The 72,089-nt window shown below is 41.3% G+C and overlaps 2 protein-coding genes, 1 non-coding gene and 1 pseudogene across 6 annotated transcripts; 2 read left to right on the top strand and 2 right to left on the bottom strand.

The window, feature by feature from the left end:
* Positions 1–10,404, top strand: part of LOC131244229 (trafficking protein particle complex II-specific subunit 130 homolog) — a 23,301-nt pseudogene extending 12,897 nt beyond the window's left edge.
* A 6,745-nt stretch (positions 10,405–17,149) lies between these two features.
* On the bottom strand, positions 17,150–17,256 carry LOC131221827 (small nucleolar RNA R71). The gene has a single exon (XR_009159610.1). It is a non-coding gene; the product is annotated as a small nucleolar RNA R71 (small nucleolar RNA).
* Positions 17,257–26,016: 8,760 nt separating this feature from the next.
* Positions 26,017–59,880, top strand: LOC131240871 (SH3 domain-containing protein 3). 4 transcript variants are annotated; one of them, XM_058239396.1, is made up of 11 exons: positions 26,018–26,254; positions 39,250–39,372; positions 45,836–45,905; positions 46,428–46,573; positions 50,191–50,292; positions 51,183–51,380; positions 51,479–51,541; positions 51,685–51,774; positions 51,863–51,937; positions 58,305–58,447; positions 59,647–59,880. In XM_058239396.1, the coding sequence occupies exons 1-10, from the start codon at positions 26,195–26,197 to the stop codon at positions 58,422–58,424; spliced, it is 1,047 nt and encodes a 348-aa protein (XP_058095379.1). In that variant the 5' UTR covers positions 26,018–26,194; the 3' UTR covers positions 58,425–58,447; positions 59,647–59,880. The 4 variants fall into 4 exon arrangements, with proteins under 4 accessions (XP_058095388.1, XP_058095379.1, XP_058095370.1 ...); XM_058239387.1 differs by lacking the exon at positions 59,647–59,880 and having other exon boundaries at positions 26,020–26,254; positions 58,305–58,780; XM_058239412.1 differs by lacking the exons at positions 26,018–26,254; positions 59,647–59,880 and adding an exon at positions 26,704–26,850 and having other exon boundaries at positions 58,305–58,780.
* On the bottom strand, positions 34,320–35,642 carry LOC131240895 (uncharacterized). The gene is made up of 2 exons (XM_058239422.1): positions 34,650–35,642; positions 34,320–34,365 (listed from the first exon to the last, which is right to left on the bottom strand). Exons 1-2 carry the CDS (start codon positions 35,368–35,370, stop codon positions 34,328–34,330), a joined length of 759 nt encoding a protein of 252 aa, XP_058095405.1. The 5' UTR covers positions 35,371–35,642; the 3' UTR covers positions 34,320–34,327.
* Positions 59,881–72,089: the final 12,209 nt, after the last annotated feature.

Genomic DNA, 72,089 nt, shown 5'->3' with positions numbered 1-72,089 from the left:
AACATTCAAATCATCATTCTTCCAAACCAAACCATAATTAAATCATCAAAACCACAATGAAACTAATTTAAGCTTAAAATTTAAACTTCAAAATTTCAATTCTACTATCATCGGTGAATCCTCTCATCACTTAACTTTCTTAATTTTGTACAATTTCTCAAAAAAATAAAAAAACAAACATAAAAATAAAACTAAGAACTAAATCTAATGAATGTTGCTATTTAAGTATGCTTCATCTTCATTTCCTCTCTCATCCTGCAAACCTACAATTGTTGTTGATTTGATGAGCTAGAAGCCCAATGAGATCATTTCCACAATGAATTTGATACAAACTTGAGAATGGAAAGAAAAGCACGGCTTAATAAGATAACTGTCGAGACAAATATACATAAAGGAAGTACAACTCAAGACAAGGATTAAGGATGTTATGAATTTAAAATAGACCTGATAGAGATAGGTAAAACATATAGCAAGATGCAATGCCATGATTCAAAATTCTCAGAATAGGTACGATGTCATGATGCATTAGTTATGCATGTAATGCGGGTATGATCTCCTAGGGAACCCCCGCTCGATCTCGCCCAATGTGGCAATCATCCTTGCCGTAAAGGCCAAGGGAATTCTCTCTCGATCTTGGCCACCATATCAATCAATATAAATTTTAGTTCAATGCGTTCCATAATGAGACATGCTATGCAATCATCAAGCACTCTATGTTTTCAATGCAATTCAAGCAAATCCAAGCATACAGGTTCAAACACTCACAATCATGATGTATATAAACATAAGAATTAACATGCAATGTAAGGTACACATGTTAGAATACATTAACAGTTTAAGAATTTTATGAATCAAGAATACAAGATAAATTCAAGAAGAATAGACATCGCAAATCAAATTCAAAAGAGGTAATGATAGGCCCATCATCAACATAATACAATCAAGAAAACACATCAACTTTCAATAAATTAAAGGATGTAAAGTCGAGGGGAGCGCCTTTGAGTCAAAGGGAAAAAAAAGAGGCTATTCCCGATTCACAAAGGATCGAATTCAAAGCGAAAATGGCTAGCCTCGGCGCAAAAGGGCTAGGCTTGGATTAATAAAGGAACTATCACAAATACACATGATGTCAAATTTTATAGTAAGGAGGATCCCATACCAAGGATCATGAAACGCACAAAAAAGATGAAAATTCAACAGGAGGAAGGATGTATGTAAGAAACTAGAATTAAAGAAAGGAAATGAAAAGTAGAGGATCACTCACATATAGTTTTCCACTCGGTTCTGACTCAAATCGGGCTTGACTCGGCTTGACTCGATACGACTTAGTTTGACTTAGTCGCGACTCGGTTTTAACCTGTTCTCGAATTCAATGCACAACTTTTTTAGTTGAATGCTCCACTTTCTTAGGGGTTCCCAACACTTTGCTGGAATAAAATTCGATTCAACTGGTCTTGACTCGGTCCAGACTCAGCGGGTTGACTCTTGTTTTCTTCTTATTCTTTTTTTTTTTTTCCCTTCCCTCTTCTTCTTTATTCTTCGTTCTTCTTCTTAGTCCAAGACCAAAGGCTGGATTCAACTCAACCCAACTTGACTCTATAGGTCCTGACGAGTTTCGCTCAACGGACCAATTCTCTCTCGTTTCTCTCTCTCTTCCTCCAATTGTAGGAGGGTTTTTATAGGCTTTCTCTTATTTGGAGAATTCCGAAAATTAGAGTCACATGAGGATTGGGCATTTGAGTTTACACAATTTCTTAAAACGACATGTTTTCCGTACGCGTTTGAGCTTTCTTTCGAAATTTGTCGATCGGTTTGATACATCCATAGTGTGGCATTTGATCTTGGTCAAGAACCAGTGATCGTATGGTCATTTGTTGGTCCTCTATATGAATGGTTTGGGTCCTTAAATAGTGGTAAAACAAGATTCTACGACTGTTGTTGTTTGATGAGGACGATGGGGGTCATTAATGGTGGAATCACAACTGGGGGTTATTTCTTTGCAGGGTTTCTTCTAGGCAGTCCAGATCATTCATATGAAGCTTATAGAAGTGAGGATTTGAAGCTTCTTCCAACTTTGGTCGGTGGATTCAGATTTAGAGAGGTTCTTGGGTCGTGCGTGCTTATGGTTGAGAATCGTAGAGAACGCGATTGTTTCGATTGGTTTTGAATTCTTGTGCATGAAGTCATAGGAATGGAGGCGTAAGATGATTTATGGATTGCCATATAGTGATCTTAAAGATCCGGAGTGGCTAGACGAGAATCCGAGTTGGCTTTGGTTACTCTCTCGGGCTTTCGTAGTGACAGTTATGACGACCGACTTCTGGCACTGGAGTTAGTAATGGACAGATTTGATTGCCCTAATGCATGGTGAAGATCGACAGCGTTATAATTTTCGATGTTGTGGCAACGCTTTGGAGGAGGAAAATCGATTTCGGATGGGAAAATCAGTTTTCAGAGGAGACGTTTTTGGGTATATCTTGACCACATGAACGATGATGGTTTATACGTATGAGGTCCATAATTTGGATGGTTTAGATCTGCTGATGATGGGATCTTTCGGTTGATGCTTGCTGTATTGAGATGAAGAAAACAGAAGGTGTTTCCTTCCAAATTGGGAGGGAAACTTGTTGTACACTGGGCTGCCAATTAGCCTTCATGCTCACATGCTTGGTCTATATGTATGATCAACCAGGGGTTGAGTTTGTAGTCATCCAGTGGTCGTGGTGTCCGTTGGTCCACCCGATGTACGACTTAGATTATTGAAAGATGATTTCAATCAACTATCTTGAATGAATGGCTATAAATGCTTAGATTTGAAATTCAATGGTCGGATCAGCTTTAAAATCACGAGTTAAGGGTCCACGAGGTCCCTTTGGTGCGTTTAGGTGAAGATGTTTGGTCAGACATCCGGATCAACAGTCTAATCATGCTCTTATTGGATGAGGGTGTACAATTTGAGTTATTCGCGCAACTCTCCTAAAACCTTTTTAGTTTGGGATACTACAGGACACGTGGGATTCTTCCTAATGGATTTGTGGTCTCCAGGAATACGCCTAAGCGTGTCTTAGTGTGGAATGTAAATCGGTAGATTCGACGGGGATCATCCGTGGATCGCAAAGAAGGTCGTTTTGTGATTTCCAGGCAGGTCATCCATTAGATATAACGCGAAATCCGATGGACGGTGGATCTTGTGAGTTAGGTCCTGAAATTGAAGATGTACGGTTCAATTGTAATGTCTGAGTATTGTCTGAAATTTCATCACGATTGGGTTCCTAGAAATAGTTTTTTTTTTTTTTTCGCCTTGAGGTTTAGTGTCAGCTATGCATATATACACCGTGGAAAAACTTAAGATGATCAATGGCGTGTTTATAGCCATTGGAATCAAACTTTAACGGTCTAAAGTACTCAGTGTACTTGAATTAGGATGATGGGTTCAAAATCAAAGATGCTGGGATGTAAATGACTAAGATGGCCTCTTTGTCTATTTAGTGATGATGTAAGGGTGCAGACTGGAATCAAGCAGTTGGATAGCTTAATCAGCCTATAAGGAGTCTTCCCAGCAAGTTGGATTGTTATAGAATCAAGTGGGTTAGGATATATGTTGGCTCTGGATTTGTAATAGGATGTACATGAGGGCAAGGTCGTTAGATCATGATTCTGATGTTAGGTTAAAGATTTACTTGGGTGGCAAGTAAGATAAACGGGTCCAATTCTCGAATGGATGTGTATATAAGTGGATATGAAGATCTCGTAGTTAGTTTACTATGGTTGGGTGGCCAAAAATTGAAGTGGTTGATCTTATATCTTCAGCTAGTGATAATGAATAGTTTCAGCGGTTGGCTTCGTGAACTATCGAGTACATTAGGATATACGCAGATCTAAGGTTAATTCTAGTTTAGATGTGAGAGTATAAGAGGGTGTGCATGCACGTTTATCTAAGCATTTCTAAGAAAATTTTCTACTTGTTAGATTACACATGTTTACCCATGTGAGAGAGCACTCGTGTGCCTACTCGTGTGGAAAATTTTCGGGATATTACACTAGCTCTGCAATTTTGTTAGAGGGACGTAGGAGTCATAAGATAAAGTTATCTTAAGATGTGGCACCGTGTTGAGTTAAACTTTCGTGGTGTTTAAACTCATCTAGGAATGCATCGTATGGAAGATTTTGTATCTTTCTTCTTCTTCCTCTTCTATGTTATTTAAAATTTTTTTTTTTTTAAATTTTTAAAAGAACCCAAAAACAAAGAAAAAGAAACGAACCAAAAGAGCAAAACAACAACTATATTAGTGGCAATGCATCCCCAACAACAATTGCAGGTAAAGAGCTTCCCTTCCTAGTAAGATTATCAGCCACTGAATTCACTTGCCTCGTGACATGAGACAAGGAAATGGAGGCAATTTCACTTAACTCTCTAATTTCCTCCTTCCAACTGGCTCAGTGTTCGGTATTGGTATCACTACAAGTTTCGTTGCCTGGGGATGTGGAAACATTATCAATATCACCGGTAACCGAAAATGCGGGGAAACATAGGGAAAACAGTGGAACTTTTCTATAAAACTTCAGGAGATGCTAAAATACACATATTTGCATAGTTACGAATAACAAAAATTAGAAAAAGAATGCATACATAATAAGTTTTCATTTAATGGGGGCCTAAAAGCATGTGTTATCATAAGAAACCAATCCAACCATCCCATACATCTCATCTATCCATCCAACCATCAAAACATCCATCAATATTTCAGAATATCGACAACACATGATATTTTGCTGAGAAATCGTTGGCAATTGGAAAGGAAACCAAAGATTGTGATCTCGATATCGCCCATTTTGCAATAATGATAGTATCGCGATACGATCTGGCCATGTTGCAATAACAATAGTATCGCGATACGATCCATATTATTGTCGACAATTTGAACACTGCACACAACCATGTGACCATATGAAAAATTTGAAATGGATTTTTTTTTTAAATTTTTAATAAATATATTTTTGGCAATCTCGAGACATTGACAATATTATTGAGATATCATTGATCCACTAGCGATACAAGCAACACCTGGAATTTACAGTCTAAAATATTGGCGACACATTGGCGATATCGATACATTGGAGATACTTAGCGATACATCGCTGATGCCTATAATTTCTGACACTGCCAGTGCTATTGGCATCGCTACCTGTGTTATCAGTATCGCTGAGCTGGAGATACGGATAATATTGAGGATATTTCGATAATATCGGGGATAGCAGAAAGATGATCGAGCCCAATTGATGGTGAGACAACGTCATTCGAACTGTTATGAAATGACTCCTATCCCTGCTGGGCCCAGGTTGCCAAGGGAGCTACCATCCACATTCAATTTCCAATGCCCTTGTGGAGGGGGAACACATGCAAGCCTGACTGCGACCGGGTGAACTTGGTCCTCCAATACTGCATTCCATCCTCTGTGAAGCTCCACAATGTGCTAGCTGTTGAAGTCCTTGCGTCAGATTCCCAAGAGATGATCAGGCTTTTCACCTTCAAAGCTATTCTATCCGGAGACTTTGATTGGTTACAAAAGGCGCGATTGTTTCACTCCATCCAGATAGCCCACCAGACTGCTGGAAGGAATAGCTGCCACAATAGTTTTCCTTTCCCTGAAAACAGTACATTTTCCATGGTTCCTGCATAAGATGAATAGATTCTGGCACAACCCGCATAACACTGAGGAGCCTTAGAAGAGGAGACCATGTGCACTAAGAGAATGGACATTGGAGAAGAATATGATTCATGGACTCTTCAGCTTTATGACAGGTAGCATACATTCACAATAAGAAGAGGAAAACTTAGAAGAGGATAACTTTGTATCTTAGTTATTTTTTCTCAATGATTTTTAGGGTAATTGGCTACAGCTGTCGGTAAAATCTTCTGAACTCTTAAGGCTTTGTGAAACAGAATTATTGAATTTAGGCATATATTATGACACTCGCGAACATGAGTAAAGTCCACTTTGCCTGTGCAATATTATCTATTTTTCTTGAAGGGAAATCTTGTCATTTCATTAGGTGTTATCATGTGCACAATTCTAGTTGGCACTTGGCATGGAGTAGTATTACTTGTTGTCTGAGGCAGTCATAAAAAAAAAAGTAAGATGTGAGGTTCCACAATCCACACTTATCACCTAGTGGCATCTAATTTCTCTTGGTGTTTCATCGTTTCTAGTTTTCAATTCATCTTAGAAAAAATCACTGCTCCAATTGCAATCCTAATCTAGAAAGAACTCTTCGCTCTGTTCAAGTTTCCAATCCTAAATTTAGAAGTTGCTGCTTGTATTATGTAAGGATTACTATTTGCTATCTACTATCCTGCATCGCTTGGATTTTGACCTTGACTTCTCTTTACAGATGATTTTTCAAACAAATCCCAGAACCAAGCATTTCAATATTCAGAGGAAACCATTACCTCTGGAACCTTCTTTACTTCTGCGGGAGGCAAATTGTCGGAGGGCTTCCCTTTCGGCTGGAAATGTGTTTAAATTATTCGATAGTCGCCAGGGTCCTATTGATGTGTAAATGAAAATGTAGTGTTGTTGGATTTTCAGGGTTCTCTTTTAATCTTTTCTCTACATTTTCTTGATGATTTCTAGAAACTTTATATAATTGATATGCTGGCAGCCCAGGTTCTGATGGATTTTCGAGGCCATCTCCATCAAATAAAGCACATGTGAGCACTATGTCACGAATTAACTCTGGACCTGGAAACCTTGAGAGCTCTTCTTTATCACTTGATAGGCCTATGAGACTTTCAGAAATCCATGTTGCTGCAGAACATGCGCTGCGTCGTACAATTTCGGATCCTGATTTCTGGAAATCACTATCATCCAGTCAGGAATTTGAGGTAAATATTCTTCCTATTTTGCCTGGGGAGTCAGTTTTTCTTTTCTTTCCCCCCCAACAATAGGGATTAGAAGTTGCTGTAACAATTTATATTATTGGGCTGCCGGCTGCCCATCCTGTCTTTTGAATAGGAATTTTGTGCAGCTTTACTAGGAGACCAGCCAAACCCAGCTGGTTTAAGTTTCAGGCCTGAAATTTTGTTCCTGGGCCCCTGGTCCTGGCATGCTGGCCTACCAGTGTTGTCAAAATCCTACAATTTACGATTCTGGTCAAATCTTAAGCAAAATGATTTGATTCACAACTTGAATCCTTTTTAGATGAATCCTATGATTTACGAATCAGATTATACCTGTTCTTTTATATTTTAAGCTTTACTTGGCTTTCATTTTATGTTTATAAATTGGTGGGGGCTTTAAGATTACTTTATTATATCTTTACAAGAGATTACATGATAGATATTCTCTTTGATGTTCAATCGTTTTGCATTTTCTTATGATTTCTTACTTCTTAATTGGTTGAAACACCAAATTGATATAGTATTAAATAATGTTAATGGTGGCCGCAACAGCTGGCCTTATGGTTGTTATGATGCATACTATAATGGCCATTACACCCTCATAATGGCTGTTACGGCCCCATAACAATTGTTACACCCTTCATAATGGCCATTATGGCCTTGTAACAGTTGAACTTTTTCTGAAGGAAAAAAATGTATTGGCCCTCTATCGGCCATGTATTGGCTTGTTACGAGTTAATTTGTTCAAATTGAGCATTACGGTCCCATATCATGTAACGGTCACCACCATTACCGTCACATAATAATTGTCATGATGTAATGTAGCCATTAAAAAAAAAAAATCATACGCATGACTTACCTGGAATGTTTTTTCATAGATGGTTGCGATCATGTTGACCTATATGTATTGTGGTCATGATGGTTAGAAATCAAAATATCTTTTTTTGCTGGTCTACATAATCAAATGCCGCTTTTCCAATGTGATTCTATGCTCAAGAAAGGTAAAAAAAGGACTTCAATTATTAAAGGATTCTTGGATGTTTTTAAGGTAAACTTCTTGAATGACAAAACATAAAGGCAAGTGAGAATCTTTTGACACTATCATGATATATTGGTATTACTTGGTGCATATTGATGGGAAATGGATTTTTATTTTTTTATTTTTTTCTGAAGGGTGACAATTTATTAAAAAAGCAGCAAAAGCCGAAAGAATACAAGGGAAGGAATGAGAGAGAAAAAAGAAAACCCCACTACAAGACCCAAAGGTCCTCCCCCACCCGCGAGCCACCAGCTAAGAAAAGCACGCCCTCCACTGAAACATGAGATCTAGTAGAACAGAAAACCGTAAGGGATTGCTAAGGGTGTCCCTAAAGCACCTGAAATTTCTTTCCTTCCAAAGGGCCCTTAACCCTGCTAAGAAGAACAATCTCAACCTCTTGAATGGCTTTTCTACATAAAGGAGTCCAAACCTTTCCCATGGAAGAGAAACAACTACTAACAGAGAGATCCGGATCCAACGTGACTTGGGCAAGGCTCGGGTAGACCTCTTGCAAAGTTCTATCACCAAGCCAAACATCCTTCCAGAATCTCACCCTCACCCCATCCCCCACTCCGTAAACCATCCCTTCAAGAATGCTTTCTTTAAGCTTCATAATTTGCTTCCAAATCCCTATGGCGCTATACAAGGCTGCACTATTGGGCCACCAACCTGCCCTATCCACACCATACTTTCTTATGATCACCTCCTTCCACGAGGCCCCCTCAGCCCCAAACTTCCCAATCCATTTCCCCAATAAAGCTTCATTCATGGATCCCAAGGGACGGATACCCACCCCCCTACCTCTTTCGGTCTACACACATCTGACCAATTCATGAGATGAAACTTTTTCTTTACTTTCCCACCTTGCCATAGGAAGTCCCTTGTGAGGATTATTGAGTTTTTATTTATATTTTGCAGATTTTTTTTTTTTCAAAATTTTAAGAAAATCATTGAAAATCATATGGTCTTCGATAAGATTTGCGATTCGATATGATTCAACCCTTATTACGATTTGCGAAATGATAACGATTTTGACAACATTGGGGCCAGTAGGTAATGGCCAAGACCAGCCCATGGAAGATACAGATTTGGACTTTGGCTGGGCACGGGATCATAAGTGTTGGGAAATATAAGCTTCGGCCTCGCCCACATACTTCTTGGGACAAAAGGTTGGGCCCTAGCTGGGCCAACTGGCATAAGAAATAAACCTGAGTCCACTCAGTGAAAGGCTTGTCCTGGGAGCTTGACAGGCCAAGCCCAACCCATTGATAGCCCTACGCTTTGCCATGCATTTTGTTGCATGGACATGTCAAACTGTGTTATCCATGTGCTTTTTCTGTCGATTTTTTAAGATATTTTTGCTCTCTCAATTGTAATTACATATGAAAAATCATAACTTTTCCCATTGCAGCAAAAATATCTCAAGCTAACAAAAGGTGCTGCTGACAATTACCACCATTCTTGGTGGAAAAGAAATGGAGTTGTCCTTGATGGTGAAATTGCAGCTGTCTGCTATAGACATGGTAATTATGATCTGGCTGCAAAGTCATATGAGAAGGTCTGTGCTCTTTATGCTGGTGAAGGGTGGCAGGAACTCTTGGCAGAGGTCCTCCCAAATCTTGCAGAGTGCCAGAAGATACTCAATGATGAAGCTGGCTATCTCTCATCTTGTGTCAGATTATTGGCCCTTGATAAAGGTTTATTCCTGACTAAAGAGCGCCAAGCTTTCCAGTCAGAGGTTTTGCGCCTTGCACATAGTGAAATGAAGCACCAAGTACCGCTGGATGTATCATCATTAATCACATTCTCTGGAAATCCTGGCCCTCCACTTGAGTTATATGACAGGGATCCTGGCACTCTATCAGTGACAGTCTGGAGTGGCTTTCCTGATGATATAACTCTCGAATCGCTTAGTCTTACACTTATAGCAACATTTAGTGCAGATGAAGGTGCAAAGGTATGCTCTGTGTTGCTGTCATATCTCGTTGATTTTCATTACAGTAACAAATAATTATTTGAGTTGCTTTTTCTTCTTCTTCCTGGACTATCAGTTCCAGTAAAATGAATCATGTGTTTAACTTTTCAGCTGATAAGAAGCTCCACTGCTACCGTACTAAGGCCTGGTAGGAACACTATTACCCTTTCCCTACCACCACAAAAGCCAGGTTCATATATCTTGGGGGTTCTTACGGGACGGATTGGGCACTTAAGTTTCAGATCTCATAGTTTCTCCAAAGGAGGTCCCCCGGACGGCGATGATTTCATGAATTATGAGAAGCCAACCAAACCTGTCTTGAAGGTACATCTCTCTCTCTCTCTCTCTCTCTCTCTCTCTCTCTCTCTCTCTCTCAAAAGCCAATTCCATGGTCCTGGCTCCTTGGAGGAAATTCAACTGATAGCACTATGGGAACTCCCTTCCACCATCAGGGACTCAAAAAAGGGTTTGTGAAAATTCTAAAACCTTCATGAGCAATGAGAGCCTCTGCTTTCGTAGAATGAATGTTATTCTTCAAAAATAAATAAGAACCAAGGCTATTTCATGGCAACATCTCCTTATGTACTTTCTATGAATGCCTCGAATTCTACACAAACCCAAACTACCAACAAAACACCCATCAAGTTGACTTTCCAAATGCCGGCCTGGGGAGATGAATGAAGAAGCTTTGCCTTGGGGATCCTCTCCATCGAGCTAATAGCCACTTACTGATTGAAAATGGTCATTCCCCATGGTCCCATTGAATTCAGGCCAAATGATAGCCCTACTAAGGATAGGAAGTGATTCTTCTTTTAACAACTTGTCCAAAGATGATTTGTTATATATATAAAAAAATCCTACTATTTCTTTCTTTTGGCAACTCCCACATGATGGCACAAGAAAGCCTTCTCCAAATAATGGTGCCTTTAAAATAGCAAACTGCTCTAATGCGGGGGCATTTTCACACCAGGCTCGAGTGGGGTTGCTTGTGGGATGTAGGGGCGCACTCGGGGTGGGTGGCCTGCATAACCCATGGATTTGGGGTCCGTGGAGGTGGGTGGCTCGTGTGAGGCAGAGCCCATGGATTTGGGGCCCACGAGAGGGCGGAACCCATGGATTTGGGGCCCATGAGGAGGGTTCGGCCGAGGACCTAACCCATGGATTTGGGGCCTGGGCTATGAGATAAAGGGATTAATTCGCCATGCTCTATCAGTTCGAGCTTTTAGAGCAAGTGGTTAATTGTCCTGCATAAAATTAGTATCAGAGCGAGAGGTCTCGTGTTCGAGACTCCTCACCGAGGGTGATTAATGCGGGGCCTTTTCACACCGGGCTCGAGTGGGGTTGTCTGTGGGATGCAGGGGCACACTTGGGGTGGGTGGCCCGCATAACCTATGGATTTGGGGCTCGTGGAGGCGGGTGGCTCGTGTGAGGTAGAGCCCATGGATTTGGGGCCCACGAGGAGGGTTTAGCCGAGGACCTAACCCATGGATTTGGGGCCTGGGCTATGAGATAAAGAGATTACTTCGCCATACTCTAATAGTTCGAGCTTTTAGAGCAAGTGGTTAATTGTCCCGCATTAGCTCATCTAACCCAGTTTCAAATAATTCCCTAAAGATCCATATTGTATAGGTCCTTAAAACTCTGGCTCATCATGCCAAAGAAGGATTTTGTAGCCAAAATGCTGTCTTGGAACCCTGTTAAATCTTGTGATCCTTGTAATTGGACTCTATGAAGACATCTATCAATATTTTATTGAGCATTTCAAGTCATTTATCTCATCATCCTTAAGGTTCTAGCAAAATAACACATAATTCTGCTTCTTATATATTCATCACATTCCTTTATCATGGCACCTTTGTGGGAGGTAGTGTTTTAAATAGCGTAGCATTCAACCATCTGTAGCGTGTAGCATAAGCTGCACGATACTTTATTTTTTTAATTAAAATAATTTAAAATAGGATAAATCATATAAATAAATATAAAAATAGCAAAGAAAATTAAAGAAAAAGGCATATGATGTCAAATAGATCACTAATAAAAGAACAAAAAACTCAACACAAAGACATAATATCTCCAAAGTCTTAAGTCACATAAATCATATAAATAAATATAAAAATAGCAAAGAAAATTAAAGAAAAAGGCATATGATGTCAAATAGATCACTAATAAAAGAACAAAAATAACAAAGATTATACGATCTCCCAAGTCTTAAGTCACAAATTTGTGAAGTACAAATTCCATAATGTTCTACTCCAAAATCTTGACTCTAGAGGTCATCTTCCTCATCAAGTAGCAAGTCATCATCATCAGCATCCATTCCTCCACCAACCCTTTCATCATCAGCATCTCCATTTGCATCATTCACCTCTTGTATATCCTTTTCTTTCTTCTATGAAAGGAAAGAACTATAGATCACCTATACATTAAAAAGAGATCCACTAGAATTTCTAATGTGGACCGATGCATGAACTCAAATATTGTGTGAGATCAACCAACAAATTAAATTAATTAATAAAATCACAAAACTTGCTACCATCATCATCTCACCGATCACGAGGATGTAGAAGCACTGAGACGTTGATCGCACAATAGATCACCTCTACGAGCATAATCTCCCTTCTACAAGCTTCCTCTCTCTTTTCTCTCTCTCTCTCTCTCTCTCTCTCTCTTTCTCTCACCTTGGCCGTAAAAAATCTTTAACAAAATAGCTTTAGAAAGCCTTTTCTATCCCCTAGAAAAGCCCTAGGGACCCCTATTTATAGTTTAGGTAACTCCCTTCCGCACCTTGGCGAAAACCACATCAAAATTCCGTAGTCCGCATAAAATCCGGACATGAACCTGCGTAACCTCAACTGGTCAAGCAGAGTCCTCGACTGGTCTAGCAAACCCTCGATCGGTCGAGCAGCATGGATGAATTAATTCAATTGGTCGCTGGACTTTGAGTCGAGCCCCGCTCGACTGGTTGAGCAGGGCACTCGACCCGTCGAGCTTGAGGAGAAAAATTCCCATCAAATATTTCCCTTTACGACTCAGGAAGAATCCACCTTCTTCAAGCCAGCCCGATTTCTACAAACTTCAAACTTGCCATTGCGCAAAGCCTTTGTCATCATGTCTGACCCATTATCGTCCGTATGATTTTCTCAAGCTGTAACACCTTCTGTTTCAAGGTATCCCTGATTCAGTGATACTGAATCTCTATGTGCTTCGACTTGCAATGCTGACTTGGATTCTTGCTCAAGTGTATAACACTTTGACTATCGCAATAGACCACGTGCTGCTCCTGCTTCAGGCTAAGTTCATGTAGGAACCTCTTCATCCAAAGCATTTCTTTACATGCTTTTGTGACTGTAATGTACTTGGCCTCTGTCGTCGACAACGCTACCACCTTCTGTAGCTTGCTTTGCCAAAAGACCGCTCCCTTGCAAATGAGAACATGAACCCCGATGTAGACTTCATGGAGTCTATGTCATCTGCCATATTTGCATCTGTGTAGCCCTCTAACACAGGTTTTTCGTCACCATAGCATAGGCTCAACCTGGATGAGCCTCTTAAATACCGTAGTATCCACTTCACCGCTGCCCAATGCTCTTTGCCAGGATTGGCAAGATACCGACTGACGACACCAACCACATATGCTATATCTGGGTGCGTGCACACTATAACATACATCAAACTTCCTACTGCTGACGCGTAAGGTATCTGTTGAGGGTCAAATATTGCATATCAGACCCAGTTGTTGCATAGATTTACACGTATGATACTGTTTATCGGACTAATTTAATCGTGTTTGTAATGCAGGGTGTGTTTAAGAGCCTGGACTGAAAAAGGGTGGTAAATGCATAGATTTGACGCTCCAGAAGCACCAAGGCAAGGAACGGACTCTAGAAGACCAAGAACGAAGGAATTATACACTAGGGGTCCGCGAAAATCGAGAAGCTGAAGCTTAAGTGGCCCAAAAGACGTCCAAAATGAAAGATCATAGGGTTCCCAACATCTGATCAGTTCGAAACTTCATACGTGGCCTGAGGACCGTAAATAAACCGTACATGTAAAATTTCAGCTCCTGGATCACTGTGGAAGTGGCCCAACGGACAGATCAACCCCTTTAATCATTATGTGGGCCCCGCCTGATATATGGATATACTCCAATTTTGGTCTCAACGCCTTAAACTGCGTGTCAAAACAGATGGATGGAGCAGATTTCTTACAAACATCACCATGGGACCCACACATGCAGTGCACGTGCAAGGTGCACAAGTGCACCGGACGAACATAGAAAATAAGGAAGTCGGTCAGCAGGCGCTGACCGACTCAAAACTCAAATTTTTTTATTTACGCAGCAACGGACGCTGGCCGACCGTTTTTGGCTAGTGGGCCCCACCCATCATCCCTATGGAAGATCTGAACCGTCCAATGCATTCGGAATGGGGGTTTAACCCACGCCTAGGTCTCCTTTTAGGCATCATGAAAATTTCCTCACTTTCTTAGTTATTAAGCACAGGATGGACGGTGACTTGAAAGATAACGTGGGCTACAAGGATTTGGTCCAAAAATAGTGCTTCCCACCTGATTTTTCGAGTAGAACGCAGTGGACGGATCGGATTTTCCAAAAAGACAGTGAAATGGGGCCCACCATCGTCACAGCGTCAATGACGCTACCCTGTTTTCGTAACCGGACGCCGTCCGACTTTCACGGCGAGTTGTACGCCCTTAGGGGCGGTCGGACGGCTGATCTGAACCGGTCATCATGTAGGTGGGCCAAAAATCTCCCAGGGGACGCTGTCCTTTTGAAAAAAAAAGCAAAGAATAAAAAGAAGGGAGACAGGAAACTCCGGACTGCGTAAGGTATTCCGCAGCAGAGGACGTGTATTCCTGGTTGCGGAAGGACTGTTTCCGCAGGCTATTGATGGTGGGACTCTACAGCACCAGGGGGGAGCTGGCCATCTTTAAAGAGGAACAGAGTCAGTTGCTGCTGGAGGTCAGGAAAAAACGGGAAGAAAGGAGGAGGCTCGGTTTGGAGGTGAGTAACGAGGATCGGCTGCTGCTGTGCACGGTTTGGGAGAAAGACAGGGAACGTGAAGGGTTGCTGGACCGTGGGACTAGCAGACAGAGTAAGAGAGAGAGTACTATTCTTTTGAATTTGTTTATTACTGTTTTTTTTTCTTTATTTTAAGAGGATGTTGAGCCTAAACATGTTTATTCTTGGCTAAACCTCTTAGCTAGGGCTAAGAGGTGAAGCCTGTAGCGAGATGGGAGACACTATCTCATGCGTTTAATTTGAATTTCTGAACTGAACTTGGTTTTAAGTTGATTATTAAAAGAATATTTTCTCAGTCTTCAATGGTCTGTTGTGACTGAAATTACAATGGGTTTGCAATGGCTTTGAATATCTCTTTTTCTCTTTTGATGTTTATGACATCAGGAGGCCCTATTGTTCATCATTGTCTCCTGGGCATGGTAGGATGATAGTACCCTTCCTGATCTTCATACATTGTTGATTAGTTGGTAATTAGTTTAATCCTGTTGTTTGCTTTGTCTCCTGGGCATGGTTAGATGATGGAATCCATTCTAATTCATATACTTTTCATCTCTTAAAAACCAGATCAAGTAGGTTCAGTTTGATTTCCATAAATCTTAATGCAGGCATAAGATCTCCCTGATCCCTACAAGTGGATCCTCTGAATCCCTAGTTTCTTTCCTCTGAATTCCTTAAAGTTTTAGATAATTGTTCCATAATTATTTCTTAAATTCTATTTGGTTTAAATTTCATCTTAGCCTAGTTCTAGATCTGGTTATTTTCAGATAACGTACAGGTTTCAGTTCCTGTGGATTCGACCTCGGTCTTACCGAGTTTATTACTACATCGCAACCCTGCACTTGGGGTGTGAACAAGTTTTTGGCGCCGTTGCCGGGGACTGACGGTTACGTTTTTCTGAAATTAATTAGTTTTAGAATTAAGTTAGGATTAGGATTTTACTTACTTTAGGATATAAGTTTATTTTATTTTATTTTATTCTATTTTTAGAACTTAACTTGTTTCCTGTTTTATAGGATCTGGACATAAGTTTCTAAATTGGTAATTCCTTCCTAATCTCTCTACTTTTTCATATTTTTAGAATTAGGGTTTAAATTTTAGAAATTTTCTAATTCTAGTATCCTCCCTTCTGTAGGAAATAGTTTATTTTTAGAATTTAGGTTATTTCTTTCCCTTCTTAGAAATTAACTTTCTTTTTTTGTTTTATTTTAGTAACTTTCTAATTCTGACACTTTTAGAATCTAATTTTGTTTCTTAATTTACTTTTAGAATTCTTTAGAAACTAACCTTCCTATTTTGTAGGCCTTTGAGATAGAAATTTCTAATTCGGTAAGCTCCTTCCCTACTTTTTATTTTGCAGTTCTCTTTTAATAATTTACTTTCTAGTTTAGATCTTTCCTAATTTATTTTTGAAATTTCCACTTTCTTTTAAGAATACCTTCTTTTAGAAATTAATTCACTGTTATTTTTCTTTTAAAGGATCATTCTTCTCTTTTTAGAATCTAACTTATTTTTGTTTTATTTTGCAGGTTTTTAACTTAGGACTCCAATTTGGTAATTCCTTTCCAACTCTCTCTTTCTTGCTAGATTTTCTTTTCCTTTCTTAGGATTAAGTTTTTAATTGAGGGCTACGAGTGTTTTCATGCCCAAGTGGGCCCGTGACGACACTCGACGTCTCTTGACTGAAGGAGGATTGGTTGAGGGGTTGACTATCCATCGCAGGACTAGACACCGCTCGAAATCCCCTGAGTTAACTGAGGTTATGGCTGAAGACCAACCTCCTCCACTTCCACCCAGGGTGGAGGATACCCAAGATGAGAATGAGGTGCATCAAGCACCCCGCCTCGTACTTTACGAGATTATCTACAACCGGCGGGAGTGAGTATGCCCTCATGCATGATTTTTCCTGAAAATACAGGACAAATGGACATCAAGCCAGGAGTTATCCAACTCCTTCCCAAATTCCATGGACTTGAATCAGAAAGTCCATATTTACATTTGAAAGAGTTCGATGAGATTATAGCTACATTATGTTTTCCTAATGTATCTGAGGATACAATTAGGCTGAAACTCTTCCCTTTTTCCTTAAAAGAGAAAGCTAAGACGTGGTTACATTCACTGCGTCCTAGATCCATTGGCACATGGAACGATATGCAGAGGGAATTCATAAAAAAATTCTTCCCACATCATAAAACGATTACCCTCAGAAAAGCGATCATGAACTTTGCCCAAAAGGAAGATGAAACATTCTTCCAATGTTGGGAAAGGTTTAAAGATTTGGTCAGTTCATGCCCACAACACGGATTTGAAACGTGGCGCATTACAAATTTTTTCTATGATGGACTGACATCTTCCATGCGCCAAATGGTCGAGACAATGTGTAATGGAGAGTTCATCAACAAAGATGTTGAAGAGCTCATACAAGCTCTTCCTCAGCCTACACACCATATGCTCTTTGCCCTTGACTTCGAACCCCTCTGGTTGGTGTATGTAGATCTTTTCTTCTAGGTCACCATGGAGAAAGGCAGTTTTAACATCTAACTGCTCTATCTACAGATCCATGCTAGCCGCCAACCTAAGCAACACCCGTATGGATGTCATCTTCACCATTGGTGAGAATATCTCCTCGAAGTCTATACCTTTCCTCTGACCGAACCCTTTTACCACAAGTCTGGCCTTAAATCTTGTCTATGGATTCTTCTGCTCAATCTTGTTTCTGAACAGCCACTTGTTGCTCAGAGCTTTCTTGCCCTCAGGCAGTTTCACCATATCATAGGTGTGTTCTTATGCAAGGATTTCATCTCCTCTTGTATAGCTTTTAACCACTCCCCCTTATGCTCGTCAGCTAGGGCCTCAGAATAATCTTCTGGCTCTCCCTCATCAGTGAGCACAATGTACTCATGCGGCGAGTACCTCTTAGATGACCATTTGCCCCTAGATGACCTCCTCACCTGTGGCTCAACAGGTGGATCAAGTGGAGGCTGCTCTCCCGGTCCATCTTTTGTAGGAACTCCCTCGGCCTCTGCACCTTGCTGTACTCCCTCGTTATTAGGCACCACGGGAGGAATAACCGGATCCATGTCCTCTAGCTCACCTGAACTAGGTTGGTTCTTCTCTGGCTTACCAATGTCTTCTATACACTGATCTTAAAAAAAAACCACATCTCTACTCTTGACGAGCTTCTTCTCGGTCGGATCCCACAATCTGTAACCAAACTTTTCATCACCGTACCCTAAGAACACACACTGCCTGATCTTCATATCGAGCTTGGACCTCTCATCCTTTGGTACGTGAACGGATGTCCTGCATGCAAATACCTTAAGATGACTGTACGATGGATCCTGTCCAGTTCACACCTTCTCGGGTACTTCTCCATTCAACGGGGCTGATGGAGACCTATTTATCAAATATACTGCTATGTGCATTGCTTCTCCCCAGAACATCTTTGGCAACTTTGCATGGGATAACATGCATCTGATTCTCTCTACAATGATGCGATTCATTCGCTCATCCACACCATTATGCTGGGGGTCTTGGGAACCGTCTGTTCATGCCGTATACCCAGGGACTTACAATACTCATGAAAGTCACCGATGTATTCACCACCATTGTCAGTGCGGATGCACTTCAATGATCTACTTGTCTCTCTCTCGACCATAGCATGAAACAATTTAAAGACACCGAAGACTTCATCGTTGGATTTCAAAGCATAAAACTAAACCCTCATAGATGCATCATCTATAAAAGTGACAAAATACAATGTCCCACCTAAGGTTTTTGTCCTCATAGGACCACAAACATCAGAATAAACCAAATCTAATGCAAGCAATTTATTAACATGAGAAGCAGATTTAACAAATGAAACTCTATGCTGTTTCCCTGATAAACAATCAATATAGGTTTTGAGAGGTATACCTGTCACGTCTGGAAGGAGCTGCTTCTTTGTTAGTACCTGAAGCCCCTTTTCACTCATGTGGCCTAGACGCTTGTGCCACATGTCAATAGTTGAATCTTCCGCTGCGTTCAACCCACCCTTGCACACACTGACACTTGCCTTGAAAAGGGTGTAACACTTCTTTCCTTTGACTGCGATCAACGAAACCTTAATGAGCTTCCATCGCCCACTAGCAAAACAGCTTTCATAATCATCATCATCCAACCTTCCTGTCGACATCAAGTTGAGGCGAAGGTTTGGGATATGCCTCACATCCTTAAGAACCAATGTGCAGCCTACATCGGTCTTCACATAAATATCATCGACCCCTACGATCTTCGATACGCTAGAATTTTCCATCTTCACAGCCCCAAAGTCACCTAACTTGTAGCTGGTGAAGAAGTCTCTGCATGGAGTCGCATGAAACGAGGCTTTCGAGTTTATCACCTAGTCAGTGTCCTGACTCGTAGCCATGATACAAACATCGTGATCTGCTGAAAGAATAACTACAATGTCGCCATTTGAAGAAACCACAGTGAAATTTGATTTATCTTCCTTCTCCTTTCCTTTTCCTTTCTTGTCGTTCTTATTCTTAGGACATTCATGCTTATAGTGGTCATTCTTGCCACAATTCTAGCATTTAACATCTTTCCTGGTACTCGACTTGCTGCTTGATTTATCTCGGGCCTTCTCGCCTTTTCTGTTCTTTCATCTCCCCTGTTCTTGTGTCACAAGGGCCTCTTGCTGAGTGGACCCCTAAGACTTTCTCCTTGTCTCCTCATTGAAGAGATAACTGGTTACCTATTTTATGGACACTTTTCCATCTTGCGCAGAGTTACTTAGAGACATCACCAATGTCTCCCAACTATCAGGCAATGAGCTAAGTAATAGCAAAGCCTGTAATTCATCATCCAAGACTATCTTCATAGCGGAGAGTTGGTTCAAAATATTGCTGACCTCATTCATGTACTTAGCCACAGAACTACCATATTTGAACTTGAGATTCACAAGTCGTCTTATCAGGAAAATTTTATTGCCGGCTGTCTTCCTCTCATATAGCCCTTGCAGTTTCAGCCATAGGCTAACAGTTGAGGTCTTCGTAGACACATGGTGAAAAATGGAATCGTCTAATAAACCCCACCGCCTTCTGGTCCAATTTCTTCCCATCATCATCTGTCATATCCTTTGTTTTTGCTGATATGCTTAATATTGGAGCATATAAGTCCTTGTAATAAAGCAAGTCCTCCATCTTAGCCTTCCATATGGTTCAGTTAGAACCATTGAGACTGATCATCCTTGATGAGCCATCTTCCATAATTCAGAATCGATCCCACTCTGTTTAATCAACTTGAACGCTTTGATACCACTTTGTTGGGGGCGTTACACAAAACCTTAGGATCTAGCCTCCCAAAAATACCAGAATTATGGGGATAATAAAGTAATGAAATAAATCAAAGCACAAATCACATGACACAAGGAATTTTTACGTGGAAAACCCTTAAAGAGGTAAAAACCATAAGACCTAGTCCACAGTAACAATCCACTATGAAGTAGAACGCTGCTTAGATCAAACCTTCTTCACTCATGCACGAGCGGATAAACAATAAGAGAATAATAGAAAAACGGAGAGATCTCACTGATCACGAGGACGTAGAAGCGCTGAGATGTTGATTGCACAATAGATTACTTTTATGAGCATAATCTCCCTTCCACAAGCTTCCTCTCTCTCTCTCTCTCTCACCTTGGCCGTAAAAAACCCTTAACACAATAGCTTTAGAAAACCTTCTCCATCCCCTAGAAAAGCCATAGGAACCCCTATTTATAGTTTAGGCAACTCTCTTCCGCACCTTGGTGAAAACCGCATCAAAATTCTGCAGTCCGCACAAAATCTGGACATGAATCTGCGTAACCTCGGCTGGTCGAGAAGAGTCCTCGATCGGTCGAGTAGACCCTCAATCGGTCGAGCAGACTCCTCAACTGGTCGAGCAGCACAGAGGAATTAATTCAATTGGTCGCTAGACTTTGAGTTGAGCCCCGCTCGACTGGTCGAGCACCAACGCACTCGACCGGTCGAGCTTGAGGAGAAAAATCCCCATAAGATAGTGAATATGTTTAGTCTGCTCATGAAAAATGGAATTGGTGGCAATGTGAAGAGCAATTTGATTGTCACAATGAAGGTGCATAGGCTGAGGATGTTAAGCATTAAGATCTTTAAGGAGCGTTTTGAGCCAAGTAAGCTCACAAGTAGTATTTGTCATTGTGTGATATTTGACTTTGGCAAAAGACCAAGAAATAATATCTTATTTTTTTTTCGTTTTTGAAGATATAAGACTGTGTCCAAGCATTGTAAGATAACCTATAGTAGATTAAGGCTGATCAAAATTGTAATAAGCTTAAAGCTGGTGGAAGATGTTGGAGGGCAAAAGGATACCATTTCTAGAAGAAGACTTGAGATATTATAACACTTGAACAACTACATAATAATGTAGTTGGCGGAGATTGCGTATGAACTAACTGAGAATGTTGACCGCATAAATAATGTCGGATCGAGTGATGATTACGTATATGAGACGTCCAATAAGTCATCGATGCATGGAAAGATTTGGAAGAATAATGTCATGATCATTGGTTAAATGTAAATTTTGTCTTTATAGACACACCACCCAAAATAAGAATCAGACCACTCTTTGACCTTAATTAAGCTTCGATAAAAATACATCTAAAAGGTTCGATATATGTCAAGGGACGATGTGAGCTAGGCAAGATGCATTTTGGGTAGGTCTTGGAAATATTGGATAGATTAGATCAGCTCATCAAGTAGTCAATTAAACCGATTTATGCCAAATCATCAAGGTCCTTTGGAAACTTGAAAAACATATCATGGATAATGCCATCTCGAGTTGGCCCTAAAGGCCTCAAGAGCCCGGATGATTCAGCTAGAAAAGGTCTCTAGTATGACCCAAAGATGTTAAAGGATTCGATTGGTAGGCCTATAGCTTGATCAACTCAGATCACAATCGATCTTTCGAGACATCCGAACATTTTAAAGATATATAACAATGATCAAGCCACATTTTCTAAACTTCAACGATATTAAAAGTCCACAAAAGTAAAGCCGAAAGGGTCCTTGGTACCTCCCGAAGATAATCATTGGACCTGATCGACTGAAACCCAAAGCGATTATATGGTTCTAACCAGCCATAGATTTCAAAGATTCACTTAGTTAGTGGTGAAGCTAGTCTAAATATACTTTCTTATCTGAGTCAATCTCGCTTAATCCAAACCACCAAATATGAGAAAAGAAACCCCCAGAGCACACTCCTCCCTGTAGCATTCACATTTTCATAGGGAAAGTGGCAACCCAAGCACTAAGGTGCCCCACTGTTTGTGAGAATATCGAGAGTATATTTGTGCTTATTAAAAAAAATTCGTATATGAGAACGACTTACCTCAATTCCTAAGAAGTATTTCAGTGGACCAAGATCTTTAATATGAAACTTGGTTTGAAGAAATACCTTTAAAGCAGTAATGGTAGTTGAATATGTTAAAAAGGAAATAATCTGCTAAGGATTGATGATGGCTAGCTTTTTTGTGCGTAGAGGAGAACTTCTCAAACTAGTTTCGCAATGCTTTTCAGAGACCATGGAGGGATTTGTGAAAGTGGCACCCCCTGATTCGTAAAGTTGGGGGAAACCATTATGTATACTTTTTTTATGAAAATCTCCATGGAGTAAAGCATTGCTGACGTCTAGTTGATGGAGCGGCTAATGATGAATAACAGGTACAATTAAGAGTCATCGTATAGTAACCACTTTGGTAGTAGGTAGAAAGTTTTTATGAAAATTGAGATGCTCAATTTGATTGTATCCTTTGGCTACCAAGTGTGCTTTTAGACGATTAACAATTTCATCAGCATAATATTTGATTTTGTACACACATTTGCACATGTTTGGATTTTTTCTTAATGTAGGTATTGTAAGGTCCATGTCTAATTTTGCTTTAATGCCATGATTTTCGTTGTCATTGCTTAACGTCAATGAGGAAGTTTGACAAATTGATAAAATGACTTCAAGTCATCATGAAAAGAAATAAAGAAATCTAGTATAACATAATTAGTAATGAAGAGACTATATGAAAGAAAATTAGAGAAGAGATAAGGAGTATCTGCAGAGAATTGTGAAAAAGGTGAAACATGAGAGTATAAGGGTGAAAGGTGGGACATACATAGTCGTTGAGGCGGGTAGGACGAGTGATGGTACGATGAGAGCGACAAGGGCCAGATAGTAATGGAGCAGTAAAAGGTATAGGGACAAGATTAGGGGAGTCAATGATTGGAGGTGGTGGGTGATGGTTGGGATGAGGCTCGATCGGCATGGGAATGACGTGAGTGGGTGCGTCAAAGATTTGTTATGGTCTTAAAAAGAAATGTATTCTCAATGAAAGCAACATCACGAGATGTAAATGTACATATTTTCCAATATTATAAACTTGATAACCTCATTGCCCAAAAGGGTATCCAACAAGATGCATTTAGAAGCACATGAAGTAAACTTATGTCAATAAGAGGTAAGAGTATGAGTATATATAGCACAAACACTCAAAGACTTGAAGATTATCATAAGATGATTTTTATATGAAAAGCATTTCGTATGAAGTTTCACCACATAAATTAGGCATGGGTATGCGATTGATTAGATATGTAGGAGTTAAAACACATTCCCCCCAAAACAATAAAGGTAAATTTACCTAAAAGCACAAGACACGAGCAACTTCTACAAGGTGTTCATGTTTGCACTCAACTATTTCATTTTGTTAGAGAGTTTCAACATAAGTGTGTTGATGGATATGTCATTTTTTGAAGAAAATCTTGCATTGAGTTGGAGAGAAACTCAATTTTATTGTCAATGCGAAGTTGGCATACCTGATCTTGGAACTGAGTCTGAACCATAACACAAATTTTTGAGTAGAAAATACGTTTCAAATTTGAAACATACGAGGTAAAACCAAGTGCGACAAGAATAATCATTGACAATAGTGATAAAGTAGTGTGCACCAGTGTGGTATACCAACCCAAACTGTCATAGTAAATCAAATCAAAATGATGTGTGTTTCGATTATAACTTAATGGAAATAGACATCGAGTTTGCTTAGTCGTTTGACATACATCATAGGAGGAGGAAAAATATTACTTAAAGCAAATGATATATGAAATAAGTGAGATGTAAATAGGTGACCAAGTCGCATGTGTCGAAGGTTGGAGCTTGTAGATTGAATAGTAGGCATGACTAATCAGGTGATGATTGGAGATGGAAGGTAGTGGTAAAGTCCGTATACTAATTCACCTATTCCAAGTAACTTCCTCGATGATATGTCCTAAAAAAAATAAAAGGTTGGAAAAAATGACATCAAAATTTGAACTTTTAACAAGTTGAGTAATAGACAATAAATTAAAATAAAAATGGAAAACACAAAGAACATCATGTAAAACTATATTTAGTGACAAAGAGATCGAACCAATATGAGTGATGAGGTGACATCTCTAATTGGAAATGTAACAGGTTTAGCATTAACAATGTGCGTGGAGTGTGTAAAAATGAAAAGATTAAGTGTCATGTGAGCAGAAGTTTCACTATCTATAATCCAAGTAGTAGAAGGGGAAGAAATGATCAAGTTATAAAGAAAATTAGTGAATTACTAGTAAGATTGGATGTGATTTATGATGTTACTAGTTGATTTGGCCATACCAACTTATGGCCCTCGGTGGAAGTAGATGACAACGAAAGATGAGTGCTAGAGTTTAAGACAACTTGATTGTAGATGTGTGTCCATCTGAATAGATAGCAAGAATGAGCCGACACGCATCCTCTGCTAAGACAGAAGATATCCTTAGATGTATCGTTGGATGATGCGTGTATGTCCGGTTGCAAAGTACGGCTTGCCTAACTCTGCTGGTGTGTATGTTTGCAAAGACAATTGTTGTCATGACATGCTATAGAGTTGAGTTTGTCGCATGAAACAATGTCAAAGATGGGAGTTTGGGTGCCCATAATGGGTTGTCGACGATGGACGTTAGATGGGGAGTTCGATAAATGATGGTTGAGTTTTGTAATGGTGGTGGAGATATGGCTACTGTAGGCGACCGATCGCTGATGTAGATTGGGCTAGATGATGACGGGTAGTGAGATCAATCATGGTGCTCCGTCGATGATGGACTTAGATTTGTAACTGTAGTAGCCGGAGAAGGTGGTGATGGGTTTCAGATTTGCTAGTGGATTTTGGGAAGGAGGTGGGGATGGATTCGATAGTGGAGATGGATTTGGGTTGTGGGCAGTCGAGCTATGATTCTACTGGATATGCATGAGATGACGAAACCTTGCTAGAAGATGTTCAGTTGTTGATGCTATTGATGATATATATCGTGTATGTTGGCGATTCGAGTGCAACGCCTTCGACAGGAACGGATTGGCTACTCCCCCTGCCACCCGCCCGGTGGCTGATGGTCGGTGCTCTGTGGGCCCCACCATGATGTATGTGTTTCATCAATTCCGTTCATCCATTTTTACGGATCATTTTATGATTTCTCTTAAAAAATAAGAGGGATATGAATCTCAGGTGGACCACACCACCGGAAAACAATAGTGATCGGATATCTACCATTAAAATCCTCCTAAGCCCGCTGTACTGTTTATTTGACATCCAATCTGTTGCTTAGGTCATACATACACAGATGAAGGGGAAAAAACAAAGATCAGCTTGATCCAAAACTTTTATGGCCCCAAAAAGGTTTTAATAGTCGACGTTCATTCAACACTGTTTCCTGTGCTGTGGTCCACTTGACATTGGGATATACCTCGTTTTTGGTCTCATACTATAAAATGATCTATAAAAATAGATGGACGGAATGGATGAAACACATACATCATGGTGGGGCCCACAGAGCACCGACCATCAGCCACTGGCGGGTGGTAGGGGGAGTAGCCAATCCGTTTCCACCTTCGACGTGCCTTATCCAGCAAAAATGAATGGACGGCTTGGATAAAACAGATGCGTCACGGTGGGCCCCACAGATCACCTGCCAACCTGGACCGAGTCCGTTTTGGCAGGCGACATACGGAATCTGCGTCACTACCAACGATTCAAAGATCTTCTGTCTCCATGCTAAAAGTCGCGATGCAACGGGTTGTATGGAATCAAGTCCATCACAAGAACAAAAGAGCAGATAGCAGCAAGCTCTAATCTCCGAAAACAGAAAAACGGGCAAAAGAGTCTCCTTTTTCCTTTGCATTTCTCGCGGGTGAGGTCTGACAGAGATGGATGCTCTGAGAAAACAGGCCAGCAAGCTCAAAGAGCAAGTCGCCAAACAGCAGCAGGTCTACTATCCTTTTTATTTATTTATTTTAATTATTATTATTTAAATTTTTTTAATTTTAAATCTGATCGTTCCTTTCCCTTTATATGAGCTGAGATTCAATCTAAGAAATTAAAAAAATTACTTAAAAAAAAATCAATTGCGGTGATGATTCTGAAAATATCGGAATCTGAATCTGCATGCATCAGAGCTTCTCTATTGAGAGATTCATGATTCTTGAGCTCGCCTTGCATTTCGTAAAGCGGCACGGGTGACGATGTGGCACGCGTGCGAGGGATCTGGATGAGGGCCACCGTTTACTTCTAACCGACCTAGAAATCAAGACGGTCGACTCGTTGGGTCGGTGACATGTTGGTTGACTGTAGACCGTTGCTCCTTTTATTTGTGCCATGCTATTTTCAATGAATGGCCAGATTTTAGTTTATCCGATCTGGTCAATCTGGCGTTTGGCTGATTTGAGCTTGCGTTTGCAGTTTGCAGTTTGGTATCTGTCCAAATTCATTGGGTCGTTTGTCTGTCAATATGTCTCGTTGGCAGTTTGGATTTGCCTAGTTCAATAGAATTTTACAATGCTTGGATTCGACATGACTTCATCTGGTTTGTGTAGTTCACTGAATTAATCAGCTAAATCAAAATGACTAACTTATCCTCATAATCAAGAGGTTCTCCTTTTCGAATCAAGGTTAGTTCCATAATATTGAAGAATTTACTCAAACTGATTCATGGTTCTGGTATGGTTCAAGTGAATTGGGTAACCATGGACCAGATCTTACTAACCCGATCCGATGTTGGCATGTGTGCTGTGAGTCGGTTCTTCAATCTCTCAGCAGGGAATTGCCCGAGCGCCCCTCATTTTGTAAATGGGTGTGGAATTTTCTTGTGTATGATGAAATCTGAACTTGTGTCCATGCTGGATCCATCAGGCATCTCTTGATCTATATTTTGGTGAAGAATTAACATTTTTCTATGTCGTATGAGAGGCCCTTGCATGAGATTGAGGGTTTGCTTCGCAGTCCACATGCCAACATGGCACACCTGACATGAGATCCTTGCCATTCATCAGAGGCCTCACCCATGAACATGTCCTGTGGAAGGTTCACTGTCGAGCCTATCAAGCAGCAAAACCCATTCAATATATATATATATATATATATATATATATATATATATATATATATATATATATATATATATATATATATATATATATATATAAAAGAACATGTCTTAGCCCAAATATCTGACAGGTTCTCTCATCAACTGGACCTCTTGTATTTTTTTTTTTGAGGCAACGAGAAGAATTTTATAAAAAGAAGAGAAAAGACAAGAAAACAAGGAACAACAGGGAAGGGGGCACTCAAAACTGCTGAGGTAGCAGAAAAGAGGCTAACACCCTAAAAAACATAAGTCCTGGCCTATCAAGCCTTTACAATTAACAGCCCATTCCACCATCATGTGCTTGGCCTTGGACCCAACAGCAAGGGCAGACAAAGACGTGTCATTGAAACATCTTTCATTTCTTTCCAGCCAGACCGACCACCAAATGGCCGTAATGGCCATTCTCCAAATCACTATTCTGGGTTTACTGATCTTGCACCCGTGCCAGGACGAAAGGAAGGTATGGGCCGTAGGGGGGGAACACCAGGAGATGATGAACCGGGAGAAGTCGTTCCATATATGACGAATAAACGGGCAATGAACGAGAAGATGATCCACCGATTCCGCGTCCTGCAGACAACAGGGGCAACCATTGACCAGCTGCATACCATGTTTCCTGAGGTTGTCGACAGTGAGGATTCTGTCGCGGTCCACCAGCCAGGCAAAACACTTAATCTTAGGAGGGATTGGATACTTCCAGATGAAAGGGGAGGCCAATATCGGAGGATTCGAGGGGGGAGAGAGGAAGGAGTAAAAAGACCTGACCGTGAAGCGACTAGACTTGTCGATATTCCAGATGAGCTTATCTGGTTCAGCAATCATCGGCATGGTATTGGAGATGTAATTGAGGAGATCGATATATTCGGAAATCTCACCCTCTCTAAGATTCCTAACACATCTCACGTCCCATATGATTTTAGAGGCCAGAGAGGTGTAACAATCCGAGACAACAACATTTTTTTTCGAGGCTAGACGAAAAATGGAGGGGAACCGATCCTTTAATTTAGCTTCGCCGACCCAACTATCTTCCCAAAATCGAATGGATTCCCCACTGCCAAGCTCAAAACTGATATTTTGGATGACCTGATGTTTAACCTTAAGGATCCCTTTCCAAAGATGAGACGCCCTGTAAGCCGAGGAGTTGTTGGACCATCATTCCCCAATGGGGGCCCCATATTTTCCTTTGATAATAGAGGAGCAGAGGGCATGAGGTTCCGATCCTAGCCTCCACGTCCATTTACCTAAAAGAGTAGTGTTCATTTTCCTCAGGTTTTTAACATTCGCCCCTCCCTCACTGAAGATCTTGTAGACGTGATTCTAGTCCAAAAGGTGGATGTTCCCAAACCAGAGGAAATCTCTTCTGATGTTGTCAATGGATTTTAACACCGTGGGCAGCATTGATGAGAGTGAGGCGACCTCCCAGGGACAGGTATCGGCATTTCCATCTCGCCAGAAGTCTCTGAAATTTGTTAACAATTGGATCCCACATAGATATAGGAGGGGGGCCAGCAAAGAGGGGGAGGCCAACGAACATGGAAGGAAGGGATCCAGTGGCACATCCAAGGAGATTAGCGAATTGGCTAATTTTGCAGGGCAGACATTTATCCCAAAGAGTTTGGATTTAGCCAGGTTGATACGAAGACCAGAAACTGCCTCGTAGCAGAAGAGCGCCATGCGGAGATTGTGTATGTATGCTTTGTAAGCTTCGGAGAAAATAAGTGTGTTGTCTCCGAACTGGATGTGAGTTATGGGCTTAGATATGCTTGGCATGACTATAGCTTTCAAGATGTTTTCCTCCTGGCCCTTGAGCATAATTCTGGAAAAAGCTTCCCCAACAATAATAAACAATAGGGGGGACAAGGGGTCTCCTTGACGCAGACCTCTTGAACTGTTGAAAGAACCTATAGGGGACCCGTTCAGCATAATAGAAAATTGGGCCGATCCAATACAGGCAGCAATCCAGTTTCTCCATTTTGCCCCGAACCCCATGCGCAACAATAAGTATTGGAGAAATTCCCATTCAACGTGATCATAGGCTTTAGCAATGTCCAACTTACAGAAGATTCCCTCCCTGGCTTCCCTCTGGCACGAGTGAAGGATCTCGTTAGCAATAATAGCGCAATCCATGATCTGTCTGCCTTTGATGAAGGCATTCTGGTTAGGCGATATCAGCTGACCAATCACTTTCGAGAGGCGGGTGGAGATAACTTTTGCAAGGATTTTGTATCGGGCTTCGATCAGGCTAATGGGTCTGAAGTCAGAGAAAGAACATGCGCTAGCCACCTTGGGAATGAGAGAAATGAAGGTAGCACCGATCCCTTTAGAAAGCCTGCCTCTGTGATGGAATTCCTGAAAGAAAAGATAAACGTCCTGTTTGATCAAATCCCAAAAGGATTGGAAGAAAGATATGGGGAAACCATTGAGACCAGGGGCTTTATCAGCCCCCAAAGAATCGATAGTAGCCTTTATTTCTTCCTCCAAGAAGTCAGCTTCGAGCTTGTCAGCATCCGCAGTGTCCAAAGAATTGAAAGATAGGTAGTCAAGGCGCGGCTTGGGAAGGGCCTCAGAGGTGAGAAGGCGACGGAAATGCTCGATGGCATGGTCAGCGATCAGGATTTTGTCCTCGATACATTCCCCGTTGATATTTATGTTGACAATTTTCTTGTATCGGGCACGCATACTAGCTATGCTATGAAAGAACTTAGTGTTCTTGTCTCCATTAGCTATCCATCTGGCTCTGGATTTGATTTTCCAAGCAGCCTCCTCATCCAAGGCTTTGGACGAAAGAGTCTGAATAATTTGGATACGTTTGGTGAGGGCATCAGTCGAGAGCTGCTTAACTTCTGCGGTGGAATCGATATAGTTGAGTTCAGAGAGAAGAGCCTCCGATTCCATCACACTAGAGTGGTACTCCTCATGGAACCAGTCTTTCAGCTTAGATTTGAGGAGTTTGAGTTTGCACATCAACCTGTGGCCGGCGAAGCCATCCACCTGGAAACCTTTCCACCACTCGGCTATCTTCTTTCTGAGGCCCTCCACTTTGAACCACGTGGAGCAGATTCTGAAGGGTTTGGGCCCCCAGATATCGTCTTCTATGAGTAGCAGCAGGGGAGAATGGTCAGACGTGGTCCGCGGTAAGGCGAGTTGAATAACAGAGGGGAAGGCCTCGATCCAATCCAGAGAGACGAGGAATCTGTCCAATCTGGATTGAATAAGATCTCTCCTACCATTCGTCCAGGTAAATCTAGCTCCAGCAAGAGGGAGATCGATAAGCTCTTGAGATTGAATCCACTTAGAGAATCGCATCTCGCAGGGGTTATTCTTCTTCTGCGGGAGTGTTCTTCAGGAAATCGAATGACATTGAAATCACCCATGACGCAGTAAGGACCTGAGAAGGAATTCCTGGCGGAGGTTAGCTCGTCCCAGACTTCGATTTTACCAGGATTAATAGAGGGACCATAGACTGCTGAAATGAGACATTGAAAGTTAGTGGACTTATCTTTAAGAATGACAGAGATTGAGAAGGATCCTATAGAGGAGGAGATGAGATCCCAGATAGTCGACTTCCACCCAAGGAGGATACCCCCGGACGACCCGTTAGCATCAAGGGAGACCCATTTTGCATCAAAGGCTTTCCACAAAGAAGTAAGGAGCGAATCTTTGAACTTGGGGACTTTGGTTTCCTGAAAACAGAGGATATCAAGATTCTTTCTAGAAACAAAGGCTTCGATTAGGCTTCTTTTTTGTTTAGAGCCCACCCCCCGGACATTCCATGAAAGTGACAGTTTAGAGTCCTTTTGAAAAAGTCTGCCTTTCTTCATTGACAATTGCCCATTATATAGGTAGATTACAAGCTATTTAGGGAAGAAATACAAGCTGATCTTCAGCCCCTACCATATATACATCTATCTAAATATACTGTACAGCTAATATATCCTAATTAAGGAAGGAATAAATCTGTATAACTGTCATATCACCAAAGTGAGATATTAGTGAAATCTGCTATTAAAATCTTTGTAGATATTAGTAAATCTAAATCGAATCAAAAGTCAGAATTTGTAAATCTGTAAATCTGTAAAGCTGTAAATCTGCTGTGTAGATTGATATTTCCTTTGACATCCCCCCTCAAATTGATGCTGGTAAATCAACAAGCATCAATTTGCTAACGAGAAAATGATGGCGCTGACGTGGCATGGATTTTGTGAAGATATTGGCGATCTGCAAAGTTGTGGAGATATGTGGAAGAGTGATGACTTGATGATCATAGGCTTCCCTGATTGAGTGACAGTCAACCTCGATGTGCTTGGTGCGTTCGTGATAGACTGGGTTTGCGGCAATTTGGATGGCACTAGTGTTGTCAGCATGGAGTGGAGTAGGATGTACGGGAATGAAACTGAGCTCTATGAGGAGACCACGCAGCCAAATGATCTCGGAGCATGCTGCAGACATGGCTCGGTACTCGGCCTCAGTAGATGATTTGGAGACGTGGTCCTGCTTCTTGCATTTCCAAGAGATAAGGGCATCACCAAGAAACATACACCAGCCGGTAGTAGATTTCCTGGTGTCTGGGCAGCCAGCCCAGTCAGCGTCACTATAGGCTTGTAGCTGAAGTGAAGAACCGGAAGGGAAGAATAAGCCACGAGTAGGTGTCCCAAGAATGTAGCGAATTATGCGGCAGACTGCAGATAGATGGAGATGCCTCGGTGCTTGCATGAATTTGCTGACGGTATGAACAGCATAAGAGATGTCTGGTCGGGTAATGGTTAGATAGATAAGACTACCAACCAACTTCCGATAGGTAGTAGGATCCTCAAGAAGCTCCCCTTCGTCACGTCGATATTTCACATTAAGTTCCATGGGGGTGTCAACCGAAGTAGCGTTGGTGAGATCGGCTAGCTGAACCAGATCTTGACTATACTTGTGCTGATGCAAGAGGAGACCGTGCGGCTGATAATGCACCTCTAAACCCAAGAAATAGGTGAGCTGGCCAAGATCTTTCATGTGAAATGTAGAATTCAACAAAGTCTGAACCGCAGAGATTTCCTCCAAGTCAGAGCCAGTGATGACAATATCGTCCACATAAACAAGGAGGACGACGATACCTGTGGATGTCCTTTGTAGAAAAAGAGAGGAGTCATACTGACTTTGAGTGAAAGAAAAACTAAGCAAAGTGGATCGAAACTTCTCAAACCATACTCTTGGTGCCTGCTTCAAACCATACAAAGAACGTTTCAGTTTGCAAACATCAGTAGGTGAGGAAGTGGGCATACCAGAGGGAAGTTTCAAGTAAACGTCTTCCTTGAGATCACCGTGGAGAAATGCGTTCTTAACATCCATTTGATGTAAGGGCCAGAATTGGGATGCAGCAAGAGCGAGTATAGTTCGGACAATGGTCATTTTGGCGACCGGTGCAAAGGTCTCATCATAGTCGAGACCATATTCTTGTTTGTTGCCAAGTGCCACTAACCGAACTTTGTAACGATCTATGGACCCATCGGAATTAAGCTTGATAGAAAACACAAACTTACTGCCAAGGGGTTTCACGGAGGAGGGACATGGAACAACATCCCATGTTTGGTTTTCTTCAAGTGCGAGAAGTTCGGTTTCAATTGCTTTTCGCCAACACTCATGCTCCATTGCCTGTTTATAAGATGAAGGAAGAGAAATAGACGACAAAGTGGCTGTGAAGGATGAAGGAGAAGAGAAACCAAACCTATCTGGGGGTCTACGAACCCGAGTACTGAGTCGGAGAGAGGGAGGTGCAGGTGCTGAAACAGGAGCAGCAGTCGGGGAAGAAGCTTGAGGGGCTCAGGAGGTGCTGAAGGTTGGTGGGAAGTGGCGGTGGAGCGTCGTCGATACACTAGGAGAGGTTTAGAAGGGACTGGATCTGCAAGAGAGTTAGGAAACATAGGCAAAACAGAAAATGAAGGAGAAACATGATCCTGATGGGTAGAAAAGAAATATTGATTTTCGAAAAAAATCACATTTCTAGAAACTCGAATGCGACACAGATTTGGATCATAGCAAAGAAAACCTTTCTGCTGTACTGAATATCCTAGAAAAGCACATTTAATTGACTGAGCCGTAAGTTTTGTGCGTTCATGTGCAGGAAGATGAACATAACAGACACAACCAAAGGTACGAAGGTTAGAATAAGTTGGAGGGTGACCAAATAACCTGGTGAAAGGTGAGTCATGGTTCAATGTGGGAGAAGGCAATCTGTTAATGAGATGGACAGCAGTGGAAAGAGCTTCACACCAAAATCGAGAGGGCGTGGAAGATTCTAACAGAAGAGTGCGAACCACATCAAGAAGGTGACGGTTCTTTCTTTCAGCCACTCCATTTTGTTGAGGTGTCGAAGGGCAAGACCGTTGAGAGATGATGCCATGATTCTGTAGGAAGTCCTGAAACAAATGAGACATACTCACCCCCATTGTCAGAACGAAGGATTTTGACATGGGCCGAAAATTGTGTCTGAATATATGCATGAAAAATCTTAAAAACAAAAAATACTTCGTCTTTGGAATGAAGGAAATAAATCCATGTGAAACGACTATAGTCGTCAATAAAAGTGACAAAGTATTTGTAATTAGCATGCGAAGTGACTGGTGCCATACCCCACACATCACTATGTATCAGATCGAAAGGTTTGACAACATGCGGTGTGTGAAAAGGAAAGGGTAGAGTTTTACTTTTGCCAAGTCTGCAAGAATTGCAATCAAACTGAACAACACTAAGAGATGGTGTTTCATTATTCCCAAGAAAACCAGATTTCAATAAAGCATGAAGTACATTAGAGTTTGGATGTCCGAGACGTTTATGCCACGCTTGGTAATCAACATGAGCAGAATTACAAGCGACAAAAGGCAAAGAAAAAGAAGACAAAGGAAATTGAAGAGGAAATAGACGTCCCACTTTAGGCCCCCTCGCGATCATCCGCCCTGACTGTTGATCCTGCACAACACAACCAGATTTAGAAAACTCTACTTTACAATCATTATCAACTAACTGACCGACAGACACAAGATTGGTGGTAAGACCGGGAGATACGAAGACATCAGTGAGAGAGGAGGAAACATCACCAGGGGCCGTGATAGGTAAATTATTGCCATCATCAGTATGAATTTTGATATTTCAAAAATATTTGTTTACTTTGGTAAGAGATGCATCATTTTTTGTCTTATGATGGGAAGACCCGTTATCAAAGTACAAAGTAGATGATCTAGTGAAGTGTTTACCTGAGAGTCCTAAAGCTGAAAATGCAGAAATGATCATTTGTTGAATCATGTCAGGGGTCACGGGTTGGACTGAAACTGGAGCAGGAGCAGGAGCACTTTGTGTTGTATTCACCAAACTACCCGCACTAGAAGAGCCAACTGAGACAGTATATGCTGTGTCCGATTTCTTGGGGGGTCGAGTTGGGCATTCCTTGATGATATGGCCATCCTTTTTGCAATAGTTGCAGAATTTTCGGGGACAGTTTGCAGCATAATGACCAAATCCCTTGCAACAGAAGCACTGAACAGTGCTCATATCCCTGCTTCGTGGCCTGCCTTGTGTTGCATAGGCTACAGGAACAGATGTAGATCGTCGTTGTTCCATGGTGGTTTGAGTGAGAAGGCGCTGTTCCTCGCGAAGAAGATCATTTAGGCATGTATCCAAGGAGGGGACAGATTCTCGGTTCATAAGATTGGATCTGGTGCCTTCAAATTCAGACCTTAGTTTCATTAGAAATTGATCCCTCTGAGTAGTTTCATGGACAGATTGAACAGAACTAAGACCTTCGGATGGTAAGTCAGCATAAACTATATCAGTGTATTCAGCCCAAAGATTAGTGAATCTAGAGTAAAAATCAGAGATAGAAAGACTATCCTGTTGGAGAGTGGCCAATTCATGTTCAAGCTGGAAACGACGAGCAGTGTTTTGTTGACTGTAGACCTTCTTCAGGTATGTCCACATCTGAGCTGCAGTCTAAGAAGATCGAAGGTTCAAGATGATGTTGGGTTCAACGGATCCCAAAATCCATGCCATAACTTGTGCGTCCTTGACTTCCCACTTGGCGTGTCGGTCTTTGTCTTTGTCTTTGTCAGGAGCTAGGTTACTGCCATCAACATGTCCCCACAGCTCCTTACCTTTGACGAAAATCCTGAAATGAAACGCCCAAGCAGAGTAGTTCTTGCCATTGAAACGAATCAAAGAAACATCAGACTTATCAGAAGACATGAGGTCAACAGAACTAGAACAAGAATAATCGAGACTAAGAAACTTGAGAGCACGAGACAAATGGAAATTTAGAGCTATAGCTCTGATACCATGACAGTTTAGAGTCCTTTTGAAAAAGTCTGCCTTTCTTCATTGACAATTGCCCATTATATAGGTAGATTACAAGCTATTTAGGGAAGAAATACAAGCTGATCTTCAGCCCCTACCATATATACATCTATCTAAATATACTGTACAGCTAATATATCCTAATTAAGGAAGGAATAAATCTGTATAACTGTCATATCAGTCAAAGCTGTAGATATTAGCTGAAAACAGAGGATATCAGGATTCTTCCTAGAAACGAAGGCTTCGATTAGGCTTCTTTTTTGTTTAGAGCCCACCCTCTGGACATTCCATGAAAGAACCTTCATTGGATAACCAAGTTGCCCCGATTGCCCTGCCTCCTGTTTTTGGATTTAGAGGCTGGATTAAGACCTGGGCTAGGATTCAAGCTTTGGAGTTCGCGGTTGCTGCCAGATCTAGGATTTTTCTTCGAGGAAGTTCGGGGTTCTAAGAGGGGCCATCCTCTATGTTCAATGCACTGGAATAACGCGATATAGTCTTCCATTCTGTCCCCTAATGATAAGCCAAGTTTTCTACCAACAAGACTGACGGTCTCTCTGATCCAGTGCTTGTTGTGCATTTTACCGAGGAGTTTGTCCCTGACTTCATCCGATGGCGGGGCCTGGATGGGATTCTGGTGTTGCTGCTGGAAATCAGCGCACATCTGGAGATGTTCGACTTCAATGACAGTACCCGGGGGTTCTCTTGGAAGAGGGTGATGGGTCCCAAGTCCGAAGTGTTACCAGAAGGACGAGGAGAGGGTGGGTGAGAGCAGGTATCGGAAAGGGCCATGTTGGAAGAATCGATCACCGATGCTATCTTCTGATTCGTCATTCGAATTCATGTCTTGGAAGTGGAGAGAGGAAATCGCTTTCCATATCGCAATGGAGGAATCAGGACAATCGAGGCTAGGGAGCGGGATATGTGGGTGGGATAGGCAAGGGGGTAATTCAGTAGAAGGAGCAATGGGTGGGAGGTTATCGGATGTGTTAGGGCGATCCGCAAAAATACCCGAATCCGAGGGTCGGGACCCGCTTCCATGATGGGAGGGTTGGATATGCAGGCAGGAGGACGCGTGTTGCTGGGGTGGGCTCGAGGAGCTGGCGTGAGGGGCTACGTGTCGGCTTCTATAGTCTGAGGCGACAGGGGCAAGCTGGCGACTTAACTCCTCTGACGCAGGTGTGTTAGGTGTTGCACCCGGGAGGATACACGTGTCCTGACGAAGGGGGCGATCCATCAGACGATCTCGGAACCTGCATTCTTTCTCTGCCTGAATGCCAAGTGGCACGATTTCCTTCCCCCTCGATCTCGACGACGATCTCCGAAGATCTTCGAAGAAGCTGGAAGGAGATCTGGTCCGTTCGCTGCTCACGAGTCCCGCGTTGATCTGCAGTGGCAACCTCGTTCCTGGTGGAGGTAGAGGGAGAGATGACAGGAAGGTTAGGTGGTCCGCAGGAGGAAGATGGTTTGGTGTGCGCGTTGAGCATCGTTGTCGGTTCGTTGGCCGGAGGCGAAGGAGGACCCTCCCTGACTCTTCATAGGTCGCCCCATCGAGGGTATGCTTCATCGGGAACTTCTCTGATAACCGGAAGTTCGATCGTACGACCACCAACGATCAACCGGATGTGTTGAGGGAGCGGTGAGCCCTTCTCCCTTCTCACCCTCAAACAAAGGACTGAGAGCTCTTCACCAAGCTTTGTCTTGGAGTCCAACTCGAGGAAGGACCCTAATCTTTTCGCAACTGAAATGAAGAAATCATCATTCCATAATTCCATGGGGATACATTATACCTAGACCCATATGTTTTCATTCCCAAAAATGGAGAAGTCTTCCCATTTTAGGACTTTGGCTACCGGACCACCTGAGTGAAGGTGGCCCACCATTAACAGCATTTCTGGATTTAAACCGGGACAGACCTTGACCCACAGTTCGTTGTAACCTACTGGTTTGATATTGTAGTTGGAGAAATATGACCAACGGCCAATATTAAACATACTTGTTTGGCTCACCTGGTAGGCAGACCAGCCTCTCTCTTTTTTAATTTTTTTTTTTTTTTTTTTTTGGGCCAGGAGATGTTGATGTTGATATAATGCCAACCAAAATATGTTCATACTAGGCTCTACCTAATGAATGGCCCAGATCACTCACACGTGTGCCGTGAGGATATCCCTCAATCTCCAATGAGCAAGTTCTGTTCAAACAGCTCATTGTAAAATGAGTTAATAAATGTTCCTTTGCGTCATTAAATTCCATGAAACAGTGTGTTGTTAATGCAGTTTTGTGAATACACCTTTGATTTTAGACGCTCATAAAATGAGTTTTTCTGCTCTACAGGTTAACAGTGTTGCCATGTCTTTTACTCTTGGTTGAGCTAGAATTTCATGGCTGCCTATATCTCAAGTTCGGATGCTGAAACTTGCATAGTTGTTACAAAACTAGCAACATTCATGTTTCTTTTGGGATGGTTTTTATATAACTAGCTATTAAAAGCCCGCTTTGAACTCCCCATGCATGGGGAGCAGTGTCTAGTGACGCTAGTCCCAAGCACAAGAAAAGGAGGGTTGATGTCAGATGGGCTGTCTTGTAAAACTTTTGTCAAACCATCATGATTCATGAGAATTCCAATTTTTAATCCTGTTGCTGGGACAAGGATATCATTATCATCATCGTCATCATCATGGATGCACAAAATTGAGGAAAGGAAGAAGGATTGTATCATCATCATCATCTAAGCCTTGCCCTAATTAATTGTGTATGTAAGAATATCATTGAATGATCAGGCCCAAAGACCAATTTGGAAATGATGAACTTGGTAAAAAAACCAAGTTGATATCGATTCTAAATCAAATGAGCATTGCAGTTCGAACAATGCATTTACTAATAACTGTGATCAGATGCCGCTATACCAGGCGAAGATTTGATTCAAGGCAGTAGTCCTGGGCAAGTGTCTAGATATTCTTGTACAAGCAATTAAGGTGCCTTTTTCTTACATGCTGGTACTATGCATGAACTAGGAAAAAGTAATAAGCAAGAGGGATGTTCTACCACAACAGGTGGGTTCAAGTTTATGGTATGTAAGGTGTGGGTAATGGAATATTGCCAACCAGGGGCATAGCCATAAGGATTCCATAGTTTTCCTAAATGGAGCAGGCCTCATCTGGCTAAGCAAGCTGCTTCTAGTATTGGTTGTTGTATCGATCACTTACGACTCTTGAGAATGCTTTGTTGAACTAGTCTGACAGTTCTTTTGTATTAGGGCAGTACATCAATGCTGCTGGCAAGTTTGCAAATGAAGTTGAGAAAACATATACAAGAGATGCTATGGAAACAAATAACCGAGAATAGATGAGAGAAAACGGTTTTGCACTCTGTGTAGGATGGGAATTTTAAATATATGTGCTATAACATTATTGTGGAGAGCTTATCTTATTTTTATATAATACTAAGTAGCCGTCTCTTGGGATTAAATGCACTGGACTGGTACTCACCTCCTATTTTATTAAATTTCAGGCTGTGATAAAGCAATTCGGTGGGACTGGTTATGAAAGTTCTGAGGTAATGGTCATAGATGAGGTTGAGTTGCAGAGACATCATCAACTAGAAAAGCTGTACAGATCTACTCGTGCTGGCAAGGTACAAATGGCTGTGTTCAACAATATCTCTTTATGATTGCAACTATTTGTGCTTGAATCTTGATCTTGTTGCCAGGAAGTCTCTAAGTTGCATTCTTGATATGTTGCTGAATTCTGGCAAGATCCTTTTGTGCTTCTGCTATCTCAATTCGACACGATTCCACTTTGATAGGTAACTAGATGTGGGTGGCGATGTGGGCAAACCCTAGCTTTGTAGCGTTTTGTTTTTAGATGTGAAGCTATTTTCTGTTTGTTGAACCCAAATAGCTTGGACAAGGCAATGATGATTTGACGCCATTCTCTTTTAATTGATTCATTAACTAATTTATACTCACTTCTATGTACAAAATACACATGATGCAAAAAATCAAGTTACTCTACCATTAAATGGGTCATATGTACCTTTAAATGTTGCAAAGTTCAACCTCATGGAGTGGACACTCCACGACGTTGGACTTTGCAAAATATTTAAAGGTACATATGGTCCATTTTAGAGTGTGGAGTTAGCAGATACGGTGAAATGAATGAGAGTTAACGTAGCTAGTGTTCAGGAGACTAAGTGGAAAGGGGCTCGAACTTCAGATGGATATAAGCTTTGGTATATAGGAAAGGACAATAACAAAAATAAGGTAGGAATAGTGGTCAATAAAAATTTAAATGATAAAGTTGTAGATGTTAAGAGAGTAAGTGATAGGATTTCATTAATAGAACTTGTCTTATGAGAGAAGATAATCAATGTTACTAGTGGATATGCTCTGCAGGTAGAGTACTAGAGTTAGAGAATAAAAGTAAGGGACAGTTTTGGGAGGATATGGATGGAATAATGCAAGAAATTCTGAACCGAGAGAGTGTATTTGCAGGAATAGACTTAAATGGTCATGCAGGAAAGAAAGTAGAGATGTGAGAGGCTATATAGAGGATATGATTTTGGGAGAAGCAATGAGATGGGGGAAGCTATCCTTGATTTAGCTATGTCATACAATATAGCTCTAGCAAACACATACTTTAAGAAAAGAGATAAACATTTAAGAGCTTCCAAAAGTAGATCATATACAAGGTATTCCATAATGGTAATGGTTGTCATTATCATTCCAATATGGGCGGGCTTTAAAAAAAAAGAAACCTGTTTTGACCCTTTAGTGGATCATTACAGTGCTATTACGGCCCCATAAGGCCATAAACCGTAATGGTTACCATCGTTACTGTTGCATAGCAACCATTACGTCTATCTAGTAACTGTTTTTGAATACCTTGATCATATACAAGCCAAATAGATTTCTTTCTACTTAGGAAGACAGAACGATCAACATGTAATGATCAATATCTTAAAAAAACGATCAATATGTAAGGACTGCAAAGTGATACCTGGAGAGAGTTTAACCATGCAATTAGGTTAATGGTCATGGATGTTTACATTAAGAGATGGAAGAAATGGAATGAAATCAACGGGTGTAAAAAAACTAGGTGGTGGAATTTAAAAGAGAGAATTTTAATTAGAAATAATTGATGGAAGAAGGAAATTGGAATGTCGAGGAAGAAGTAAATATTATGTGGATGAGATGCCGAGTGCATTAGGAAAGCGGCAAAAGATGTTTAGGAATATCTAGAGGGTAAAGCCAATCATATAAGGAACTTACTGGTGGAATGACAAATGTACAAAAAGTTATTAACGAGAAACCTGCATGTTTCAAAGCCTGACAAGGGACTAGAAACAATGAAAATTTGTATAATATGGAAATGCCAAAAAGATTGCTAAGAAAGTAGTGAGTGAGGCTAAACTTGAGGCTGATGATGATCTTTACAATAGATGAGGACAAGAAGGGTAAGCAAGATGTGATCAAAATTGCAAAAAAAAAAAGAGAAAGAAAGACTAGGGACCTAGATCATGCTAGATGCATTAAGAGAGATGACCAGAGGATACCAGTCAAGGGAAGTTAGATCAGCGAAAGGTGGGGAAGCTATTTGCAAACTTGTTAAATGATAATCACTCTGAGAGATAGAAGGAACCACAAACTCAAATAATGTTAGAGTCCATAGATCACTAGGATGAGGATATCTGAAGTGAAAGAAGCTTTGTGAAAGATGAAAACAGGAAATGACCTTGGACTAGATGGTATTGCAATGGAGGTTTGGAAGTTTATGGAAGATATTGGGTTATTTTGGTTGACAAAGTTGTTCAACAATATTGTAAGATCGAAGAAAATGGCATACGAATGGGGGAAAAGTATTGTGGTACCTATTTAAAAGAATAAAGGAGACATACAACGTTGCACTAACTATTATAGGATTAAACTTATGAGCCATACTATAGAACTTTAGGAAAGAATGATTGAGTAAAGACCGAGGCATGAGACGAATGTATCAAAAAATCAGTTAGGTTTTATGTTAGGGAGGTCTACCACTGAAGCTATCTTCCTACTTAGACAATTGACAGAGAAATATAGGGAGAGGAAGGAGGATCCCTACATGGTCTTTACTGACTTAGAGAAAGCTTACGATAGGGTTCCTAAAGAGTTAATTAGGTGGGTATTAGGAGAGAGAGGGGTTTCAAGAGGATATATTGATATGATTAAGAGGATATGTATGAGGGAAAGGTAACAAATGTGAGGACCATTGGTGGAGAGACAAGCGAGTTCCCAATTACTATATTTGCACCAAGGGTCAGCATGAAGGTTTTCAGAAATGGTTATGTAATGGCCATTACAACCTTTATTGAACAGTTACAGTGGGAACCATTACATGTTACAGGTTCATAAGCCCGTAATGGCCCATTATGGGGTTGATGCAAGTTTATTTCAAAAAAAAAAGAAGGGAAAAATAAAGAAGGCCATAACAACCATTGTAGCCACCGTTACTGTTATTGAATACCTTCATCGGCATTAAGCCGGTACATTTTCGCATTAGTTATGGACAAGTTAACAAGGCATTTGTAGGAAGAGATCCCATAGTGTATGTTATTTGTAGATGACTTAGTTTTGATTGATAAATCAACGGAGGGTGTAAACACAAAGCTATATTCTGGAGGGTGTTGTAGAATCTAAAGGATGTATAATTAGTTGGACTATCACAAAGTATATAGAGTGCTATTTTAGTAACACTAGGAGTGTGAATGAGGAACTAGTAAAGATTGCCGACCAAGAAGTTTTCCAAAATGACCACTTTTGGTATCTTAGGTAATTATTATTATTATTATTATTTTAAAGTAACTAGAATATATTAGAAAAAAGGAGTGGAACAAAAGGGGACTGCTGAGAAGGCAGGCCAAAGCTACAGGCCAAGAAATAGAAAGTTAAAATCTTTCAGCCCCGGAACAACAGCTGCCCATTCAATAACTAAATTTTTAGCCCGAGATCCCACAGTTTGCGTTGAGGACTGGCTGTTGTTGAAACATCTGTCATTCTGCTCTTGTCAGACTGCCCACCAGATGGCAAGTATGGACATTCTCCACACTCGAGTTCTAAGTTTGCCCAGCCTGAACTCGTGCCAATAAGCGAGAAGGGAAGAAGCGGTGGCCGGAATGCAGCCGCTGAGATTAAAACTGTTAAAGAAATCCAGGCGGATCTTGGAGATGAAGGGACAGTGGAGCAGGAGGTGATCGACTGTTTCCTCATTGGCCATATAGCAAAGACATGTTGACAAGTTGCATTCCTTTCTTCTTCAAATTGTCGATCGTTAAGATTCGATTCCTAGCCGCCAACCAACCGATACAGATGAATTTAGGGGGGGTAGGGTATTGGCAAATGAAGGGAGTAGCCGAAATGTCTGAAGAGGGGCGGGGGGCAATGACTGCGTACAGAGATTTGACCGAGAAACGTGATGATTTATCCTTTAACCAGATGATTCTGTCAGGTTCAGTCTGAGACGGGCTCACCCTTGAGAGACATTCTAAGAGTTGAATGTATTCGCTAACCTCCCAGTCTTGGAGATTTTTGCTGCACGAGATTTCCCAGGCTAGACCCGCGTCAGATATTGAATAGAATGAGGCAACAGGGCTGTTTTTCATCATGGCGATGTTGTAGATTGATGGGAATCTGTCCTTGAAAGTGGTCTCGCCCATCCAGAGGTCTTCCCAAAACAGTATTGCTGATCCGTTACCAAGAACGAAGCCAATGTTGTCGAGGACAGTTTTTTTGGTGCGGAGAATCCCTCTCCAGATGAAAGAGGCTCTATAAGCAGAAGAATCTTTGGTCCACCACCCTCCTGGCGAGAATCCATATTTTCCTTTGACAATGATATTCCATAAGGCGTCCTGTTCCTCTCCCAGTCTCCAAGTCCATTTGCCGAGAAGGGCACGATTCATCATTTTCAGATTCCGGATGCTCGCGCCACCATCCCGGTAATGATGGCAAACTTCCTGCCAATCCAAAAGATGGAATTTCTTTAGGTTGTCCTTGCCGCACCACAAGAAGTCCCTTCGCAGGCTATCAATCCGACGTAGAATAGGGGAGGGACACTTATAAAGGGACATGAAATAAATAGGAATATTGGATAAGGCGGCTTTGATGAGGCTGAGCCTACCCCCCAGAGACAAATATCTTCACTTCCAAGTTGCCAGCGTCTTCTGAACCTTTTCAATAACCTTGTCCCACATGGAGATCGAAGGGGGACCATAAACAAGTGGGAGACCCACGAACGTTGTCGGGAATGAGGCAACGGAACAACCCAAGGACTGGGCGTAGATAGAGAAGTCTTCCTCAGATATGTTAACTCCCATAACCTTTGATTTAGCCATATTAACTCTCAGGCCCGAAACAGCTTCGAAACACTTTAGAGTTGTGTGGATGTTGGCAGTGTAGACTGGATCTGCTTTAGCCATGATTAGGGTATCATCAGCGAATTGAATATGGGATAGCGGGGCAAAAATACTTGGCATAGATATGCCTCGAAAAAGACCAGCATATTGTCCCATGAACATCATCTGAAAGAGGGCTTCACCAATTATCAAGAAGAGGAGGGGAGATAAAGGGTCTCCCTGTCGCAGTCCTCTAGAGGAGGGAAAAAATCCCTTCGGAACTCCATTGAGGAGAATCAAAAAATGAGCCGATTCCATGCAAGCCTTTATCCATCTTCTCCATTTGACACCAAAACCCAAACGGAGAAGCATATACTGTAGAAATTCCCAATCGACGTGATCGTAGGCCTTCTCGATATCGAGCTTGCAAAATAAACTTTGCTGACCAGACCTGTGGCAAGAGTGGAGCACTTCATTTGCGATCAGTGCGTAGTCGATACTTTGCTGACCAGCTTGCAGAATAAACTTTGCTGACCAGACCTGTATCTTAGGTAATTATGAGAGTGGAGAGATTGAAAATGATGTTTCCCATAGAATTTAAGCATGGTGGAAGAAATGGAGAATGTGGCTCCAGAGTTTCATGTGATCGTCGTGTACCACCCAAACTGAAAGGACAATTTTATAGGATGGCTATAAGACCAGCCATGCATTATGGGACAAAATATTGGGCAGTCAAGGAACTGCATGTCCATAGGATGAGCGTAGCTGAAATGAGGATGTTGAGTGGCAATATAACGGTAGAATTATAAATGAATGCATTCGAGGGAATGTAGGAGTGGCTCCAATATGTAACAAGATGAGGGAAAGTAGACTTAGATGGTTTGGTCATGTGTGACGGAGACCAAGCACTGTGCCGGTTAGGAGTGAGTTTGTACTAGTTGAAGGCTCTAAAAAGGGTGAGGGGAAGGCCCAAAAGGACGTAGATGGAGATAATAAGAAAAGACTTGATGACCTGTGGTCTAACTGAAGTTATGGCCATTGATAGAGTGGAATGGCAGAAAAGGATTCTTGTAGCCGACCCCAATTAGTTGCGATAAGGATCAGATTATGATGATGAACCATGTGGAGTGTCTGAAATGGAATTACAATATTACATACTTTTGCATGAGATTGTTAATTGTCATTTGTACCTTTAAACGTTTTAAGAAGTTGAACCTCACAGAGCATCTCAAAAGGAATGACAATGTACTTTTGCATGAGTGTTAATTAAAATTTGTCTCTCACTTGAATAAAGTTGTTGAAATGAATCATGCTTTCAAAGACTATTACTTTTGAAATGATCAGACAATGGTTGGAACTACTAGAATGAAAATAATTGGAATTATTAAAATATACTAACTGTAGAAGTCATTTTCTAGGTAGACAAAGCTTTCATCTTTTTCTTAATGCGTTATGAACCTTTTTCAGAATTGTGCAGGTTCTCAGACGGAGCAAACAGCCATCTTTTTCTTAGTTTTTATGTGGATGCTACATTTATGTATTTGTGACTAAGTTTTCTGACTTGTGATCCCAATGATATGACATGGGCGTGTCATTTTGTTTTGGTCAAGTCTGAAGTCCATTGCATTGTTTGACTCAATTTCTCCAAAACCTTGTAAATTCTTGGTGCAAACTGTTTATCTAGTTGGGTTTGCAATTACATTATGCTTAATGTAGTGGTGGTGTGTTTCAGGATTTTCAGAAGGACATTGTTCGAGCAGCTGAAGGATTTACGGCCATAGGACTTAAGCAAATTGAATTAGGTGGGGAGTGAAGTCTTACTTCTGAATTTTGATTAATGCCTCTTATCTAGATCAGTCATATAGCTACTCTTGCAAATAGCCATTTGGATGGCTACTCTCCCTGTATTTGTCGATAGGCTTGTGTGTGCATTATATTGGCTGTTCAGCAGGCAGACCCCACTTGGTATGTTCAATGGATGAAAAGCAGGCTGGTCTGTCATCAGGTGTGCATGACATTTTCATTGAATGTGGATGATTGTTTAATATTTAACCCTCCATTTCTTCATACATGTGCAGTCCACCTGGTGGCTGACCGGGCCATTGCTTGGGCGAGACACAGGTTGTTGGGCCTCCTGGATGAACAGCCAAGATCTCACAGGGGGGGGGGACCTTTCCATTTCTCTTTTTATTACTCATTGAAGAAATTGCACCAAATTATCAATGACGCTATGACTGTTAGCACAGTAAACTTTAATTCAAGTAGTATATCTTTGCTTATGTAATTGAGGAACTTGTGAACTGATGAATATCTATGTCAGTCAGGAACAAAATTATCTGAAGATTGCATCAAATATGGAAGCGAGAATATCAGCGCTGAGACTTTAGCCAAGGCTGCATCTCTATATGGCGATGCTCGTGTTCACGTGGAGAAAGAGCAGGAAGACTTTAACAGAACGTTATCTTCTCAGGTCAGTTCTATTTTTCTGTCATTGTCACACATTAAAAGATAAATGGATATTATAGATGGATCATAACAGGTATGTATGTACTTCCTCTTATAATCTTCTAGCAAGAGGTGTGCAAGTGTTAACCAATTTCAAAGTGATAGTTCAGACAATTGGATGTGTTCTCCCGGACCTTAGATGCGTGACCTGGTTGCATATTTTTGAGATACAAATCACATTTCTGCAGCTTCCCTCCTATAATTTTTATATCACTTTAACGCTTAAGGTCTTCTTAAGCAAAAGAAATGAAAGTCTAAGTTAGTCTACTAGTTATTTAGAGTTTGATGGTTATGCCTATGTGGCCCTCAGGTCATAGCATGACTGAGGCATACACATCACTAAGACTTAGTGCAGAAGGTGCTGAAATCAGGCTTACTAAGACTCAGTGCACAAAGTGCTGAAATTAGGCTTACCACACTGAAAACCTGAAAATATAAATCTAATTTATATTAGGTATTTCATCGGTAGTCATTTGGATCTTGTAATAATATTAAATTTGCACATTCAAGATATGAATAAAACTGAAGTTTTTTAATTATTTGTGTACAAAGAATCCCCAATGTCAATGTTTTACCATGGCAAATAAGTCTGGGGTATTTCATGAGTAGTATGGAATAACTGTCATATCTGTCCAATGATGATAAAAATGTATTCTCTAGAAAAGAAACAAGGGTGTGCTGCTACATCAAATTATGGTATCGTGGTTCTAAAATCACATTGTACACCTCCTTTGTTCACCTTGGAAACCTGCATATAGAAGAATTGGTTCAATTACCCAAATGTTCTGGGTTTGGCTATCTAATCAAGTTGTTTGCTTTGGCAAGATGTCTTCTTAATGTTAAGAACAATTTGACTGCTTCTACACATTTACAGAAATGCAAATACCATTTGAGCACTGTAATGAGTGGAGGAGATCTTGGTTGGTCTAAAAGATAACATCCAAATAGGGGCTGCAGCTTGTATCCACATGCTTTGCCTTCTCCAGCCTTGTCATTTTGGGAGTAGACACTGAAGCATCCTGTCATATGGTTGGCTCATCAAAATTTCCCTACTCCAGGGAATGTCTGGTTGCAAATCAATCTTAGTATAGAGGGATTACATGATCCTTTCCTCAAGGATATGCCTGGTGTACTCAAAGTTTTCAATTTGTAAAATGTGGTCTGTTATCAGTGATCCAGACCATCGGTTTGTCGGGCCCTAGCATGGATGGATCATGCCCAAAAAATATTATTGATAGGACAATCCTAACCGTTGTTGTCTGCAAATATATGGTTAAGAGGGTAACACAAGAATGGTCCCTATTCAACTGGACAAGGCCCAAGATTGGTGGCTTGGATCTTTCTATCTGGGAGATTTTTGGGACATGGTCAATCCATGGTCGCGTCAGATCCACTGTCTGGATAGCTGAATCATTGGCCCATTTATGCAAAGAGAAAACCTAATTATGCTGTGCATATTCTTGTGTCTAGGGTCCTATAATTCCTCTTGAGAATGTGTCTAGTTGATGGCATTTTGTTTCTATCCAGGTCTTGGCAATGTTCGGCAATTTTCTCAGTTCACTCGGTTTCCAACGACCTAAAGTTCTTTCCAAACTTTCTCCATAACCATCATTTCTTTCAGAACCTGAAATGCTATGATAGGTCCGTGCAATTGTTAAGTCCAAGAGGGAATCTCTTACTTAGCATTGTTCAGTTCATCAGAATAAGGCCTATTATCATGGTTTTAAGAGCTGGACGAGTCAATATGATTTGTCTGCGTCAACTTGCATTTGGTACCACCCGATCTAGTTCAATACCACGATTAGGGCAAGTTGCAACTTGACGTGAGACCAAATGAGTTGATCCGAGTTGCTGTGTCTAAAAATCATGCCTATCATGCACCATTAATTGTATTCATCAATAACTGGTCCGTTCAGCTACATGCAAGTGGTCATGGACACATTCAATCTCAGATCTCTCCATGTGGAGAAAGATGTAAGACAAACTTCTAGTGGCTGTCAACCTTCAACATTAATTTAAGCATGATTTTCCTTGTCTTGTCATTGTTTGAGATGTCATATCTAATCATAGACCCATCCGTACCTGATACCAAAATGTTCATTACAGGCTTGTTCATCATGTCCAGCCTCATTTTTGAGGGGGAACTGTAGGATTATCAACCTAGGGATTTTCCTCGTTATACCGGGGTTTTCAATTTGTACAAATGGGGCACACAGTTCAGAAATCCACACCTCTCTATTGGGCCCCACTCTATGTGGGCCTCTTCTCAAACATATCTAGAGACCGGAAGAACCTAGCTGCCACTATTAGGTCCTTTTTTTTTTTTCAGTTGAATGTGGACCATTACTGTGTTTATATTCTTGACAATCTATTTTCAGGCCACAATTGAAAGGTCAGGATGGTCCTTATGAGGAGATCTTATGGGCATGGTCCATCCACGGTTGATCTCAACACACCAATGGTCTGGGCATACACCAATGATCCATGGTTGAACCATGGGCCCCAGTTGTACGAACTGAAAACCCAAATATATTGTTCCTATCCTCAGATTGACGATCATATGATTCCTCCCACTTGAAAGTCATCAAGAGTCCATAACCAGGTAACCTGACATAATTTTCTTATGACATCAAGCAAAGAACTCTACTTTTGAACAGTGTTCGAAATATCGGTATCATGTTACGTATCGCACCCTCGGAATATGGATACGTATTAGTTATCGCATGGGATGTATCGGTTGTATCGCGTAATATATCGTTGATGTTGGAAACATGGGGAAACATTGGAAATTGGTCGAATCTTTCAATGAAATTTCAGTGATTGTTAAAAAAGACATCAATACACACTTACAAATCAAAACATTACAAAAAACAAGTGCACATAATAGGTTTTCTTTGTATGGGGTCCTAATCTATGCGTTGTCTAACTGAATTGATGCAAGCATATTTAAAGTTTATTCATATGATTTATAAATGTAAGAAGACGTGTGAAAACACAAGCAATACATTCAAAAGCAAAAGAAGGATCACTAAATCTGGTTACATACATGTTTGATTTTATGTTTGGAAACAAAGATTGCAAGCAATTTCCAAGAACTCGGGAAAATTTTAATTTTTTTCAATTTTTTGCAACTCGGTCTTTCTCCAAATCTCAAAATCGAAGCTCCCAATCCATGATTTTTCATGCAAAGATTTGTAACAATTTAACACTGATTTAAAATGATTTACAGAAAAAAAAAAGGATCGAAAATGAGAAATGCTCACCGGATCGAACATGTGGGATATATCCCACTACTTGCGTGTTTTGTATCGCACAGGTGGGATACAAGAAATATCGTGGGATATGTCGGCCAATATCGTTGATATTTAAAACACTACTTTTGAAATCCAGCATTCTTATTTTCTTTCTTCATATCAAATTTTACCTTTTATAAATTTTCATTAATTTACACTTAGTTCATTTTATGTATGATCGAATATGTAGGTCCTCTTCCAATCTGAGATTTTGGGAGAAGAAGAGTTCCATTTCTTTGAAACACATCACAATGAAATCCTCTCCTTCTTTCTAATATGATGTTTTCAGGTTTTAGAACCCCTAAAAGCAATGATCAACGGTGCTCCTTTGGAAGATGCTCGCCATCTTGCTCAACGTTATAGTCGAATGAGACATGAGGCTGAAGTGCAGGTAATCGAACCGCTGATTTATCACCCTATAAGAAACGACTATTTTAATTTGGGAAATAGTATCTTCACCCACCCCGCTTCATTCCATTTTCCACTTTAATTAGGAATTTGAAAGTTTACTAAGTTTACGACTACAATTACCAAACAGAAATGGTGTATGCAAATGAATAGGTGTGGGTGTAAGTACTATATACTGCTGCCTTTAAAGTATAACTGATAGCGGACAACCGACCAGCTCACCAAAAGCTCTAGAGCTGATGGGGAATAACTGGTATATCCCTATATGCAGGCCCTCCCAGGAAAACCTAGGTGAGACCTCCCCGTGGGCAACCCTCTCTTCACACGGGTCCTTGAATCCCACGGTCCCATAGTGGGCCCCCCCTCATGGCCATTCTGCATCTTACAAACCCCACCTTGTGGGCCACCCTACCCCAGCGTGGAGATACGATGTATCATTGGAATTACACCATGATGCTCCCACATCATCCACCCACGCCAGTGAGGAGACTCGAACACTGGGCTCCCGCTCTGATACCATTTTGATAGCGGACAAATGACCAATGCACCAGATGCTCCAGAGTTGATGGGGGAAGGACCGATTTATCCCCACATGCAAGCCCTCCCAATACCTCCCCGTGGGCAACCCCCACTTCGCATGAGTCCCCGAATCACATGGTCCCATAGTGGGCCCCATCTCGTGGCCATTCTGCATTTCACAGACCCCATCTCGTGGGCCACCTCACCCCAGCGTGGAGATATGTTGTATCCTTGGAATCACACCAAGATGCCTCTGCATCAATAACTACACTTGTGCCATTGATATATGAATTTCTTTGTCCAGAGTTCAGACTTATGATTCTTATTATTTCAACTGACATCGAACGTAAACAGGCATCAGAGGTTTCCAAAAGGCAGGCACGAGCAAGAGAACTTGCCACTTCTGAGAACACTGCAAAGCTGCAGGCTTCCGAATTGAAAATGCAGGAAGTTAAGGCAAATATGGCAGTTCTAGGAAAAGAAGCAGCTGCTGCGCTGTCTGCCGTTGAAGCACAGCAGCAAAGGCTGACTTTCCAGCGCCTTGTATGCATGGTATCAATTTTGGAACTCTTCTCACGGCCGATTTTGTTAACTTTGAGCATTGAAGACGAATTGGATTTTCTATTCTACTAACTATCGAATCCTTGAAGGTTGAGGCAGAAAAGGTGTATCATCAAAGAGTAGCTGAAATCCTTGATGGGATTCAAGCTGAGGTGACTTCCCATTTTTTCTCATTCCTATGCAACAAACGCAGACAAAATAAAGGATTGCATTTAAGTTTTTATTAGACCCTGATATCTCATGGTAGTTTTTATTTTTTTAATTAATTAATTTTTTGAATGGTTCTGCTGGCAAGATGATCTTGGATAAACAACGAAAAGATTCTGCGCCTCCTGAACCTCCAGCTGCTACCTGCTCAGAGAATGCTATGTATTTCCTAGCCGAAGTATGTCCTGAAGAGCCTAACTATCAGAAATGGACATTCATGTGTTTATATGGCATGAAAGCTGACATTTCCTGGTTACCTTTTGCAGGTGATGCATGCCTTTGATGCCGCATCTGAGAAGGAACTGAGCTTGGCTGTGGGTGACTATGTGGTTGTTCGGCAGGTCCTTTTCTGTCCTTTCTTGTCTCATTTGTGTATATTTAGTACTGAGTTGGTTTTTGAAAGCTAAAAAAAAACCTATTATTTTATTTTTCGTAAAGCATATTCTCAAATTCAGAAAACAAATAAATAGGTAAGTTGCATGGATTTGCCAGTGGTCATGATTTGTTAGTAATGAATATGCTATTCTCTAGTTCCATCATAATATCTGACATAGGTTTACCATTTATAGTCTCTGAAAAAGTATGGCTTCCATTTCAAGGAATTCACCTCGAACTTCATAGGACTCTACATATTAGCATCTCTAATTCATGGTGATGTACGCTCTTCTGCTAAATCTTTAGATCTGAATAGCATAATGGGAATGAAGGTACAACATTTATGCGATACCGTCAGAAGGGTGAATGCTCTAATTTCACACTTTTTTGGGTATCAATTTTTGGAGTCTCTTGTGCTAGGAGCTTGTTGGAATCAAAATCTTACCTTTTCTATACCAATCATATAAAGAAGAGGTGCTTATTATGCACGCATGTGAAGAACTCCTGAATATCTAGATACCAAGCCCATGTTAGTGTAGTCATTGGATGGGGATGCCAATCAGGAAGCCTTTGTTATTGTTGTATATGGAATATATAGAGACCACATTCGAGAGAAGCTTGTCAACCAAAAGAACAATTAGTTATATTATATCTCTTTCAGTATTTTTTAAGCCAAACGCCGCTATACAAAATTACACCTGGCACTTGCAGGAAACCAGATGTGAATCGGGTAGGCTTAAGCATGTAAGACTTGGCCCCAAAATCAGGCTATTCAACTCACCAGATTGCAAGGTATTCCAAAATGGTTACGTAATGGTCTGATGCAGGACACATGATTTAATGTTAGCATGCAATATGGAGATTATGAAAGTGTCCGTAAAGTAATTTAATTAACGAAAGATGCTAACCTACTAAGTAATTAAGAGTAAACAATAGGAAATAAAATCTGATTTAACCTAAATCATATGCTCGCATGCTAAGAAATCACATAAATCAATTAAAACTAGAACCAATGGAAGGATAGAACTTCCAATTTAGCATATGCACGTTCCACACTCAAGGGACAGATTTGTAGGTTTTTTAATTAGGGTTATGATGAGGAAAATCTGAAATTTGAAGAATTAGGGTTCATGGGAATTGAGAATTTTGGAATTAGGGTTTTTTTTTTTATAAAGAAATTGAAGAAAATCTAGGAAAGTTAGGGATTTTAGGTTTAGGGTTAGGGTTTTGGGAATGGAAGAAAGGGGTTTTGATATAAGGATGATGGAAAGCCAAAAGGGACTAGGTGGGATTCACACGTGTGGCCGTACGGTCACACGTGTGGCGTGAGAGGATGGGTTTAGGTCAGTTAGGGTTTGAATTGTGGATGGGTATGGAAAAGTAGGGTTTGGGAGAAGACGAAGATCTGGGATGGAGAGAATGAAGATCCTGAAGAAAATACCTGGATGGGGGAGAAAAGAGAAGGTGTGGGGATAGATGGAGACCTCGCACCTCCGTTGATGAAAATTAGCCTCGCACCAATCTTCCTTCTAAATCGCATGGAAGTATCTTCAAATCGTATGAAGATGAGAGAAGAAAGCAAGAGCTTCTCTCTCTCTCTCTCTCTCTCTCTCTCTCTCTCTCTCTTTTTAAATCACAAAATCCAATAGGGTTGGAACTAGGACTGAAAGTTGGGCGGGTTCAACCCGACCGACCTGTGACCGACCCGACATTGGGTTGGGCAGGATGTATCGGGTTTGGTCTCAGGCTTGGGCCATACAAACACCGACCCGATAAAACTTGGGTTGGGCTTGGGTTGCCCGACCCAACCTGAACCCGATCAATATATAAGTTCCTTATAAATTAATTATAATTGAGTGCGGATTCTCTATGTTGAAGGCATGTAAAATTACAATGCCAACGAGTTTCATTGGTCCACGTCATTTCCGATGACTCGAGCTAACAAGATACGTTGGATTTCTCTCTCTCAACTAGATTGCTTAATACATAATATGGCTTTTAAAGGAGTAGTTGTCCTATATTTTAGCTTGTTTGTTTAGAAGAAAAAAAATAAACTTCTTTTCTATAAATAACTACATATATAATTAATAAAATTATAGGTAACAAAAAATAAGATGTGTATTGAAAATATAATAAACTAATGTAATAATGAAAATATTAGCATATATCTACCCGACCAACCTGACCGAGCCCGCTTGGGTTGGGCTTGGGTCGAGAATTCCCAACTCGAGGTTGGGTTGGGTTGGGTTAGGGTTGAGCACCAACCTGACCCAACTCGCCCAACTTTCAATCCTAGTTGGAACTCCACCCCTCATGTGCTTTTATTATTAAATATTCAGCATAATTACAATTATGTCACTCACTTAAGTGAGTGGCCCATCATCCAAAATAAGAAAACTAAAATATATATTATCAATCTCAATCATCAAATAACTCCTAAAAATAACAAAAAACATAAAGAAAACAAGATCAGAGTCCAAGGGGCCCGGATCTAAAAGATCTGGTGGCCGGATGGCCTAATTGAAAATATCCAACAGTCGGATCGACACGAAATATAAATTTTATGACTAAAATGATCTCCTAAACAACCCACATGCATCATCCTAAAGTGGGGTTTTCTTGATGCATGTCCAATGCATATGGGGTCTTCAAAATGGCCCGGCGGGCCCCATCTGGAACTCGTCTCCCATCCACAAAGAAAGCTGCACTGATGTGGGTGGTCGTCTCCGTCTTTGGTACACCTGAGTAGGTCCTCTGATGTCTCCATCATAGTCGTTATGGAAAAATTAACCCGTAACCAAGGTGTTCCAAAACGGTAATGGTGGCCGTAATGGCCACCACCATTACTGTGATGATACGGGTCGTAATGGCCGTTACAGCCCCTGTATTGGTCGTTACAACTCTTTTTTATTTTTTGAAACAAAAAATGTTCTAGGGCCGTTATAGGGATGTTATGGACTATTACGGGACCATTACATGGCCTTTTGGCTTGTTTTTTCGTTAACAGCCGTTACGGTTGTTTCGACCTCATAACGCGTAACAGTTATGACCGTTACTGTTACATAAACATAACGGCTGTTACATAACCGATTTTGAATACCTTGCCCGTAATGGCCTGTAATGGTCGTGTAACAGATGTTACAGTGCTGAAATAGGTTTAAAAAAACTGTAACAGCCGTTACAACCCATATCGTAACGGTAACGGTTGTGGCTGTTACTGCCACCGTTACCGTTATGGAATACCTTGCCAGGTTGGCTAAACATCAAGTGCAGACCAATCACAATTTTTTGTAAAACATTTATTATTTTGCAGCTATGTAACAAGGATTGTCACATGTCCAACACTTTAGATACAATTCTTGCCTGGTCTAAACAAGAGATGACGTCTAGCAACATTTTCTTTGTGAAATAAGATAATGGGATTCTTTAAAAACCTGAGTATTGGAGTTGGATACTTTGACACTCGAATGAGAGCAAGCATAAGTGACTGCGCTTCCTCAGGACTTGAAATCCAAATCTCATAGGATATTGAACTCTAGAGTCGTTAGTTAGTTAGAATTTATTGTGAACCTTACCAATTGGGAAACTAATTCAACTTCTAATATTGTTACGGAAGTATTTTAACATAACTAGTGAGAAGTGCTCATATATTGCCACACCCATATTCTAAGAATCAAGAAATCTGAAAACTGAATTGGATTCAACAGTGGATTCCTTGGATCCATCCATAGCTTTGTATCCACTTTGTACCTGCCTTGAATACAAATTCTCCCAGTCATCGTTACTCCCTGTGCTTCGAGCTGCTGAAGCTAGTGATACATTTTGCCATGACAATCTTCACTCTGCATGTTCATGTTCAAGTAAAGCGACCTATTTTTCCATACAGATAACAACACTTCTTAGACTTTTTATCCTGCATCTTGTCATCATTTCTACCACTACTAGTATCCATTCGTCTTTCAAAACATTTCCTTGAGGTTTCGATTTTTTATTTACTCTTCCCTTTGGCATTCCTTTAGAAACAAATTTTCTCTAGCCAGCTACCTTCAGATCTGCTATCTTTGCAGGCATAATTCGATGACTAATTAAGAGATCCTCTAGCTCTTTGACTGATGAATGGATGAGCCATTGAGATGCATATCCACACTTCATATTTTGAGTCACTGAGATGAATCTTCTCAACTTGGACTCCATAACCTGGTTCTCATGGTCCAACTGGGGCAAATCCTGCATGACTTTTTCATGCTAGGAAACCCAACAAAATGGAGAGTTTCTGCTGGTCAAGGTTGCCGATCTCTCTCTCCAAGAGTTGCAGTTCTTGTTGTATTCCTTCCTACAAAACAAACCAGCAGGCATTCCTGACACTTGCTGTGGAGTGGCTGCATCCTAGTTGTAAACTAATATTTCATCCTCGGCCCACTGTTCGCTTGCATAGGATGCCTTGCTGTCCTTGGTGGCACACATGGCTGTGTGTTTGACTCAAGAAAGCTTTAAAAAAAAAAAAAAAAACTTTTTCTGTAAATTGGATCTATGATTTTATGTCTAAAAAGATATGAACTGAGTGCCAAAAACTCAGTTAACCGCCATCAGACCTAAATTTCAACAACTGAAATGTGTATGTATCAAGTGGCCTTTGAGGGACAATTTTGAACGTTCTGCCCATCTACCACCGGCCTGAGTCGTTTAATCCCTTTCATGGTTATCTATTGAATAACATCATGTCGGTTACCATTACCTTATCATGGTCAATATGGCCTTCTGTTCCACCATGCTTCTTGAAAGTCGTAAGACTAATGTGTTCCCTAGTCCTGTTTGAGTTAGTGTTGGCCACACAAAGGGCCCATATGTTCAATAAATCTTCAAGAGCTTGGCAGATTTATTATATGGTCTGCGACCTGCTGCCTTACACAATATACTCGGGTTTTCATTGTGACAAGCAGGGCCAATTATCCAGTGATTCAGATGATTGTTCTGCTGGACTGTACCTTGGATGGACCATGCCCTAGATTTCCCTGGATAGAGCAATCCTAATCCTTTTATTTCTGGCACAAAAATAAACAGTCGGGCAGTTAAAAAGGAAAATACAGAAACAGTCTACATTCAACTATAAATGGACCAAAGATTCGTGGCCAAGATCTTCCATTCTGAGAGATTTTCTGGTAACCATCCAGCCACTGTGGGGTGTTACAGAAGAATGTGTAATTCCTGTTTACGTGTATGATGGGTGGAGACAATCCAATGTAACTATAGATTACTAATAGAGGAATTGTAAAATGCTCAGTCAAAAGGTTGCTGTTTTCAATTTGTACAAACAAGGTCCATGGTTGCAATCTGAATAGTTGAAATGACAGGCCTCACTGAGCATGATCTATGCACCAAAAATCCCCAGAATGGGAAGATCCAAGCTATATAATTTTTAGCCTGGGTTGAATTTGAACCATTGCTTTACTGTCAATTTGTTGGCCACCTATCGTAGGGTTAGGATTCTTTAAATACGGGGAATTTTGAGTGCATGTGCCATCAAGAATGACTGTGTCAACCATTCTGGCTGCCCAACGAAGAGCGCTACTTGCCCCTGCTGATACAAATTGAAACCTGAAAGATACTGTTCAACCTTTCATCCTGGGCATTGTGTAATACCTCTTGTGAATAAATCTACCAAAACATCGCAAACTTTCTTCACGAGGAAGAACTAATAGAAAACTATGGCCATAGACTATTTATCATTCCCAAACTAAATGGAACTTGAGATTTAGTTTGGATCAGAGGCACCGTGATGTATCTGTTTATCCACGCAGTCCATCCCTTTTCTCAGATCATTTTAAGGTATGAGCCCAAAAATGAGGTAGATCCAACGCTCAAGTGGACCACACCAAATAGTAAGCTTGGGTTGCATTAAATGCAAGAGTCATCTGTGGTGTGGTCCACTCGGCTCGAAAGCTGGCACTCAGCTCGAGCTGGCCCAAGCTGCTGACTGAACCTTGCTGAGCTGGCCAGTCAGGCTCTAGGACTGAGCCGAGCCGAACTCAAGCTGAGGTAGGTTGCTAGCCGAACCGAGCTGAGCTGTGCCAAGCTTGACTCGGTTCGGCTCAGTGTCCAGCTCTACTTGCAATCCAAACATAAAAGAAATAATTTCAGTTGTGATTTCTTCTACCAAGGAATTTCCTAATCCAAACTGTCCCTAAGGTGAAAAACACGAAGGATGCTAAGATTGGGTGTGCCACATATGATTCATCATGTATAACAATGCCAGTTTTGCTTGGTTTGCACTCGAAATTAGAGCTCTGTTATCTGTTTCTTGGTTTATCATTTTAACTTGTGTTGTTGACGCAGATTACTCCAGCAGGATGGTCAGAAGGGGAATGCAAAGGTAAAGCGGGATGGTTTCCATCCGCATTTGTGGAGAAACGCCAACAGATTCCGAACAGTAATGTGGCCACCAGCGTGTTCTAGTTGTGCAACGAAATTTGACATTGGTAAGAGAATATGCTGTTTGACATTAGATGAATATTAGAGTTTGGTTTCGTGTGAGATATTCTTGCTAAATACATGAAATAAGGGGAGGAGCCATTTTGTGGGTCCCATCCATTGTAAAAAAGAAAAAAGAAAAAAGTAAAAAACTGGTCATGAATGTTTGATAGAGTTTATTTTGAACCACTAAAGTCTTAGTTGAGATCAAATTACTATTTGTCTATTCACAAGACGCGAGTAAGATGCAATGATGTAATTTTTTCTACCGTAGGCGGGAACAGACCTCGATCTGTGTTTGAAGATTGGTCATAAATTTCGATAGATTTCATTTTGGACCACCGAAGTCTTAGTTGAGATCAAATTAATGTTTGTCTATTCACAAGATGCGAGTAAGATGCAATGATGTAATCTTAGGTATTATCAATGTTTTTAAACCCAGTAGGCTGGAACGGACCTTGATCTGTGTTTTAAGGATGGTTTGGTGCAACTGGTCAGATCCGCTCCGCCTGTTTTGGCTTGGAATCTGCTTCAAACTAAATCAATAAAACAGAGAGTGAATGAACAAACAATCTGCTGTTAGCATAGTGGTTTGAATAAGGGAGAGCCCCCCTTCCTCCTCGTCATCTATATGCCTACACGTACGAGGTCCACCTGTTGGACGGCTTCCTAATATTGTAGTCGAGTGCCTTTAATCTATGTTGAACATGGGTCTACCGATCCCATTGAGAAATTCTCAAAATTTCCCCTATGCGTGCTTGACAGTTTTTGGGACATTCTTCGATCCCGACGATGGTAGCTTCAATCCCATTGACAAGCCTTGATGGCTGTCGATCCGATTGAAGGTCCCATCAACAAAATTGTACAATTTTGCAAAAGTGCGGGTTTTGTTTCTTAATTCGACCTTAACTCTATACAAGGGCTTCTAATCATGGGAATTAGGGTGAATAATGTGCAGTGGTTGTTTTGAGTGTAAGGGAGAGCAATGGGCATTTTCTGCTTGATTGTGGATGGTTGACCTTTTTTGTTTTTACATGTCCATTTGAATGCTTCAATCAGACGGTTTGGATTGTCTGATTTTTCATCCACTGCGGGGTCAAATGGATGGATGGTTTGATTAATGTGGGGCCAGACACCATCCTATCACTAATGGATGACCCGAAGTGATCCTATTGATTTACTTAATTGGATTCACATAACATGACAGGTATGAAGTGCACCTGCCCATTCATCTTCATGCAATCACATCACTTCTAGTGAGCCCCCAGGAATGGCCGTACCTCTATTTTTTAAGCAGGAGGTTAATGTAGGTCAAGTGGACCTCACTTAATTCAAGGGTCAAGATCGAGAGGAAGGGCCACACATGGTCATCTCTTTTTTGGTGGGATCTTGGGTTCTTTGTAATATTGAGCTTTTACTGGGTTACTTCAGCCATTTTATTTCTGGTTAGTTTTTGAGTAGGAAGTTATCAGTTGTTAGAGTTAGTATTCATTAATTAAGGATTAGTTGTGATTAAATGATGCGGATTGCATGGTGACCTTGCTGTTGGGGGAAGAATCCCACAACAATATCAAAATTAAAAGGAAAAAAAAGAAGAAAAGAAGATGCAAATCACAACACCAAAATTTACATGATTTCCTTTCGAAACATTAACAGATTCACACCCCATATATATATATATGGAAAAAGAAACGAAGAAACAATTCTCAATATAATAATGATTATTTCTTTCACACCATAGAATGTGTATTATCCCAAATGAATTAGGATTTATATAAAATCTCCACGTGAAATTATGAAATTACCCTTCGGGTTAAGGGAACCTCACACACATAAAGAAACAATTCTCAATATAATAATGACTCTTTCTTTCACATGAGTGAATGTGTATTATCCAAAATGAATTAGGGTTTACATAAAATCTCTACGTGAGATTATGAAATTACCTTTTGGGGTAAGGGACCCTCAAGCAAGGGGGCACAATACATCTCTGGTGATTAGGCTTCATGGATCCTAACACCTGCCACCAATGTTCTGTGCAATATGGTAGGATTTGATTGGATCACATGCAGAACCCTGCCACATCCAGTCACACGTCTATGGTAATAGGGTCACATAATCCATGTCCATGATTAAAACATTTTCACCCACATTAGTTACATTTGTTCTATAAATATTGCTTGAGAAAATATAAATATAACTTGGGAGAATTGATTTTCTCTTCAAGCATACAAAAAGAGAAGAAGAGGAATGAGATTTTCTCTTATTGAGAAAGGGTTCGATCAACGATCTAGATGCCTGCAGAATGCTCAATCTATAAGGTCCTAGACAATCTGTATACTAGAGCCGCTCGCCGGATTTGGATTCGGCATACCCCTTGCATTACCCACTTAGTCGAAACTCCTACATCATCTACAGTGAATCCCATCATATCAGCTGCTTGAATTACGAAACTATAGGCCCACCTATGCAAAATAAAAATCAGGGCCGACCATCCAAATTGGTGGACCAGGAATCAGATACAGTTCCTTGCAAGTGTAAGGACATTCTCAAATGAACAAATAGAAGAAGTAACTTGCAGCACACGTGGCACTGTGACACACGTACGTGATATCTGCTCTATTCATCAAATGGAGTCCATGGGAACATGCACTAATAAAAAATAAAAATGAAAAATTCGGGAAAACAACTGTCCTGTCGTCTGGCGGACCATGCATGTATGAAGATAGTCAACATTTAGATATGATGACAAATGGTCTATGTTGAACATAAACGTGGCCACTTGATATGTGGACCAGCTTGAGTTTAGGCCCCACCTAATGAAGGGTTCGGATTACACATGCCAGTGCCTTGTTGAGACATGTGCCGCGACTAACAACTTTCATTGTGTTGGTCGTACGTACAGAGAGAAAAGCATAAATACTCTCGCTGAGCATGATGATCTGTATACACGCATAACGCTGTATGCGTGGTTGTACAAGTACCTCAATCCAAACCGGTAAATGGTTTGGACAACTAATGGATGGTCAAAATGAAAAGTAGTAGATGCTCGTCTCTTCCAGCTTGGCACGTGTTGGTTGTTTTCAGCCGTGCAGACCCCGTTGGGAGGTGGTTCATCCTACATCAACTTCGGTTGTGGGTCCATCTGATGAGTGGGATGGATGTTGCACGCATTGATCAACGGTTCCGATCAGCCAAGATGTGTCCCACGTATGACCGAGACTATGATAAAGAGAGCGAGTGCCCATGATACGGTAAAGCTGGATGATTGGAAATGAAATAGAGCCATCTCTTCACACTACACGTGTCATGATCATGCATCAATCGGATCCGTCCATCTAGTTACAATTAATGTGGATGGAAAATGGTTGAAAATACTCAATGGTTGGATGATTCTAGTAATCTCATTGGTGGATCTCAAAGCGACGGTAGGAAACAGGAAAAATGGTGAAAGTTAAATGTCGAGCGTGGAATTGAAGGAAACTGACGGATTTGATTGTCTAATAGGTCTGATGTTTGAGATGTGTGCCTTGCATGATAGGGTGGACTATATGGATGAACCACCCTGATTTGGACGCGGATTGCGTGGTGACCCCAACACCACGTAGCTACGTGGTGTCAGGACCCTGTGGGGCCCACTGTGATGTATGTGTTTATCCAAGCCATCCATCTGTTTTTCTAGCTCATTTTAGGACATGGACCCAAAATTGAAGAATATCTAAAGCTCAGGTGAACCACACCATAAGAAACAGTGGGGATAACGACTTCTACCGTTGAAACCTTCCTATGGCCCAGTGTTGTTTATTTGTCATCCAACTCGTTAATAGGATTACATGGACCTTGATGAAGGGAAAACACAGATAACAGCTTCATCTAAAATTTTTGTGACCCAAAGAAGTTTTCAACGGTAGGGGTTCAATCCCTCCAGTGGCGTGATCCACTTGAGCTTTTGATATGCTTCAATTTGAGTCCATGCCTTAAAATGAGCTGGCAAAATTCTAAACGGCCTAGGTTAGGTAAAAGACATACATCAGGGTCCCACAAAGTGTTGACACAAGGCAAGTGGTGTGTCAATGCATGCTGCTGAGAAATGCGGCTGGTATTGCCATGGGTTATCAATCAAAATGGCTTGAAGTTATAAAGCAATAAAGGTGCTGACACTAAAATTTGAATCCATACAATTTTTTTAGTCATTTTGAATATTTTTTGGTTTTTCAAGGGATAAAAGTGTTCCATTGCAAATTGACACTCCGTACAGTGGTAGCTTGTCACGGAAGTCGGAAAGCCCTTTTGAGAATAGGCCGTGGGCACTACCAAATCAATGATTTAAACTATACCTTACTCGATTTGATTTGTTAACTTTAATTAGACAACGGGAATTTACAATAAAGTCATTTCAATCTTTTTTTAGAGTTGCCAGTGGCCTACATATACATTAACATTGTGAGTTAATTTCGAAATATTTCATCTCCTATGATTCATCCGTGATGAGTTTTGCTATAAACTTGGACAAATTGCATAAAATTAAAATCTCATTCATTTGTACAGCTTGAATCTACTAAAAAATATCCGGTGGACCTTACATAGGATGTGAGATGGTATCAAAAGGGGGCCCTTGATGCTGGAAGGCCATTTGACATTTTTCTTATTTTCTTCTTTATTTTTTAAAACCATTTGGCAATTAGTACTGTTGCTACCTCTGCGGGGCCCACTCCGGCAAGCTTCCACGCATGCATTTGACATTGTTCTCTCCATTCTAGTAAGTTTTTAAGTTTTTTTTTTTTGGGAGATTTCTAGCCACACTCTCTGATGTAGAAGTTATGATTGTTAAAGGTAGTTTAGGTTACGATAATAGTGACTTTTGTATATTTTTTTTAAAATTTTTTTTTAATATTTTATGAGCATCAATTGTGCGAGTTTGTGAAAGGGAGAAAGGTGTGGTGATTTCCTTCATAATTTTATTTTATTTTATTTTATGATTATTATTATTTTTTTTTTGTATATGAATGGTGAAAGTTTGCAAACTGGATTAATTTTTTAATGGAAGAATGTTGTAATAGATTAATGTTTTATGGTGGATCGACGATATTAATTGTGGATCGCTAATATTCACCGTGGATCACCGATAATCAGTGAGGATCACTGATATTAACTATAGATTGCTGACATTCACTATGAATCACCGATATGCACAGTGGATTGTCAATCCAACAAAAATTGTTATAACTCCCTCGTTATATGTCCAATTTGAGTAATCTTATACTCGTTGGAAAGATAATTTGATGGACTTTCAAATGAATTTATAATTATTTCACTTGAACACCATTTAAATGCTTAAAAGTGGGCCCAAAGTTCATCAAGGACCGTGGATCATCCCCAGAGTTTTTCATCGTCGTCAGGGAGTGTAGTGTCCATCTGTGATGAGTTTTGCCCTTAAACTTGGGTAAATGACATGAAATTATATAACCAAAGTGTTACAAATTAAATGATGCACATGCTGGTACTTATGTGGAGTATGAGGAGTTAGATGATCTTGTGGCTCTAGATCATAGCTTTCATTCATGTTAAATTTGTATTTTCATGTAATTATAAAAACTTACGACATTGGTTTGTATAAGCCTTTGGGCAACCACTTGAACATATGGATATGTATATTTAGACTTCCCTTTTGACTTGATTTGTTTATATTCTGCTAAACTACTAACTATGAAAAGGAAAATTTTTTAAAAAAATGTAAAATTTGTGCTATCTTTGAAGGCTAATACTTGGGTTTTCAAAAACTAGTATACTCGGGTTCGAGAACCGGAGTGTTACAAATTAAAACCTCTTTCATTTGGACTACTTGGTTATGATATAAGATTATCCAGTGTGCCCTACATAAGATGTGGGATGGATTTAATAGGTGGTTCCCTCTCGGGAAATGCCATTTGACCTCTCTCTCTCTCTCTCTCTCTCTCTCTCCATCCTTAATGTAGTAGCTTGCCTCAGAAGTTGAAGGGAAGAGATGATTGTAGGTCCGAATCGTTAATTAGTAAGGCACAACGAAACTTGGCCAGAGTTACTTCTAAGATTTTAGCCGAAGATATTAAAAAACCCTCCGCGGTGTAGTCACCTGCTTTGAAAAATAAAGAAGAAAGAAAAATAAGAAAATGTCACATGACCTTTCTCGTACGAGGAACCCACCTATTGCACCCATTGTAAGGCCCGTATCCTATACCGTATCGTTCTGTAGACTTCCGCGGTCGAATTTCGGCGACTCGCGATCTGTTGTCGGCATTTGCGCACGATCCTGTGTCGTGTCCCGTATATCAGAGTCGGCGTAACCCGAGACTTGTACCCTAGCGACCGCGCCGTCACCGCGGTTCCGATGCCGCATCTCGTGCACTGAGGCGATACCCATACTAGGAGATGTGGGCCTGCATTCAGTTCGAGAAAATGCCGCGTGTTTGCAATCCCAAGAGAATCTATACAACGTGTCTCATCAATCACCTCACATGTCAAGTACAACACCCCATCCCCAAGTAACCCCAAAGTCAAAGCAACCCATCCCTTACGTGTCAAAGTACTCATCACCCATCACTCACTTTTCACCCATTACCCTCTTACATCACTCATATCTCTTCTCTCTCTTTTCTCTCTCATTTTCTCCTAAGCAACTAACGTCCAAGTAAGAGAGCTCCATGAGAGAGAGAGCTTTGTGTGGCCCACTTCCTATCTCCCATCCCCACCGTCCAAAACTAATCTCGACCGTTGAAGTTCGTTCTTTGAAGCTCTAGGATGCTTTGGCGGAAGGAGGAGGAGAAGATCAAAGGCGGGTTATCTTGGACCCACATTTTCCTTTTTATTAATTATTTGTTTTGTGATTTAAGGGCCCATATATGGTGTATTTTGTATCTAAGAGAGGCCTATGGGAGCGGGCCTCTCTCTCTCTCTCTCTCTCTCTCTCTCTCTCCCTCCTTATGATGAATGGCCCACCTATGATATGTGTATGTTATCCATGCCGTCCAACTAGTGGGCCACCTTAATCTTGATTCGGGGTCCGCATGACTAGACGATCACACAGCCCAGATGAAAGGGAAAAATAAATATCAAATGGTTCCAAATCTAGTGTCCCACTACGTGGGACCACCATGATATATGTACATCAAGCTGGACGGTGGCTGGACGCTGGCCATCTCCATTATATAAATATAAGTACATATATATGGATTGTATATATTAAATATTATATTATATTATCATCTTATGATATAATATTATATATTATATATATAAAAGGTACGTGTATATGCAGAGGTGTATCTGCACGTGTGAGCCCCATGTGCGGTATTAGGTGGCTGGCGTGCACTGATCAACAGCCAGCCACAGCTGATGTACGTGCGAATAAATCCACGCCGTCCGTCTATCTGGTGGGACCCACCATCTCGGTATGTGCAGCATCTGACCGTCCATCTGCTGGACGGTCAGCGGCCACCCTGATGGATGTCTCCCATCCAAACCGTCCATCCTCTTGGCAGCAGCTGGCCGTCCATCTGTTGGATGGTCAGCCGCCTCACCATGATGGATGTTTCCATCCAAACCCTCCATCTGCCAGGGACGTGGGTCCCACTGCATTTAACGTCAGCAAGTTCTGCAGGCCCATGTGATGTATGTGTTATATCCCACCGTCCAGTAGGTGGGACGGTGGGGAAATCCAGACCGCCCAGCCCTTCCACGTGGACGTGGGGCCATGTAATGTATATCCAAACCGTCCATCTATGGCCCCGTGCGGCATGCAGCCGCTGCTGCTGTAACGTCAGCTAGTTTAGTGGGACCCCTGATGTATTTGTGGTATCCACTCCATCCATCTAATGGGCGAGCTTGTCTTGAGGGCTGGACAGTGTTTGGATGGTGCTGATGCATATGGACAATATTTGGATGGTGCGGGGTTACATGGACAATATTTGGGTGGTGCTGATTTACAATGAAAAATGTTTGGTTGGTGCCGATTTACTTAGGCAATCTTTGGACCGTGTTGATCATCATTAATGGGACATGTGCCCCATGGATTGATAGTGTACAATGATACGTCAGCTATGGGCCTCGTGCGGCATGTAGCTGTAACGTCAGCTAGTTTAGTGGGACCCCTGATGTATTTGTGGTATCCACACCATCCATCCAATGGGCGAGCTTGTCTTGAGGGCTGGACAATGTTTGGATGGTGTTGATGCACATGGACAATATTTGGATGGTGCGGGGTTACATGGACAATATTTGGGTGGTGCTGATTTATATGGAAAAATGTTTGGTTGGTGTCGATTTACCTGGGCAATCTTTGGACCATGTTGATCATCCTTAATGGGCCATGTGCCCCATGGATTGATAGTGTACAATGATACATATGTTACACCTACAACTATTTAAATGATTTTGGTGTGGTCCAAGCCCGCTTGAGGAACATTGGTGCGGCCCATCCATGAGGCCCATCATGATGTATTTTTGACCCATGTGTGAGGTCCACCTATTTGTATTGTTAAGCCCAGATACGTGGCCCATTTGATGCATACGAGGCCCAAGAGTGCGGCCGACTTGTTGTATACGAGGCCCACGTATGAGGCCCATGGTGATGCATTTATGGCCCATTTGATGAGGCCCATTGCGATAGGTTGGAGGCCCATGGGATGAGGCCCATTGTGATATATTCGAGGCTTATGGACATGACTCATTGTGATATACTTGAGGCCCTTGTATGAAGCCCAATGCGATGTATGTGAGGCCCATGAATGAGGCCCAATGTGATGTATGTGTAGCCGCTACATTGTGTATGAATCCCTTATGTGGGCCACTCATTGGGAGAAATGTTGGTTAGATGTCACATTGGTGGGCAATGATGGTTAGATGTCCTCATTGTGACCTTCCCTTGGGCCTTGTTAGGCCCATTCTCATCATTCTCTTAGTGGGTTAACCCAAATAAGTAGGCCCCATTCACCATAGACGGATGCCTCCGTGCTATCTGATTTGATATAACCACGATCGAATGCCAATCTTTATATTATGATTGATCGGCTGTTCATCTATGGATCCTCCCTTGTTTATATGCTGATTATCGGTGCCGATTGTCGATGCTGATTGTCGGTGCTGATTGTCGATGTTGATCATGGGTGCCGAGTGTCGATTCCGATTATTGAGGCTGATTCTGATTGTCGAGGCTGATTGTATAGGCCGATTGCGATTGTCTAGGCCAAGTATCGATGCCGATTTCGAGTGTCGATTCCGATTGTTCAGGCCAATTTCGATGTCAAGGCCGATTTCGATTGTTGAGGCCAAATATCGAGGCCGATTCCAATTGTCGAGGCCGATTGTTGAGGCCATTTTGATTTGTCGAGGTCGATTGTATAGGCCAATTCCGATTGTTGAGGCCGAGTATCGAGGCCGATTCTGATTGTCGAGACCGATTGTTGAGGCTGATTCCGATTTGTAGAGGCCGATTGTATTGGCTGATTCCGATTATCGAGGCCGAGTATCGAGGCCGATTCCGATTTGTCAAGGCCAATTGTATATGCCGAGTCCGATTGTCGAGGCTGATTGTATAGGCTGAGTTCGATTATCGAGGCCAAGTATCGAGGCTAATTTCAATTGTTGAGGCCGATTTTGATTGTCGAGGCCGATTGTATAAGCCAATTCTGATTGTCGAGGTCGAGTATCAAGGCCGATTTCGGTTTGTTGAGGCCTATTGTATAGGCCGATTCCGATTGTCAAGGCTGGGTATCGAGGCAAATTTCGATTTGTCGAGGCCGATTGTATGGGCCGAGTCCGATTTCGAGGCCGATTCCGAGGGTCGATTCCGATTGTTGAGGCCAATTCCGAGGGTCGATTCCGATTGTTGAGGCCGATTCCGATTGTCGAGGCCAATTATATAGGCTGATTCCGATTTGTCGAGGCCAATTGTATAGGCCGATTTCGATTGTTCAGGCCAAGTATCGAGGCCGATTCCGATTGTCGAGGCCGAGTATCAAGGCCGATTCCGAGTGTTGATTCTGATTGTTGAGGCTGATTTCAATTGTCGAGGCCGATTTTGATTGCCGAACCCGATTGTAGAGACCTATATGATGTATATGCGACCTGTAGTTGAGGCCCATTGTGATGTGTATTTGGTCTGTGTGATGTATGTGCGGCCCGTGATTGAGGCCCAGTGTGATGTATATACGGCTCGTAATTGAGGCCTATTGTGATGTGTATTCAGCCCATGTTTAAGGCCTAATGTGATGTAGATGAGGCCCATTGCGATGCATTTGAGGGCCAGGTGATGGAGCCCATTGTGATGTATGTTAGGCCCATGTGAAAAGCCATCGTGATGTGTATTAAGCTTTTGAGTGAGGCCCATGGTGTTGTATATTAGGCCCCTTATGAGGCCATGAGTCCACTATATATTAGGCTATATGTGGGTCACCCCTTGCGGGCAATGTTGGTTAAATGTCCACATTGTTGAGGCCGATTGTCAATGCCGATTGTTGATGCCGGTTATTGGTATCGATTATGAGTATGTGACAGCATAGCATCATGATACATACTCATACATATCATATGCATGTTTGATATGAGATGTGATTGACCATTGCATATGCCACAGGGTAGGTTGTTCATAGGGCTCCCTGATAGGCGGAGTTACCCCACATAAGCGCATGGTATACGTAGGATTGATGCATAATTATACTGTGTGACTCATGTATCTCGCATTTGTCTAACATGACCACCATACACTCTAATGACATCAGGACTGTAGCCTCCACAGGTATTTCGTGGATGGCTAGATGGGACACCGAAAATCTGTTCTACATGGGGTGTTATATGTCATGCCCCAAATTCGAAAACTGGGCTCACTAAATTTTCGATCGCCGAATCCAGCGCCGACAACCTCCGTAGAACCCCATTCTCAGCTCCCAGCGCCCATTCGCTAGGTTCCGATCCTGAGATGCTACGAGGAGGATTTTCAACATCAGTTTGATTCGTGATAAGCATAACTAAAGGCATAACCCACAAACAACAACCAAAAACTCCATCACATTTCTACTATGATAAAAAACTTTAAAAGTACAATGAGCATAAAGGGATACAGTGATGATAATACAAAAAAAAAGCTCCAAGATGATCAACAAAGCGCTCTTGCCTCAGCGCTGCTGTGCTCCAACGTCACCTGCACGCAACGGTCGTGCATAAGCTTATGTAAAACTTAGAGGGTGGTGTAAGTATGTGTGCAAGGTAGTAGTTATGCAGTATCAGAGTAATGCAGAATATACTGATGAATCCATGAATGCCATGAGCCGTACCAAGGCTATGCAATGCGCGACATGGATGATGTCGGCTATATCAAGGCCATGCGGTGTAGAATGCAACTCAAGCATACAAATCCTCATATAAGTCCACATATCAATATAGTTCAACTATGGAATATCACCGGGGTCTAGTACACTCCAAGCCAGATTGCCGTCCCATCGCGCGCAATAAGGTGAGTGGAAAAGACCTCACTATCCGCCTGCCAATATCAGGCTCGGCTCGTTGATAGCGGACCCATTCCTCGAGCTGGTCAGACTCAGCCTAGCTTTGACCCCTCCTCTCGGGCGGGTAAGGCCACACCCTCTTCTAACCGACCACGACACAGTGGAAAGTGCAACCGTCTGGTAATCGGCACTCGGCGCTCATGCATCTGCTCGGTCTAGACGTCAGAGCAACCTCCTGGTACCATAAGGGTTTAGGGACTTTCACCTAGGGATATCTATAGCACCCCATGTAGAATAAGATTTTCGGTATCCAATCCTGTCAACCACGATATGCCTATGGAGGCTACGACCATAATGTCGCTAGGGTGTACAGTATCATATCACACAATGCGAATGCATGAATCACACTATCCAGTTATGCAGCAATCCTACGCGTATCGTGCGCTCATATAGGGCAACACCGCTCATTCGAAAGCCCCTAAACCATCTGCCCGAAGGCATATGCTATGATCAGTCACTTCTCATATCAAGCATACATATGATGCATATGATCATGAATCACGGAACTATACTAAACATGTTATATGGTAGTGGATGCTATTCATAACGAAAATGGGCCTAAACGGCCTACAAGTGTGGGCCTAATAATGGGCCCTAGGGAGAATTATAATGCGGACATTTAACCAATATTATTCTTACAATGTGGACGTCAAACTAACATTGCTCCCAAGGTACGACCGTCATAACATCATTACACAAACCATGGTATAGTCACACATTGTAATAGACTTGTGTACATCCAAGTGGGCCTCGACTCATGGGCCTTAGATACAACAAATGGACCACATCAGATGGGCCTTATGTATATCAGGTGGGCCTCAATGGATGGACCATAACTACATCAAGATGTGCCTAATCATATGGGGCTCATACATATCAAGGTGGGCCTCAATAATGGGCCTCGTATATCATATCTGCCTAACCAATTGGGCCCCAAGTACATTGCACCGGACATAATTAAATGGGCCGAATCAATGGGCCGATTTAAATGGCCGAGTCAAATGGGCCAGATGTATATCAAATTGGGCCGCACCAACGACCTCATGTATATCAAGTTGGGCCCACCCTTATGTGTTTTTGAGATCCGACCCATTCATAAGTTAACATAGAGATGGATGAAATGAAAACAATATCAGCTTAATTGAAAATTTCCATAGCCCTTAGAAGTTGAACGGTGGATGTCACGGTTCACTATTAAATAGTGGGGTCCACTTGAACTTTGGATCGGACTCACTCATTTTCTCATGCCATAAGATGATCTCACAAGTGGTTGGATGGTATGGATACGATACATACATCATGGTGGGCCCCACCACCCAAACACTGGCCATGAAGATACAACACATACACCCTGGTGGGGCCTACACGTGGAATAGTAGAGGGTCCCATAAAACTGGACGGTGAGGATTGTACCCACATGTACAATGGGTCTCACGGACCTAGTTAATGCCAAGGGTGCAAGAGCAGCTACACAGCTGCTGGACGTACAGCATCAGCTGCTCTAAAAAGGAGCAGAGGTGGGTCCCATGTAGGGCCCACTCTATATCCGTATGAAGTATATAAGATAATATATATTTAATGTATATATCCATGGCTGCTGCCAATGCAGCTTTATGCTTTTAAAAAGGCATGTATATATATAAAATATATAATAACTTATATAGGTATAGCGGCTGCTGTGCAGTTATGCACATGAAAGGAGAGGCGGGTTCCACGTAGGGCCCACTACCTTTTATATATATATTTATATCTATATATCTTTATATATAAAGATTTATTTAGAGGCGGGTTCCACGTAGGGCCCACTACCTTTTATATATATATATATATATATATATATAAAACATATAATATATATGTAACATGTTAAATATATAATATATGTATATGTGCTGACGTCCAGGCCCTTGGACGGCCTGGACAGTCTCATGCATCAAGGAGGGCCCCACACATGGGGTGGGTCCCACCGTCCAAAGACGGTGGACGGCTAGGATACCACACATACACCATGGTGTGGCCCAACGGAGTGGATGGACGGTGTGGGTGGGTCCCATGGACCCCACCGTCCGCTCACACCACTGTTAGCCACCATACTAGGGTACGGTACCAAGAC

Source organism: Magnolia sinica, chromosome 1 (genome assembly GCF_029962835.1).
Source record: "Magnolia sinica isolate HGM2019 chromosome 1, MsV1, whole genome shotgun sequence".
Taxonomy (NCBI): Eukaryota; Viridiplantae; Streptophyta; class Magnoliopsida; order Magnoliales; family Magnoliaceae; genus Magnolia; species Magnolia sinica.
The sequence above is the reverse complement of the archived record's forward strand: the minus strand, read 5'-3'. Positions and strand labels throughout refer to the sequence as shown.

Coding starts and splice junctions, on each gene's coding strand:
- LOC131240871 (XM_058239396.1), top strand. CDS start 26,195: ATGGATGCTCTGAGAAAACAGGCCAGCAAGCTCAAAGAGCAAGTCGCC. Junction 46,574..50,190: donor ACAGAACGTTATCTTCTCAG/GTCAGTTCTATT, acceptor TGATGTTTTCAG/GTTTTAGAACCCCTAAAAGC. Junction 51,938..58,304: donor ACTATGTGGTTGTTCGGCAG/GTCCTTTTCTGT, acceptor TTGTTGACGCAG/ATTACTCCAGCAGGATGGTC.
- LOC131240895 (XM_058239422.1), bottom strand. CDS start 35,370: ATGTGGACATACCTGAAGAAGGTCTACAGTCAACAAAACACTGCTCGT. Junction 34,366..34,649: donor TTCAGCTTTAGGACTCTCAG/GTAAACACTTCA, acceptor TGTGTTGTGCAG/GATCAACAGTCAGGGCGGAT.